Source organism: Talpa occidentalis, unplaced genomic scaffold (genome assembly GCF_014898055.3).
Source record: "Talpa occidentalis isolate TD23 unplaced genomic scaffold, MPIMG_talOcc4v2.1 talOcc4.10, whole genome shotgun sequence".
NCBI lineage: Eukaryota > Metazoa > Chordata > Mammalia > Eulipotyphla > Talpidae > Talpa > Talpa occidentalis.
In genome coordinates, this window is record NW_023600993.1 from 83124960 (window position 1) to 83196540 (window position 71581).

General features: G+C 48.5%; 1 protein-coding gene across 1 annotated transcript; it reads left to right on the forward strand.

Moving 5' to 3' along the window:
- Positions 1–339: 339 nt before the first annotated feature.
- On the forward strand, positions 340–38563 carry KIAA1755 (KIAA1755 ortholog). The gene is made up of 14 exons (XM_037495213.2): positions 340–557; positions 10636–10833; positions 14982–16287; positions 16753–16950; positions 19046–19169; positions 21803–21896; positions 23030–23116; positions 24447–24563; positions 26272–26370; positions 27175–27323; positions 30248–30386; positions 31616–31738; positions 32339–32560; positions 35954–38563. The coding sequence occupies exons 1-14, from the start codon at positions 555–557 to the stop codon at positions 36656–36658; spliced, it is 3564 nt and encodes a 1187-aa protein (XP_037351110.1). The 5' UTR covers positions 340–554; the 3' UTR covers positions 36659–38563.
- The last annotated feature ends 33018 nt before the right edge of the window (positions 38564–71581 follow it).

Consider the following 71581-nt stretch of genomic DNA (forward strand, 5'->3'; position numbering starts at 1 on the left):
CTCTGAAGCCCGGTTGTGCTTCGCCCGCCTGGGGAGGTGGCGGCCTCGCTCTGCCAGTCGGTGCAATGGGCCCACCGCGGCCTGCGGAGCGTCTGGAGAGCAGGAAAACCCGGAGGGACGGGCTCCAGTTCTTGGCAGCCGGCTTGGCCCTCGGGCCTGGAGGGGGGGCGCCTGGTTCTCATCACGCGCAGCAGCAGCGGCGACGGGGGTGGGGCGGGGCGGGGGGCCAAGCGCCGGCACAAAGGGGCCGCCGTCTCGCCGCCCCATCCCACGCGGGGCGCAGCGCTTCGACCCGCCCCGCCCCTGAGGCCACCCCTCCGCTGTGGCCCGGCCCGCGTCTCTCCCTCCGTCTCTCGGTTTCTGGCTGCCTCTGGTCTTAGTCTGCGCCCTCGCTCCAGCACTCCGGAGACGAGGCTGGGGTGCGCGCCCCCCAGCCAGACTGCTCAGCTTGCTCCAGTACTAGACCCGCCGGGGCTGCAGTGCACAGACGGATCGGCAGACTGACTGACCCCGGCGCCCTGGAGAGCAGCGACCTCCGCGTGTAGCCCATCGCCATGGTAACGCCCGCCAAGGCCTGGACCACCTTGCTCCTTGCTCTCTCCCCTTTCGGTGGGGCACAGCCCCTCAGTGGGTGTCCAGGGCAGACCCCGACCTTTTATGCACGTAGACTGCCCTTCGGAACTCGCCAGAGGGCTATGCTTAACTGCCCCCACCAGCAGGGGTGGAGGGAGGGGGTCAGGGATGTGTCTGGAGATGCCCTGTCTGCCCTCTGGGCTTCTATCTCTCCGCGTGCGAAGTGGGTGGAGTAAGATTAGGTGACTTGTAAACCTGATACTGCCCCAGCCTGAAGCACAGGGAAGACCTTAGTCCTAACTCTTGGACCAAACTTTTAGACTTGGGACTGAGGGTCTGAAATGCCCATTGTCCCCACAGGGGGTTTGGTTGGAGATGGAGGTTAAAGGCCCCTCCCAGGTCAGTTAGGCCTTACAGGGCAAGAAGGATTAAGAGAGTGAAGTGGGAGGAAATTGCTCACCAAAACTTGAGCTCATTTAGCTACTTTAGACTCAAGGCTGAAAAGTCAGATTTGCAAATTCGTCCTGACTTGAGGTGGGTCCCCTGGGAAGTGGGTGGGGAAGTAGGCCTAGAGGAGGCCGGAGAGAAGGCAATTCCTCCATACTGTGACTTCCTGGGCTGGCACCTTGAGACAGTTGGGTGTGTGTGGGGGTGTGTGTGTGTGTGTGTGTACACCAGTATCTGGAAACAGAGAATGAAAGAAAAGTCTGTTTTCAGGGAATCCCAGCCCAGCTCCAGACAGGCCCAGGAGCTCCAGGCTGATTTGCAGGAGCAGTGGGGATTTGGAAAAAGGCTGTGAAGACAGGCCAGGGCTTTAACCCTTGACTGTGATCAAGCATGTTGAGTGTATGTGCATTTTCACTTATGTGAATGTCTGTACACAGACCTCTGCAGAGAGAGGAGTTCACACACATGCAGAGAGCACACCAAGACATGCCTACACTGACTCACATGGCTGAACACACATGTCCTCTCACACCTGAGCCTGGTCCACATGTTTTCCATTCCTGCTAAAATACAGCACACACAGCCTACACACCACACATGTACTGTAAAACCAGGCTCCTGAAGCCATGCTGCAGCAGGGCAAATGAGCACACACATTTCTCTTGCAGCTGTTGGACAATAATCATCATAAGTTAATGTTTATTCACCTCTCACCACAGGCAAGGCCCTGTGCTAGTCAATTGTTATACGGGAACTCATGTAACTCACACCAGCTCTAACAGTGAGCCTGCTGGTATCTCCACCCCACAGATGGAGATGAGAGACTTCAGGAGTTAACCGGCCATTGAAGGCCACTCTACCAGGAAATGGGAGTTAGGAGAGCCTGAATTCTGAATCTGCACTTAGCTGTCACAGTCATCCCAGTGCCACAGTTTGTGCCAAAGGTGCTTGCCAGCGTTTCCCTGCTTTCAGACCTAACTCAGTTATTAGTTTAAAATCCAGAAACTCCTACCTAAAGCCAAGATCCTCAGATCAAAGGTCTGGCACTGGGTGGCTCCTCTCAAAAGCTGAGTAACTCCTTCCTGAATGGGAACGATGGACAGATTTTCCTCCCATCTTTGTCTTTAAACCTTAAATGTTACCACCTGCCCAACTCTCTTGCTTACCTCTGTATTCTGGCCACTCTGATCTTGGTTGAGAGACTCTTTTTGTTTCATGCTTCTTACCACAGGACCTTTGCACAAAGTGTTCTTACTGGGTGGGACATTTATTCCTATTCATCCTGTAAACCTCCACACAAATGTCACCTCATTGGGAAAACCTTTCTTGATTCCTCCAACTCTCACTCTAGCATGCCATGTATCTCTCCTTTAGAGGCACTATCACATTGCAGTTTTTGTGGGGTGATACGATTAGTGGCTATCTAGTTTTCTGAGGCAGCCCAGTGTCAGAGCATCTTATGACAGAGGGGCTTAGGATTTGTCCATTTCACATTGTTGTGTCATCATAACACTTTTTGCTTATATGTACTGGATAGCTATTATAAGGAGATAATAAAATCTACCACTTATTGTTTAATATTTTCCTTTAAATCAACTTACTTTATAAACTAAAAGATATATTTAAACAGAAAATTATATATCATGATCATGAAAAATAGGTATCCATTGTCATAAATGGATAGTAACTGTAAAATATATATAGCAAAAGGGCTTTGGTAAATTCTGGCTAGACGGGGCTGGCCATGAACCATTCCCAGTCCAACGACTACTTTGTTTCTGTTGGAAGGAGCTGTGAATCGCTTAACATGTTTCTGTCAACAGTGGTCCCAATAGGCTCCATCATACAGCCTAGTGTGTCGTTGGTTATTCCATCTAGGTTGGAGTAATTACATGCTGTGATGTTCACACAAGGATGAAATCTCCTAAAGATCCATTTTTCAGAACATACCCCTGTGGCAACTGACACATGATGTAATGACAACGTATGTGAGAGCTGCTCAAGATAGACTGGCATTAATTGAGACTTTCTCTTTAGTGTCATCACGAGCACTGGAGGAGAGTAAGAGTAACTTTCTTGCTGTGATTTCACATGGAGTTTGTGTCCTCCCCAAATCATCCTGGGGGCCACCTGGGATCCCATCCCACGAAGTTGACTCCTATTCAGTGCATTCAATAATGCCAAAGGACTGAGTTCCTGGCGACTCCCTAAAGCATCTACTGTGTACCAGGCTCTGTGTCTGGGTGTAGAATTGAGTCAGTTCTGGTTCCTGCCTTGGGGACCTGCAGTCCATGGGAAAGGCACATTCCCTGAGAACTCTGGGCCAGAGATGGGCAGTGGGAGTCCATCCTTTGCCTGGAAGCACATAGCATGGAAAAGAGGAGAGATACAGGTCAGCAGGGCTCTGAAAGGTGGGAAGACATTCCCCCAAGTGGAGAGGGCCACAGAGGGAGCTCAGAATTCCGAGAGTGGGCCCCCACCACAGGTCCTAGGGGGAGGAATTTTCAGCAGCATTGAAATGAACATTTTTTATTTTACAGCTTTTCAACATTTTGAGTGTTAGCAAGTGATCTAAACAGCACATATGCACAATAATAAATAAAAATAAATTTATTTAAGTTAAAATGAATTGACAAAAAGACAGAGTACATAAAAAGTAAAATAATAATTTCAAATCATTTTGAAATGCATAATTATTAATGTGATATAAACCATAAATTAGGATATGTGACCAGCAAAAAGAGCTCATAAATCCAGCATGTGGATGATTGGGGAGCCCTGTGCTAGACTGTAAAGGGTGTTAGAAGAAGCAGGAAGGGTGTGTTGGGTGTCCACTAAGAGGTCACCCACGCCAGGCTGAGTTGCTAAGGCAATGGGGAGCCACCCAGGTTGTTGGGCTGGGAAGGGTCACATGCGGATCTCTGTGTGAGGAAGGCCATGGTGGTGGTCACAGGGGAGCCTGACCTGATGGCAAGGGACTGAGAACTGGTCCTCCTGTGTGCAGATTCATATCCCAGGTCTTTTCTTTCCTGGTGGTAGAAGCTTGGGCTCAGTTCCTTAACCTGTAAAACAGAAATTAAAATACCATCCTAAAGGATTGTTGGGAAGATGAAATAAAATAATGTATGGAAAGTGCTTAGCGCTGGACCTGATACAGAGGGCTTGCTCGGCAAGAAGAACTCTTGTTACAATTGTTACTAACGTTATGTAGTTTGAATGGGAGATGCTGAGTCCCAGGGCAGAGGCCAGGGGTGGGGGAGGGAGAGAAGGGAACTCCCAAAAGCTCAGACCTAGAGGTGAATGTCTTGCTCAAGGTCACACAGATGATGCAGGATAGAGCTGGACTTGAACGTGGTCTTCTGATGCCCACTTGCTTCTCAGTTCATTGCATCTAAGCTGTTTTTCCAGTTTCTTAATTTTTTTTTTCTTTTTTAGAAAATAAGGAGCCAGTTCTCACTCATACCTCCACCCACACAAAATTAAAAAGGATTTAAAGCAGGAGAAGTTTTAGTTGGATGTGAGGCAGGACCTTCTTGGCAGCCAGAGGCACAGAATGCTGGTTTTAGAACCTCCAACCTGGAGAAGTTTAAGAGGAGCGTCCCAGGTAGTTGAGCCTGGTGGTCACGAGCCGACACCCAGTGGGCTGTGTCTGGCTCACAGATGTGTTTGGTTTGGCTGATCTTTAAGAAACAGGAAGTTTTATTAAAATGCCAGTAGATCAGGCAATGCTGGGCAAGGGCAATGCCTTGTTGGAACTTACGCGATGGGGCTTGTAGCCCAGGCCTACAGCTTCTTACTGCTGCCCTGACACTGAGACCGACTCTCAGAGGCCACTCACCTTGGGGTGAGAGGGACTCTTCTCTCACATTAGGCCTACTCTGTCTTCCTTGTCACCTGTCAGGCCCCTGTAGGCATTAGGATTGGTGGCTGCTGATGTAGACTCTTCTGGGCCTGCAATACCTCCATGCATGAGACAGGTCTTTTAAAAACTTTCTCGCCACCTGAGGACTAATGGATTCCACTGAGAAACCCCATACCCTGGCTCTAAACCTTCCTAAACCTGGTTATACTTTGAGTTCTAGAATGGCCCTGCTGGAAGAACCTTGAGAGAGAGAGAGAGCGCGCGCGCAAGAGAGAGAGAGAGAGAGAGAGAGAGAGAGAGAGAGAGAGAGAGAAAGAAGCCCAGTGCTCCCATTTTACAGATGGGGAAACTGAGGTCAAGGTTACCTAGAAAATCAGGGTGGAATCCCACCTTCTAGACATTTTGACCACACAGGAGAGCAGAGATTGAAGGCAGCCCTAAGACTGTCCTCTCTTTACCCAAGCTAAGAGGCACAAATGCTAAGTGGTGGTAAAATCCTTGCCCAAGCAAATGGATACATCTGGATCTTTAAGAAAAGTTCAGCCCACATCTTAGAAGGCCCAATGAACAACATCTGGCGAGACCATATAAAAGGGGAGCCAGCCTTACACACACACACACACACACACACACACACACACACACACAATCACACTTTTCTTTTCCCTCTTGATTATAAAACTTCTCCAAAAGAATATTTGGAAAAATCCAGCAAACTATGAAGAAAATTAAAACGGTGCCTTACAAGGCCCCAGCCCCTCACAGCCCTCAAGGTGACTGCAGTTAACACTTTATTTCTCGGCCTCTTGGCTTATACACATTTTTACACAGGAATTACAGGCAGTTTTCTTTAAAAGAAATTGCAGTGAAAGAGTAGTTACCAGTAGAATGGGGGAGTTGTCTGGGGGGCCACTTTTGGGGTGGTGGAAATGGTGTGTATTGATATGAGTCAGTGTTACAGAGGTGTGCGCATGGGTCAGTGCATCAACCTGTGCATTTTATATTACTTTATTTTACTGTATAAAGTAATACTTAAGATTACAACAATAATAGAGGCTTATTGCAAAGATATCCAGACAGAAGTATACCCTCCTACCCTGCCCAGATGCAGCCCCTGGGAACAGATATTTTTCTGTGTCTTTTTGTGTAGAAGTTTCCAGAATATCACATGTGAGCCAGCCCTGCAGACGGGGCCTGCCAGTCCTCCTGATGGGCTCTGTCTGTGGCCCTGAGCTGCAGGCAGAGGGCCTGAGGGGTTGGGGGTACCGCAGAGGGATCTAGCTTATCTCACCTTCTTCCACTTCAGCTTCTCTTGCCTCAGTTCTTGTCGAGGAACAGTTAAAGGTCCAGCCAGGCTGTACTCATTGGGAAGGAATGGAAACATGTCGATTAAGTTTCACGGAAATCATTTTGAGGGGCCCATGTCTGGCCAACTGTGTTTGGGTTCCTGTGGTCCCAGGCTAGGCTGCCTTGTTGATTTGGAGTGGAGAGTGGCCAGCTTTCCTTCCTGCAGCAGCCTGGACCCCTTCAGCATGTGCTTCCCCCAATATTTGGACAGTTTATGGGTCCCTGGGGTTCAAGCCTGTAGCAGGTAATGCTCTGGCCAAGAACGCCAAGTCTCATTCACTTGGAACATTCTTCTTTTTTACTGGTTCCCCTTAAATGGTTACAGTGTGCGGCCAGCTGAGCCAATTTGCTAAAGCCAAAGGCATCCTAGTCTGCAAGCCTCTGTCTGTGAGAGGTAAACAACTTCTTTAGGCCCCACTTGAAACAGCGCAGGACAGCAGCTGGGGAGGCCACCCTGAAACCTGTGGCTGCTGCGGGTCCCAAGGCAGACAAGGCCCCAGGGGCTGGGGGCAGGCCTGGCTGCTTCAGACCTGGGGTGAATCCCCACTCAATCTTTCTCCTCACTGTGATCTTGGGCAAGATCAGCCTTGGTGTCTTGATCTGCAAAGTGGGATGTCCTAGCCACACACACCCCACACCCACCCCCGAATCCTCATGAGGCTAAGCAAGAAAATGAATGGAGGGCCCAGTGCACAGTAGGTGTCTGGAATCTGCTGCTCTCTTTGGGGTGATGGTAGTAGGTAGTAGGAAAGGACTGCGGCAGGGGAGATGTCTTCACACAGAGGCTAGGACTTGAGCTTTATCTCAGAGGATGAGTAAAGACAAAAAGCAACTAATTAGAGTTAACAGTGGCAGTAACACTTTTTGATTTCTGCCCCCAAGATCCCCTCCACCTGTCATCTCCATGTATCTTAAGAGTAATCCTCTGAGTCAGATGGGATCAGAACTAGAATCCCTGCTTACAGTTGGGGAAACTGAGGCACATCAAGGAAGAGATGGGTTAGCCCACTGTTTACCAGCCACTGGCATGCACAGTTGGGACAGTATGTCACAAACCGAAACTAAATAACACAGAATCAGGCAGTAGAGTCGGGATCTTCCGAGGACCCAGGGAGAAAGCCTCCTTCTGGGGACGAGATGTCCTCAACACCTTTCTAAAGCATCTCATTTTGGAAGAAAGAGAGAAAGACCTCTTGAGGTTTTAGGGAGTAACTGATTCTCATTGTTTACCCTTTCTTTTAAAAACTAGTTTTTTAAAAGAGAAGTAGAACTATACAAATAAAATATTCTGTCTTATATATATTTATGATACAGTTAGAGGTATATTACTTATGTAAAATATACTTATGTAAGCTATCCACTATGGCCATTATAATAATAAATATATTTAATAAACATGCATATTGTTTATATAAATAATATAAAAGCCATTGGTTTATTTTTGGAGCTACATTTTGTGTGTGCCGGTTGATACACACTTTGCATTTACACTGGTGACACAGCAGCCGCCTGAACACGACCACAGAAATAGCAGCGGTGACTGCTGATTCTGGGAGTCAGGCCTGTACAGAGAATGTCTGTGCAAGAAGCTCATTCAGTCTCATTCAACTTTTTAAGGCAGGTCAGGCAACAACCTCAGTTTTACCAATGAGGAAACTGAGGCACAGAGAGATAGGTGTCAGTAAGTGGCATCACCCGAATTTGGACCCAGGCTAACTGCATTCTGATAAGCAGCCAGGTGATGTAAGGCCTCCGTTTCAAATGCAATTAGATACATTTTTTTTTAAAGTGAGTGGCTTTGAAGAACAGCAGTAAGTGCTAATTGCACAAATGGCACTTCGAATGTGCTAAAATTCTTGAGGATGACAGTGAATGATAAAATTTCCAAAAAGAAAATGAAAAAATACCAGTCCAACCTCACAGGCACATGAGGAAGGAGGCTCAGAGAGGGAAGCCATCCCTGCCAGGTAGCACAGTGAAGCAGGAGCCAGGAGGCCCAGCCCTCCGAGGCAGAGTGGGGCAGAGAGGGGGACGCATGTGGCAAGAAAGAGGTGCTGGCCTGTTTGACTTGGTGTGTTTGGTTGTTTACAGATGTCTGCGGTCCCCTGTTTCTGTTCCCACTGCTTTCCTGAGGTGTGTGTGTTTGTGTGTGTGTGTGTGTGTGTGAACTATTAGGGGCTGGCTTTGTTTGGGGGGAGTGGGCATTACTACACCAGATGAACCTTTGCCTGTTCTGCCAAATTGAAGGACTCCCTCCTCTCACCAGACCCCACAGGCCCTCCTGGGCCTGTACACTTTGGACCCCAAGTGCATGCCATAAACCATCCCCCATGAGCTCACCCCAAAGACAGTGCTGAGACTTTCCTTCAGGAAGGAGGCTGCAGTTGGCATTCTTTCCACAGGGGGCCCACCCTGTGCCCCTGGGGGTGCTGTGACACTGACATTTGTCTAATGCTTCAGGCTAGCGTCCTCTGTTTCATAGCCTCCTGGCACTGGGCTCTGCTTGGCCTCATTTATAAAAATGATTTCTCTGTCCTGAATAAGCTCTTTCTGTTGAATCCTTATTTATTCTCACCTTCCTTTATATCCCTCAGTGATCGATGGACCTAGAACTTGTGACCAACCTGGGACAGCCAGATGGCTTCCATTAGGCTTTTGAAGAGTTGAAAATCATTGCCCAAGCATTCTAATACTGTGCCTGGTTGGGGCTTTTACAGACGGAAAAACTGTGGCTTGGAGAGGGGCATGGTGTCTACTCTTGCACGAGATTTACTGAACACCTATTTTGTACCAGGCCCTATGCCAGGACTGAGGGCCTTACCAGAATAGGCACCTGCACTGCAGGGTTTATGTCTGTTCCTGGAACAAGTGATCACAGGTTTAGTTGTTTACAGCAGCAAGATGTATCATCTCACGGTTATGTGGATCAGAAGTCCCACCCGGGGCTCGCTGGACTCCCACCAGGGTGGTGGCTGCTTTCTGTCCCGGAGACATGCGGGAGGATCCATTCACTTTTCCACCTTCTAAGAACCACCCACAGTCCTTGGCTCTTTGTCTATTTTTAGTCTGTGATATCACGCCTCTCCATCCTTCTTCCACATTCCCATTCCCTCTCACTTCAGCCTCTTCTGCCTGCTCTTGTACTTTGGAGGAAGCCTGGCTTCCACCTTGGGCCCCTGGGTAATTCAGGGTCATCTTCCTATTTTAAGGGCAGCTAGTGAGCAATCTCAAGGCTGTCTGCAGCTTGAAGTCCTCTTTATCATGTAGGTAACATGTTCATAGGCTCCAGAGATTAGGAAGGGGCATTTGGGGGGCCATTATTGTGCTAACCACTCATCCTCAGGGAGTCCACTGAGGGAGACAGCAGTCAGTGTGGGAGCTGCTGTGAAAGGGCGCCACTGGGGTCTGGAGAAGGTGACACCTGGCCTAGCTGGGGGAGGGGTAGGCAGGCAGTGAGAATGTCCTGGGAGAAACAAGAGACTGAGCTGAATCTTGAAGGATGAGGAGTCAGCCAGGTGGAGAGGCCTTCCCAGGGGAAGGAACCGCCTATGTGAAGGCCTGGCGGTGACGAGAGAGAGCATGAGTCTCAAGCATGTGTCTGGTGGAAGAAGCGCAAGGGGTGGTGGGGCGGGAGGGAGGCTGGGGAGGTGCTCAGAGGCTGGATCACAGGGCTCTGAACTCCCGGAGGCCAGCTGCTTCTGAAGGCAGTGGGGCGTTCTGAGCAGGAGACTGACAGGCCAGGTTTGCTTTTGAGGACAGTCACTCTAGGGTCCTGATGGAGAATGGCTGGAAATGAAAAGATTAGTGATTAGAAACCAGGGAGGAGTGACTCAAGGGAAAAGGTGGGATAGAGGCCTGGGCCAGGGCAGAAGTGGGGGAATAGAGGTTGGTGAATTGTCCATGGCTGAGGGTGGGAAACCACCCCAATACAGTGGGAAAACACTCAGGAACCTGCATGTTGCCTGAGGTTCTCTGACGGAGGTGGTCTTCACTCAGCTTCAACTCACAGGTTTGCAGGTCAGCTAAGAGGTGGAATTTGGGGATGCCAAGCTCCCCTGTCCCTGTGGCTCTAGCGTGAATGGCTTCCTTATTCCTACACTCTACCATGCATCAGCAGATGCCATTTATCAAAGCCCTGCAGGAGGTGAGGGGATGAGGTTTTGTTGAGGAAGAGTATTCTAGGTAGAAGGAACAGTCATCGCAAAACCCTGAGGTAGAATTGTGCCTCGGTATTCAGGTTCATATGCCTGGGGAGGGAAGAAAGGAAGGAACAGAGAATAGGAAAGGAGGTTGGAGAGTCATGGAGGCCTTAGTCATATGGGGCTTGGAAGGTCTCGGAAGAGGCCACTGCTCTTATTATTATTACTGTTACTATCAGGTTTTACCCTCTCTCCCTTCCTTTACAGGACCCCCCACCCCTGGACACAGCCATCCAACATGCCCTGGCAGGCCTCTATCCCCCTTTTGAGGCCACGGCACCCACCGTCCTGGCTCAGGTGTTCCGTCTCCTGGATTCTGACTTCCATGGGGATGGGTTGAGCTTCCTCCTGGATTTCCTGATCCCTGCCAAGCGCCTGTGTGAGCAAGTGCGTGAAGCAGCCTGTGTAAGTTGGAAGGACATGGGGCCAGGGGACAAGCTCTCCCAGAAGGCTGAGGGGCTGGAATTGAACAGAGAAGGAAGTGGGCTGGTGCTGTCTTGCCTCAAAGCAAGAACTAAGGACATGGGATGATTTTCCATTGCTTGCCCAAAGGGAGCTTTCAGCCTTTAAATGAAGCCAGAAGGTCACCTGACCTTTGACCCTCTGAAAGCTAAGAGTCAATCAAGTTTGCATTTTCACTGGCAGGAAGGGAGGGAGGCTTGAGGGTCCCCTACTCACCCCCACCCCCCAGCCTACCCTGGGACTGACATTGTGGTTGTCTCCAGGCTGCTTTTTCTGAAGTAGGGGCAGCTTTTATACCATAGCAGAGAATGTCCCAGACCTTCCCCGGAACCCTTGAGGCATCCAGACTCTCACTTTCCTCTCTGAAGACCCCTTCAAACACAGATCTCAGGAATGCCCTTTGCGAGGCAGAGTGGAAGGAAAAATATTTTAGGCAGAACTCATTGACTGCAAAGAACGAATCCTTATTCAGACCAGAGCAGGGCAGTCAGGCCTCAACCCCAAGGTGACCCACCGATCACATCCCTTGAGGACCCTTTCTGTCCCTTGTTTCTGCTTTTTCTTGCCTGCCAGCAGCACTCTGACAGGCTAGGGTGTCCCAGCAAGGCTGGAGCCCATGGCAGCGCTGGGATCAGGTCCTAGCCTGGAGAGGAAAATGCACCTTCCTCTTCAGCAGTCATTTAAAAACCACAAGGTGGGCCTCCCCGGTGGCGCAGCGGTTGAGCACTGGGTTGCAAGGCTGCCCGCAGCCTCTGTGGCACCAGTTCAATTCCTGACCGCCAAGGTGAGGGTCCCACATGGCGCGCAGGCCTCTCCTGCCACCCGCTGCTCCCCTCAGCAGTGTACTTCGGTCCTTCTGCCTGTTTTGCTCTCCCCTCTGGCTCTGGTGAATTCTCTCACCCTCCTGCGCTTCTGACTGTGCCCAGTGCTTGTATAAGCAAACAAACAAACAAATAAATAAATAAGTAAATAAAAACCACAAGGCAGGACCCTGTCTAGACATACTGGGTCCTCTGTCCATCCCTAGGCCAATCACTGTGGTCAGTGGAATGGGGTAGCAGGGTCAGCCAGGCTCAAGCTCTGTGCATACCTGTATGGAAAGAAAGTAAAGACTGTTTTTGAGATTTTTTTTTTTATATACAATAGCTGGGGTACAGGCCAGAGGCATGGGAGGGTGAGAGGATTCACCAGGAACAGAGTGGGGAGCAGAACAGGCAGACGGACTGAAAGCACTGCTGAGGGGAGCAGCAGATGCAATAGGAGAGGTCTGCCGCGCCATGTGGGAATCTCCTTGGCCAGCCAGGAATCGAATCCGTGTTGCAGAGGCTGTGGACAGCTTCACAGCACTGTGCTCAACCCGCTGCGCCACCGGGGAGGCCCTGAAGACTGTTTTTGAAAAAAGGGTAGGAGAAGCCTGAGGAGACCAAACCCTCAGATGCCCACAGCAGGAAATTGACCACGCCCTTCTTATGTCTGCCAACCGTGCCCTGCTCTGCTCAAATGCCCAGCTCTCTGTGGCACCAGCCTCAAAAATGATCAAGAGTTTCATAGGCCCCTCCAGCCTTTCCCAAGTTGCTCCTGCCTGTTCCCGAACATGGTGTGTAGGAGCAAACAGTAAGGGTGGGGGCCGTGTGTGTCATTTCAGTGAGAAAGAGGAACCGGATGTGGCAGCTAAAAGTTCAGGCTTCGGAACCAGAATTCGAGATGTTTGGGACTGGAAGGAAGCTGAAATCATCATTAAGCACACTTAGCTCAGTGCCTGGCACACAGGAGAGCTCCATGGCCACTGATGGTGGTGACAGGAGAAGCAAGGCTCTCACCCAAGCCTCTGCCGCCGCCAGCCCCAGGTCTGCATGGACGCTATTTCACGAACATCCTTCCCTGTCCTTGTTTCTTCTCCCTGACAAACTAGACAACCACCCACTCTATTTATTTGGCCATAACAACTGCATTTGCACTATCCCCTTCCCCATTTCTTCCAGGGACAAAGGTCACAACATTTTTCAATTTCTTTTTTAATTAAAAAAATTTAAATTATAGGCAACTTGAATTATAACTGTAGATAAATTTGTGTCATCTCAGGGCAGGGTTGGGAGTTGGGTAAGCTTGTGGCCTCAGTAGTCAGGTTCTTAAGCCCCATCATTCAGACTGTGGGGGATCCATACCATAGCTCTGAGCGTCAGCTTTCAGAAGGGAACAGCAGTAACACAGACCTACCTCGTGGAGAGGATGCACACAGCTGGGCACCAAGTCTGGCCTCCAGTAGGTGCTTGGTAGCTGCTGGCATCACTATCCCATTTCCTCTTTCCTCTGACATTAGAATGCGCCAGTCACAACATCTGCCTTTGCTACCACCGGTGCCTAGAGGCACCCTCAAATGAGGTCTGGTGGGGCCTGGGGACACAGCAGTCGACTGCAGTTGTGCAGGTCTAGGCACAGGTCCTGCGTTTGCCACTTATCAGCCATGTGACTCTGAGCCAATAACTGCACCTCTCCGAGCCTCACAATAATATCCGCGCTGCCTCCACCACTGAGTTACTGTAAGAGTCAAATGAGATGACTACAACTCTCACGTTCGTGGCACTTTGCAGTTTGCACATTACTGCTGGGCTATTTTGTGTTGTTCAATGAGAAGGGGGAGGGAAGCATGTTGTGAACAGCAGAGGGCTACGTGAAAGGGGAGGAGTAACTCACAGACAGGTGGGTGGACAGCCGTGCGGTTTCTCAAGGCAGGCAGATCTGCAGTGCAACTGATGTGAGCTGGTTTATCAACTGTGTAGGTACAAGTATGGTCAGATATCATTATTCCCCCAATTAATAATCTCAGGAAACACCTGATTAATTAGCAGGACGTTCAGTATCACTTTCTGGAGGCCTCTCACATATTCATACAAATGGTATAAATTTATCCCGGACTTAACTGTAGGAATCGAATTCTTTTCCAAAAGCTGGCTAGAGAAAGACCTGTTGTCAGACTGGCAGAGTTGTTACTCCCCTTGTTGCCGCATGGTGTCGCTGTTGAACGCTGTGCCTGCACTGCCTCGTGGAGAGGCTCCTGGAAGAATTTCACCCACATGCAGGCCCACTCCAGGATGACGTGCTGTGTCTACCTCCACAGAGAATTGCCAACATCCTTCCCTGCTGGAAAAAAAAAATATATATATATATATGTATATATATATATTTTTTGAAGTTTTGCCTCACCTGTGATTTTGCCACTAATGGGAAATAAACACAAGCAAATAAATAAACAAACAAATGGTAAACATTCAGAACCAGGATAGTGCAATCAGTTTTAAAGGTCACCCAGCAAGCTAGAGGCAGGGGCAGATTTCCCAACTTCTTACTCAGCAATGTTTCGCTCTGTAAGCTCTCTACTGCAGAATTAAAGAATAGAATAAAAGTGGAAAATGACCTTTCTATTTTTTAATTGGAAATCCTCACAGTTTTTTAAAGGGTAAATGTCAAAGGAGATGGAATTAATATTTATTGAATATTAGCTCTTATATGCCAGGCATTGTGTTAGGTTTCTCTCACTTAATCCTCATACCAGTCCATTAATGCTGATACGTGATATTCTTCTCTGCAGATAGGGAAATTGAGTCTCACAACATCAATTTTAAGTAATTTGCACAAATTAGCAATTCAGACCTCGGAACCCATGTATTTTGGACTTGAAAGTAGAGAGCTAAGGCCCGAGCTGGGTTGAGAGAAGTTTTGGATAGATGGGGAGAAGAGAACATGAATCAGCACAATGATGCTGGTGGACAAGCCACGTGCTGACTACTGCCTGGGTCTCAGAGATTTTCTCCCTTGAGCCAGAAGTCTGGCGTGTGCCTTCAAGGTCAGGGTCAGGACTAGTGAAGTACAGAAGATGTACCATTTGAGGAGGTGGTCATTCTTAGAACTGTGTGAGTGGGTAAGAATCCCTAGAGCAGGCAGGGATCCTTAAATGCCACATGTCAGGCACCCCTCTCACCTTACCCTAGTCTCCAACATGTTCAAGACTCCACCTGGGAGAGGGTAGGAAGCAGATCCACCAGTGGAGCTTTCAGAGCCAATTTTCTGATATCCTTTCCTTCTCTCTGCAGGCTCCCTACTCACACTGCCTCTTCCTGCACGAGGGCTGGCCACTCTGTCTGCGGGATGAGGTCGTGGTCCACCTGGCACCCCTCAATCCCCTCTTATTGCGCCAGGGAGACTTCTACCTCCAAGTTGAACCCCAAGAGGAACAGTCTGTCTGTATCATGGTCAAATGTCTCTCCTTGGACCTTCGCACAGTGGACACAAAACCTGTTCCTGCATCATCTTACCCTTTGCTTTTCACCCAAGCGTGGCTGGAGGCCATCAACAGTGACTTTAAGGGAAGTCCCCTCCACAACTGCCTGGTAGCTTCCGAAGATGGGGTTGTCCCTGTGCCCTGGACGAAGATAACCAATCCAGAGTTTGTGGGTGACAGGCCCCAAGCACTGAATTTCCACTCCCCAGCCTGGGGGTCCCTTCAATTAGAGGCTCTTGATTTGAGCAGCTCTCAAGAGCTGCAGCAGGGCAGGCCCTCGGGCAGCCAGGAGCTTCTTGCTCACAGTTTGACCAAAGGTAGAAGCAGGACTTATGGGAACAAGTACCCGGGACTCATCAAGGTGGAACAAGCCAAGCCTGGGGAGGTGGATTTCAGGGTGGATGGTGTGGTCAGCCAGGACTTGGAAGGAGAATATGTGGCTCTCCTGGACTTGTCCCAAGAGAGCAGAGGGAGGTTTCCCAGTGGGGAGGTGGAGACATCCAGTGCATGTACTATGGGGCCTCTGAAGGAGATGCCTGGAACTAAGGAGATCCCTTTCTCTCAGAGGATGCTGCCTCCCTCAGGGACCCCTGGGAAGCCTTCCATGGAAAAAAGGTCTTGTTGGAAAGCAGCCAGCTCAGAGGAGGAGCCCTTAGGCTCGAGGCGAAAGGTCAGCCATAAAGCTCCCAGCCATGACTCAGAACTTCAGCTCCAAGAGCCCTACCTCAGTGTCCTTGAGACAAGTGTCTCAGAAGAGCCAGCTGACTCTAAAATGCAGGTACCGCTGGGAAGCCCAGAGAATATGATTCAGCTCAGGCCTGGACCAAAGCACAAATCCTCCCCCAGCCTGGGTCCAGCTTCTCCTCCTGTTGCTCCTGAAGCCACGACGGAGGAGAGGACCGACGAAGGAAACAGTAAACTTTCTAAACCCATGACTGGCCCCAGTCAAGTCACTTCTTCCAGACCCCCCACTCCTGTGCTCAAATTCTCATTCTTGAGAGGGCAGAGACAAGCCCCCGAGTCCCCAGAGAGACCCTCCGTCCAGCATGACCGGCCCTGGAAAGTCTTGTGTTCACTCTATTCATCCAAAGCCAATCGAGCCAAGCGCCCGGGGAAAGGTAAGGTGACCCCGGCTCTGCTGGACAAGGGGATGCTCTGGAGACGTGATCGGGCTGCGAGGTGGCCCTGGTAGTCAGGGACAGAGACTCACCTGGACTGGCTCAGTCTCAGGGATTTAGCACCCACGGTGGCATTTCAAGAGGTTTGGAGTCTCATGGGTCTCGAATGGAGCAGACAGCCCCAGTCCACATCCCAGCTTTGCCGCGCACTAGCTGGACGACCTTCATCAAGGACTTACCCTCTCAAGTCCAGGCCTTTCTCTGTGCAATGGGAATCCCAACTAGACTTGTTTTTAAGTTCTAAGAGACACCAGAGGCAAGAGCTTAGCACCATGCCTGCCACATAGCAGATGGGTCAGTAGCTGTAAGCTCTTTTATTCATCATAAGGCGAAAGAGAAGACATTTCCCTTGGGAAAATCTGGCTTCCGCTTAACACCATTTTCTTTGTTGTTGCTTTTCCCCAGCTGGAACAACTCAGACCAAAACATCTGGCCTGGCTGCTGACTCAGACCCACTGACCAGGGGGGCGGCTGATTTCCCAGAAGCTTCTGCCAGCCCTCCAGAAAGCAGCCCTACTCTGGATGAGGAACCCTCAGGCCCTGAGCCCGGGATTGGGGCTCTGAGTACAGAGCTCTTGCACTCCAGGATAGCATGCCTCCCAGGTGCTCAGGGGTTATGGGGCAGGGTGAGGTGGAGGGCAAGGAGCTATGGGGAAGGGTGGGGGTGTCCCTGAGCATCCTTAGATGATGCTGAGTGTGGGGAAGATTGGAAAATCCTGGAGGACCATGTTCTGGGCCAAGCCTCCCTGGGACTCAGGTTCCCCATCTTTCCAATGAAGGAGCTGGATTATATGAAAATGGTTTCTAGGTATCCACCCATTGTACTTTAGGTGAGGTGACTTAGGTCAGGTTCTCTAGAAGCAACTGGTAACCAGGGTTCTTGGGAAAGTGATTTATGGAAAGTTGTTCTAGGGAAAAGGTGTGTGAGGGAGGCAAGACAGGGGAGGCGGATGGAACCAGGCCTGGTTCCATCTTCAGGAGCAGAGACCAGGCCCCTTTGCTTATCTAGTCTGTGAATCAACTGCAGGCTGATACTGGGATGGGGATATGGGCTGAGCCTGTAATTCAGTCTAGCTAGTGGCAATTCCTCAGAGAATCTATGGGCCAGGCCTTGGATTTAGCCCTAGAATTCAGCAGGGAACAAGTCTGGTGTGTTCTCTTTACTCAGGAAGCCTAGATTCAAGTGATGATAAAAATTCAACTGGTTGATCATGGAACTGTACGGGAGCTGGGAAGAACAGATAAAGCTCCTGACCCAGGTTTGATGTAGGGGAGAGGTCAGGGAAGACTTCCTGGAGGAAGTCATATAAAGCTCAGTGCTGTAGAATGATGCCTACTATGAAAAGTAGAGAAAAATTTCAGACATATAAAAAGTAGAGGCTGGAATAGTAAATGCCCATATACGTAATACCCAGGTTTAACAAATCACAACATTTTTACACGTTTCAACTTTTTTTCCCTGAGGTATTTTAAAGTAAATTATGGATCTCCATATTTCACTCTTAAATATTTCAGGAAGCATCTCTTAACAAAAAAGGAGATTTCCTTTCATAACCACAACACTGCTAGCACACCTAACAACCCTGGAAATAATTCTGGATACTATTCAATACCCAGTTCATATTCAGATTTCCCATATTATCCCAACAATGTTTTTTCTTTTAGAATTTATAAATTCCAAATTATAAATACAGATATATTCCACATTACACATGTATACATATACAGAAGGAATTATAGGATGTGTATATTATAAATTTAAATATATATACAAATGTAGATATTTTATAATTTTCAATTGTCAACTTTTCAAACATGTGAAAGAATGTTCCAGATGGTGCACTCCTGTGTCAGGCAGCTCTTGTGAAGGTGGCTCAGTTTGTCCAAGGCTTCATGAGCTATAAAGGAGTTGTGCCTATGCAGAGTGGGTGTCACTACAGGGTTGCCCTTAATGAGATGACTGGGAAGCAGGGTACAGGACAGCCCCCCATCTCACACCATCCCCCATTACCCCCCTTTTTCCTCCAGTGCATCCTGGCGGTGCCCACTCCCTGGGCCTTGGACTCTTGATCCAAGTGGGGAGAGTAGGACACACAGCCCTGGTTCCTGGGGCAAGGAATAACCTATGGGGAACCCCTGCAAGATAAACAGCATGCTGGCAACTGGGGCTCCGTACTCACCCCTCGACGGGCGATGAGGATGGCTGCCATGATCTTAACAACAACTGCTGTATGTGGTGCCTACTGCATGTTAAGAGCTTGTCAGGCACTGTCTCAGTCCTTGAAATAACCTTCCAAGTTCAGTATCTTATTATTCTTTTTAATAGGTGAGGAAACTGAATTTCAGAGAAACTTTGACCTGGCTAATGGCAAACAGCAAGTCAGTGCAGAGCTGGGGCTTGAACTCCTAGCTGTGTGACCCCAAAGCTCACTCCACAGCTTTGCCTCCCAGGTGTCCTATTCAGGGGGAGCTCAGGAGAGGGTGCAGTACCACTGCATGGAAGAGGTGCTCAGGGATGACTTTTCTGAGGAGGGGTTCGTGACCTGTGTCTTGAAGGGTGGTTAGGAGCTCAGAGTCACAGGGCGAGGAAAGGGCCTTCCAGAAATAGGGACCAGGGTGGTCAAAGGCCTGAAGGCCTTGGAGCAGGCTCCCAGGGAGGGCTTCAAAGTTCTTACGGTGTCTGTCGTCTCTCCTCCAGGCTGTCAGGACAGGACTGGGCGGCCCCTGCTTCTGGTGTCGACCAAGGAAGAGGCCTGGGAGGCACCCTGGTGCACTCCCCCAGAGGTCACCAAGTTGCTCTCCTACCTGTGCACCATCCCCAGGTAAGGAGCTGCACCAGCCTGGCCACTCCATCCCTCCTCTGCCCTCATCCCCAAGCCCAAGAGCAGGTACCCAGTGGGGAGACATCATACCCTTCCACCGTGTTGTCTGATCCCAGAGCCAGTCCCCAGCCAGGTGCTGGGGAAAGGCTGAACCTACTCCCCTAAATCAGTACAGTGTTATAAACCAATATTACATCAATAAAACATAATACAAATTTTAAAAAGAAGAATGAATTTCTAACAAATTTTCTGTTGATTCAGACATAAGTGGGCCGGGGGCCACATTTTGAGAATCACTGTCACAGTAAGAAGGTGGGGTTAGGGTGGGGGTTGGCAGGCTACTTACAATTGGGAAAATCAGGGAAAGCTTCTCTGAAGAGGTGATCATTGAGCTGAAATCTGAATAATAATTATTTGTTGAACTAATGAAGGAAAGTGTAAATGAATGAGAGAATAAAAGAATGAGTAAGTGAGGGACCATTGACCCAGATTGACTTCTAATAACATTGTCCACTGCCGCTACCCTTTAGACTCCATCTTGGAATGGCTGGAAAGAGGCACCCTCCTTTCTCCTGAGTCCCAGCCCCGAGTCAGCGGGATCTTAGAGACGGTGTTTGCTCAGGACTGTGGTTGTGGAGATAGACCCCCAATCTAGAGGTTTTGGTGCCTGGATGGAGTCGGGTGGAGGGACTAGTGGAACCTTTTGGGAACCTTCTCTGTGGTTTGCCCTCCCCCATGGGAGCCTTCACTGCCACCTTCTGGTCACTTAGGTTTTTCTTCCTGTTGTACAAGGCTGGGTAGCTGTGCGGGGAAGGAAATAACCCCAGAATCCTACCAATTTGCTGTGTGACCTTGGGGCAGTCACCTCCCCTCTCTGAGGCTCACCTGAAAAAGGGGATGGCTAAGTGTGGTCACAGAAGGGGAAGATGAGGTACAGTGTAAACTGTAGAGTGTGGTGCACAAGTTCTTGTGTGCCGGACTTGCTTTCCCACTCCTGCTTTGAACCAACATTGCTGGGCACCTACTTTGGGGCCAGCCTCACACCAGCCATCAGGGACCCAGATGCCCCTCACATATAGTGCTGCCCTCGAGGGCAAGTGGTCGAGAGGCGTGCAAGCAAACTGTTCTCCCAGCACGGACATACCCAGAGACAGGTGAGGCTCAGGACTTGAAGTCAGAGATCTGCTTCACCTCCAAGAGCCTCCTCTCACTGCCTGCCATGCCACAGTTCTGTGCCTCAGTTTCCCTTTGGAGGATAGTAATAATAGTAGACATTTACATTCCTCCTCCTCTGCACAGTCACTGAGCGCTTTATAGCAGCGAATTCTTCCGGCCTCACCACAGCCCTAGGGGTTTGACGTCATTATTATCCTCCTGTAGAGGTGGGAACTCCCTGCAAGATGATAACTTGCCCAGATAACTGGGCAAGTTAACTTGACCTGATATGATGGTAGTGCCATGGCTTGACCCCATGCTGCCCATGAACTGGCTGGTTTTAAGGCTTAAAGGTGGTTGGGGGTTCTCTTCCCAACCTGCCTCATCACCAGAATGGCCATGGGCACTTGGGCCCACACAGACCTCCTGGCCCCACCAGGTACCTGCTGCCCAGATGTCTGGAAATAAGGTGGGGGTGGGGTGAGGAATCAGTGTTTTATTTATTTATTTATTTGTTTGTTTGTTTGTTTGTTTGTTTATTTATTTATTTATTTATTTTTGATTAAGATCCTTTTATTTCCTTTTCTTTTTTTTTTTAAATAATAAATTTTATTTTTATATTCCCCCATACAATTGCACATGCCCCATTCTGACCCCAATCCCTCCCCTCCCGGCCCCCACCCCCCAAAAAGTGTCTCTGGTTCATAGTTTTTTGTTGATTTTGATTTTCACTTTCTTATAGTTATTCATTTTCCTGATCCCTTATTTAAGTTTTCTAGAAGGAATCAGTGTTTTAACAAGTGCTGACAATGGGTGGATTTTTGGAAATCCTGAGATAATCACTGAAAAATACAGTGTGAACTAGTGAGGGTATTTTGGCTGCAAGTAACAAGTTCCAATTCAAAAGGTCTCATCAGATAAGGAAATTCATCATTCTGTGTCTCTGCCTTTTATCTCTCTGTGAAAACTTTATCAAGTTTTCCAATAGTCCCCTCCAGCAAACTTCCCCTTCCATCTCGTTGGCCAGAAATGTCACATGGTCCTAATCTAGACCAATTATTGGCTGGGAGAATTGGATCACTATTCCTGGCCTCAACGAACCAGAAACCAGTATGGATGGACATGTTTATTTGCAGGGAATTGATTCTTACGCGAAGTGAGTGCTATGCCCATGTAAAAGGAATGGCTGAATGCTGGGTGACTTGCCCGCTGCAGCTGGGATAGTGGCTTATAGTTTATGGTTATTAGGGTATAAAAGAGGGCTATGAGAAGTTCTGTGGGAACTCTGAAAAGGGAGCAAAGGACTCTCCCTGGAAAAGAACCATGGAGGGCTTCCTGGAAGAAAGAGCATTAGAACTTGATCTTTCAGTAAAGAGTTCACCAATAAATAAGGTTTCTAGCAGCCAGTTTTCTCATCTTTCACTAGATCCTCCCCCTGTCCATCCAGCAAGACTGCCAAATCTGCTTACCACCCACAGGTCTGAAGATAAAACCAAGGGGCTGGCAGTTGTGATTGATGCCAGGAAGCAACCCCCGAAGCCTAGTCTGCTCAGTGCCCTTCAGGCCACACAGGTAAGTGGGAGGTGGACAGCCTTGGGCTAGCCAGTCTTGGGATCCATGAGGGGCCTCTGACAGTCCCTGAGTCTGGGAGCTGGAACCAGGCAGGGCTCTTTGTTGTAGCTGATAGAAAACCCAACCCAAAGGTTGTTCATTAGTTCATGTGACCCCACAGACTAGTTTAAATCCAATTTCAAGTGTGATTTGATACAGGGGCTCAAAGATTGTCACCTAGACCTGGTTCTTCTCTTGCCATTTCTTTCTTTTTTTTTTTTAAAGATTTATTTATTTATTTATACAAGCACTGGGTACACCCAGAAGTGCGGGAGGGTGAGAGAATTCACCAGAGCCAGAGCAGGGAGCAGAGCAGGCAGAAGGACCGAAGTACACTGCTGAGGGGAGCAGCGGGCGGCAGGAGAGGTCTGCGCGCCATGTGGGACCCCTCACCCGGCGGCCGGGGATCAAACCGGCACTGAAGAGGCTGCGGGCCGCTTCGCAAACCAGCACTCAACCGCTCTGCCACTGAGGGGGCCCTCTCTCTCCATTTCTGACCCTGTTCTCCTAGAAGACTGTCGTTCTCAGCTGGATCCTCCACCCATTCTCAGTGGCAGCCTGGCTCCCAGCTGCTCTGCCTTCACATGGTCTTTCATTTAAGTCCAGTAGGAAAATGTGAGATTCTTTTCCCAGTGATTCCAGCAAAAATTTCTTTGTGTCTCCTCAACCCCAAATGGCTTAGGTTCTATTCATCAGGCCTTTTTTTTAGAGAGGGAGGGTTGGAGGGGAGAAGCTACCCATTGATGGGCTCAGACTTCAGTCACACAGACCTCCTGAGGCAGGAGTGGGGCAGGGGAAAGGCTCCTAACCAGCTGTTCTGGGTGGCAGAATAAGTGGAAGTTTGGCATATGTTGACCTCATGGTCTGATCTCATGATACAGACAGGGAAACTGAGGCCCAGAGGGGCCGGGGCATCTAGGAAGTTTGCAACACAGCTTGACACTCCTGCTTTCTTGACTTCCAATGACTCACCCTCCAAATATACCAAAGGTCCCACCCTCAGCCCCCCGCCCCCATGGCCATTTGCCTGCATCTTAGCGGGGAGGCCCCATGGAGGCTTGGGCAGAGCAACACTGACATATTCTCTCCAACAGGCTCTGAAGCCAGCTTCCATCTGTGCCTTGCTTTTCCTGGGGGAGAAGGAGGCTGCTCTCCAGCTGGAGAATTTACCTGCCATCCAGGTGAGGGGGAGGCAGTGTAAGCAGGGGCAGAGAGGAATTATTGGGCCTGCCCTGAGCTGGAATGAGGATTTGCAGAATTCATGAGCTAGGAGAGGCCCTGAAACCATCTAGCCATCTAGCATCCAAGGCCTGGATGCTACAGCTCTCCAGGCTGCTCCCAAGGCAGACATTCCACGTCAGTCACAGAATGATTTCTCTCCGGCCACCCTAGCCACTCCGACCAGGAGATTAAGAGTGGCACATGGCATGGAACTACTTGAAAAATTTCATCCAGTGAGCTCCTAATCCCTTCCCTTTCAGATGAGGAAATGGAGACCCAAGGCCACACAGCAAGTGAGAGGCAGTGGTGCCTTGTCCACCCTGCGGCCCTGATATCCTTCGTTTCCCTCCCTAGTTGCTCTCAGCACCTCCCACTCAGAGGCTGAGTTGATTTGGGACAGTGCGAGAATGAGCCTTGCAGCCCCTGTTAATTGGTGCCATATACCACAGTAATGCGCATGGACACCCTGCCCCCTGCCCGGCTTCAGGAAGTGATTTTAAAGGTCTCCTTCTTCCTCCTGGTTAGTAAACAGGCACATTATGAGCTAGAGATGTGCTTTTCAAGGCTTTATGTGCCCACAGATCACTTGGGGAATCTCATCAAAGTACAGATTCTGATTAAGTTGTTCAGGATGGGGCCCGGGATTCTCTATTTCCAACAGGCTCTTAGGTGATGCTGGTGCATGGACTGCACTTGGAGTCCCACGGATATCAAATCCATACACAGGGCCCCAAACCTACAAAATCTGCCGAATTCCAAGTTTAGGTACTTGTAGCTGTACCTTGCATAAATCTCAAACATCACTGCCTGGGAGAAGCACTCACCTATCCCTCCTCCATGTCCTAGGGGACACTGTTAGGATTGAGTGACCGTTTTCATCAGCCCCAAAAAGGAGACAGCACCTGTGTAGGCTACCAGGGAATAAGGACTGCAAAGAGGTTACATGACAAGAGCTTCAATCTATTTGTGTAAATGCCTGGAGAGAAAGAACCCAACACAGAGGGAGCAAGTACTATGATTGATTAATGATGTCTGCCTTGGGCACAAGCTAGGAGAATGGCTGTATGAGTGCTGTTTATTTGCCACTTTTTACCGAGGGTCTGGTTCTGAATTTGGATTTGTCAATCAAATCGGTTTCTAGAGTACATGTTTGGCAAGAAAATAACTCTTCAAGCCAGCCTTACCTGTGGGAGGTAGATGGTGCTGGAGCAGGGTCTGGGCAGGACCTTCTCAAACATGTCCTCACAGTGAGTCTCCTGGTCCATCTGACTCACTTTTTTTCATCTGCAGGTAGAGGTCCTGACCTCATTGAAGGCCCTCAGCCACCATGTGGACCCCAGTCAGCTGCCCAGTGCCCTGGAAGGCTCCTTCCCCTACTGCCACAGCGAGTGGATGCAATTCTTCCAGGTGTCTACCATCATGGCCTTTAGTTCCACAACCTTACTCCTTCTCTTTCTCTCTCCACTACCCAGCCCCATGGATCCATCTACCTGTCAGGTTCAAAAACAGTCATTCAACTGTTTATAATGAGTGCTCAGAGTGGAATGATTAAGAGCCAGATTTTGCAGCCAGTTCGCCTGGGTTCCAACCCCAGCTCTGTTATGTGACCTTGGGCAAGTTATCTGCACCCTCTGAGCGCTTTTCCATATCTACAAAAGTAGGGAGGGCACTAATAATAATAATACTAATAATAATACTTTTGGAGAGATTGTGAGGATTGTGTTCCTCTGGGTAAAGAGCTCAGCAGAGTGTCTGGCACTTGCTAAGGATTCTATCTATGTTAACAGAAAATAAATTTACAGACATCTGCTCTGTGGACCCATGTAACTCAGAGAGCTCAGGGGCTGGTGGGGGAGGCAGATGTGTCCTCCTATAAGAGGGAGGAAGTGAAGAAATTGCCAGTGCCAGGCTCCTTTCCCCTGTGATTGCAGTCCCTCTTCACCACAGCCCTGCCAAGGAAGTGTTTCATGTCCAATTTAACAGGTGAGGATGCACAGGGCAAGGATGGCCTGCACAAGTGCACACACAAGTCTCGGGCTGAAACCTCACCCTAACCAGCACCCATAAATGTCTGCCTACGGCTTTCTCTAGACCAGGGCTGCTCAACCCCAGCATTCACATTTGGGGCCAGATCATTCTTTCTCATTGGGAACTGTCTTGTGCACTGTAGCATGGCTAGCACCATCCCTGGCCTCTGCCCATCAACACCTCTACCACATATCATAACCAGAAACATCTCTAGACGTTGCCAAATGACCCACCGAGAACCACTGGCCTATACTAACCATTTGGTGCTTTGTTTATTAATTTTTGGGTTATTAGCTTTCAAAAATTGTGCCTGAGTTTGAATAGGCAGTACCTTCAAAATTCAAATGGTACAAAAGGGGGAACTGAAAAATCTCTTTTCTACTTAACCCTCAGGTGCACATCCCCCCCCCCCCAGGGGATTAATCTAGAGACTTTTGAACTATATCTTTGTTTTACCACCTTCCTTTCAATGAAATCTCACTTACAAACCCGGAATATAAAACTGATTTCTAATATGCTAGGCTGGGAGCTATTCTCAGTGCCTTGCACAAATGAACCCATTTAATCCTCACCCATTTCTACATAGCAGGAACTTCTGTGATCTTATTTTACAGAGGGAAACAGCACAGAAAAGTTAAGTAACTTGCCAAAGACCACACAACTACTAAGTTGTGGGCTGGGCTCAAATGGGATCCAGCAGAGGAAGTTGCCCCAACTCACCCTTTACTACCTTTCCTCCTCCTCCCCCAAAGTTTCCCCATTGGCCTGGAAGTCACACAGGCCTATCTTCTTCCTTCTCCCTCTCTCTTTCCCAGTACCAGTGGTTCTCAATGTCTGGTCCCTGGACCAGCAGCGTCAACATCACCTGGTTGCTTGTTAGAAATGCACTTTCAGGCTCCGCCCCAGAGGAACTAAACCAGAAACTAGGAGTGGGGTTCACTATCTAGATTTTAACCAGATTTCCAGGTGATTCTGATGCAGCTTAAGTTTGAGAACCACAACATATTGCCCCTCCTGTATCCTCCTGGGCTGGGGAGGACACCCTCCCTATAGGCCCGGCTGACATCTTTGGCTTTCTGTCCTGCAGAAATTGGACCCTTTCCTTACTGACCTCCGCCAGTCCTCCTCGCTGCTCCGGGCATCCATCAAGGAGTTTGAGAAGGGGGACCCTCCTGGTGGAGTGCAGGTGAGTCAGGAGCATGGGGCAGGGAAGCCACACTGCACCCCAGATTCCACAGACCTGAGCATATGAAGGGGACTGCCAGGACAGGCATTAGCATCCCTGTTTTTCATGCATTCATTTGACTAATATTTATATTTAACATATACATATTTATAATGTACTTATAAATATATTTAATATACAATTAATTTATTGTGCACTCACTGTGTGTCATGTCCTGGAGACCCAGCCTGGATCTAACCCACTTGTGTCCAGCCTGACATGAGAATAGGAGGAAGATTGTGCTCCAGGGGGAAGGCAAGCACTTGCAAATGTCCTGAGGTGGGATTATGCTTGGTGTGTTCAGGAAAAGCAAGGAGACCGATGTGGGAGGGTGGAGAGAAGAGAAGAACTAGAGGATTTTCTGGATCCACCAGGGGCTGTTTCAAAGAGGAACTGATTTGAAATTTGATTCCAAGGGGCAGTGAAGTCTCTGGAGAGTTTTAATCCCATTGGCACTTTGAACTGTCATATAGTACACAGACTGCAGGGGGAGCCAGGGTGTTACAGGGAGAGCAGTGAGGAGGCTGAGTTAGGTGTCTCAGCAAGAGATGACTGGACCAGTGGGGCTGACATGGTCATGAGAAGGAGGAATGGCTTGAGGAGGTATTTTGGAGATAGAAGGGATAGACTGTGTGGGACCTGGAATGTCAAACAGAGGTGGGAGGAGGTGTAGGGGCAGATTGTGTGACCTGGGCATAAGGATCCCTGGGAGGTTATAGGGGGAAAGTGGGGACTGGGCGTCAGGCCACCTCCCTACATTGGCAGGAGGCCTCCAGGTGTCTAAGCAAGTCCAAGGAGCTGATGGAAGCTGTGCTGAGGGACCCAGGCCTGTTGGGCCTCCAGAGGGAAGGTGGAGCCACCCTGGCCAGGCTGCAGCAGGAGGCCAGCAAGATGGACTTCAACCCTGACATCAGGTATGGACACCCAGACTTTTCCTCCTGACCCCCACCCCCGTTCCTTGGCCTGGGATCCTGAGCTGGGGCCACCCTGCACAGAGGACACAGGCTGGGCCCTGTCACTGCTCAGGAGCGGGTGTTTGCAAGGCCCATCTCCTGCAGTGAGGTCTGGTCACATGCCTCTACCCTGGGCCTTCATGCCCCATTTCTTCTCGATTGCCGCTCCTTCAACCCCCAATATCTTCAGCCTGGGATGGACATCAGAAGATAGTCCCTGCCTGTCTCTGATCACCCCCATGAACCAAGCTCTTCTGACCCGAATGGGGGGCCATGTCATTTATTCGTAGAAGTAGCCTGGTGTCCACATCATCCCCACTTCGCTGCTGGGTAACTGAGTCTCAGGGAAATGGAATCACAAACCATCTAAACACTAACCCCGGCTCCAGCCTGCCTTCCCCCACAGGCCGCTCAGCTTGGCCAGAACCTCATGGTGTATCAGGGGTCTCGGAGCCACAGAACAAATAATATACATCCCTGGAAAATACTTACTGTCTGTCTCTCTTTATTAATTGAGATATAATTGACAAAGTACATTATATTCATCTCTGCTGCACAAATAGTAATTTGATATTTGTAAGTATTTCAGAATAACCAGCACAATAAGTCTGGTTAGAATCATCCATACAGTCACCAAACTTCCAAGTATGCAGCACAGTACTGTTAGCTGTAGTCACCACGCTGTCCATTGCAGCTCCGTGACATTTATTTTATAGCTGGAAGTTTGTACCTTTGGACCCCCTCCACCCACGCGCTCACGCCCACCCCTGCCTCATATAGCCGCCCGTGTGTTCTCTGTCAAACAGGGCGTGCATTTTTTTTTTTATTTGAGTCCACACTTATGAGAGATTGTACAGTATTTGTCTTTCTTCTTCTGACTTATTTCTCTTAGCATAATCCCCTAACAGTCCATCCGAGTTGTCACATTTGGCAAGATTTTGTTCTTTTTATGGCTGAATAATATTCCCTTGGGTATGCACATGCCACGTTTTTGTTATCCATTCATCCAAAGATGGACGCTAAAGTTGTTTCCTTATCTTGGCCATTTTAAAGAATGCCGCAAAGAAGGTGAGGATACAGGTATCTTTTTCAGTTAGTATTTTCATCCCGAAGTGGAATTGCTAGATCATATGTTAGTTATATTTCAGTTTTCTTAAATTTAGGGATGATGGAAGGGAATCAGTAATCAAATCAGTTAGGAATTATGTTATTTCTGTTAGAACAAACACATTAGTTACAAACTGTCTAAACTTTTTAGAAGTTTGTTTATTTAACTGACACCTAAATAACACTTAGCATGTGCACAACATTGTTCTAAGGGCTTTATGAACAGTAACTTGCTTTATTCCCACCTATGAGGTGGGTCCTGGTGGTGTTCTCATTTTACAATGAGACTGAGGCTGAGAGTGGTTAAGTGACATGTCCAGGGTCACACAGCTGGGATGTGGTGTGGCCAGGACTTGAACCCAGGGAGCCCGACCCAGAATCTTGAACACACCGCCCTTAGCTGTGCTTGCTGTCAAACTCACAATGATGTGAGTGCTGGGCAGGAGTGGGCCCTGGTGCTGGGTCTGGAGTGGTCTCCCTGAGTTTCACAGGGCTGAGTTTCACATGCCGCTGCCTCACTGCCCAGCCCCTGCTCCTTGTCCACCCTGGTTCCCTGCAGACCATTTTCTGCAGGCAGCCCCGCCAGGGGGCGCTGTGGTCCCATGTGAGCAGCTGTCTGCGTTTATTCTGCAGACAGGCCCCTGCAGCTCTCCCCCTCCCACGCCTTCCTCTGCCCCTCCCACCCTCCCTGCACCAGGCAGTCTGGCTTTTTCCATCCGATTCACACTTACTGGGTCCTTGCCCCTTCCCTGAAAGGGCAGTGACCTGTGGGAAGCTGCAGGCAGCTGGGGAGGCCCCAAGTGAGGCTCCCTCCAGGAATGCAGACTTCTTTCCCTTGCCTGTTTTTCCTTTTCCTTCTGAAGATTCCCTAAGGCAGAGGAGGGTGGAGTGGGATTTAAGGGGTGTTGGAAAAGCCCCCGGATTTCTCCCTTCACTCAAGTGTCACCCCATCAGGAATCCCACACGTGCCCCTTCATTTGTGTCTTGCTGCCTTTGATTATATTTTTAAAATTACATGTGCAACACACCATGAGGGGTTCCAATTCAGACTGCAGGCAAGGAGAGCCCCTTCTCTGTCTGGACCTCAGTTTTCCCACCTACAAAATGGAGGGCGGGGTGAGAGGCGTCTCAACCACTCATCATCACTGCAGAGAAATAATAGGCAGCTACAGGCGCTGGGCCAGACACTACTTTGAATGATGATGCTGGTTCCCAGCTCTCCTGCCGGGGACCTCCCGAGGAGCTGTGTGGAGCCCGGTGTCCAGGCTGCGCTCTGAGTCTATTTGGCTGAGGTGGTGTTCGCACATCCGGATGTTTAAACTCCCACACAGGCTCTAACATGCAGCCCGGGGTGAGAGCCAAGGCGGTCCATCATTTTATCCATGTCACTCTGTGAATTAGGTTCTGTTATTCCCACTCTTGACAAATGAAAAAACAGAGACACAGAAAGGTTGAGAAATCTGTACAAGTTCTCATTACTAGACTGCCTTCTAGTAATGCTGGGCTGGGACTTGAACCCAGATCCATGCAGGCTGGGTCATAACCTCCTAGGTCCTCTGGTCCTCCCGATCCCATGGAAGGCCAAGGTTGAGACCCAGGGAGATAGAGGGATCTATCCATGGTCACACAGCTAGTTGGCAGCTGGAACGCCCAGGCTGACCCTATGTTGTGGGTGGGAGTTGGTGTGGGGTGGGGTTGGTTCAGGCCTGAACTCGGGGGGTGGGGGGTAGCAAGGGGGGGTTCATCTTGAACCTTCTGTCACCCCCTCTACTTCCCAGGAGCCATCTGGCTGAAGCCACTGCTCTGTACAGCCTCGTGGATGAGCAGCTGCATATCCTGGTCACCACATCCAACCACCTCCTGGGGAGACTGGAGCTCCGCATCCGCCTGGGCCGCCTAGAGGCTGCCATCCACCAGGTGAGTGGGGAGGTTGACCTAGGCATGTGGGGCTGCAGGCCCTGCCCCAGCCAGGCGCTTGCTGCTGTAACGACTCCGGGCTGGCAGTCCTTAAGGACGACGCAGGCACTCTTGAGATTTGGTACATGATGCAGCACTCGCTAAGTGTTTAATATGTTCCCACATAACCCATAAAGTAACGCTGGGGGAAAATGAACCAAGCCGGATGGATCTGGGTTCAAATCTCAGCCCAGTTTACTAGCATAACCCATAAAGCATTACTCATAAAGCTGCACTTATTGAGCACCAACTGTGTGCCAAACCCTGGACCAGAGCCTTTCACTTTCTGACCTCGTCACTTACTAGTGATTTGGGGAAGGTGCTGGATTTCTCCCATTCACAGATGAGGAAACTGAGTCTGGGAGAGATTATGTCACCTGCCTGTGGTCACTTGGGGGGTCTGCTCTTGAAGTCCCTCCTGCCACCACTCTCTCCACTGCCAGGCCTATAGCCAGTGCATCTCTCCCGGGCTGGGGCTGCCTGCATCCTTGGGGCTGCGGGGTGCAGTGTGTTCTGGAGTCCCAGTTCCAGCTCCAGCACTTACTAGTGATGTTTTACACCAGTTATTTCACCATTCAGTGCCTCAGTTTCCTCATCTGTTTAATGGGGATAATATCAGTGCCTGCTACATTGGGCTTTTAGAGGATAAAGAGAATAACATGCTCTGCAAGACACCCCAGAGCCATTGAATCCTCATTCTACCCCATGTGGCCACTGAATAAACTGATGCCTGAGAGGGGGCGTGCTCTGGTCCCACACCGAGTCCATAGCAGGACCACTCACGCCCTCTACAGCAGCAGCTCTTTCTCCAACACAGCTTGCATCCTCCCAGGGACGGGGAGCTCATCTCCTGAGGCTGCCCCTTTTGTGATTCAGTGGCACTGAGTGGTTAGAGTAAGCTGAAATTTGCTACCCCGTGATTTTATTCAGATAAGGTGCCCTGAGGGCCTACCATGTGCAGGGTGATGGCCAGGCCAGATGTCCTCTGGGGCCCCAATCAGGGAGTCCTCTCCCTTTGGACATTTGAAGAACATGACAATGTACTTCTCCCCTAGAATCGGCCAGACCAGTGGGCACAAGTCCAACCACTGCAGGACTGAGAGAACCTTAGCCACTAAGGAAGTCAGGGAGCTGGCCAAGGGACATCTCCTCAGTGGCCCCCATGTCTAAACATCCCTTCCCTGCCCCAGGTCAGCAACTGGATGGAGCAGGAAGGAAGCCGGTGCCTGCAGGTGCTGACGCCCAAGGACAGAAGCTTGGAGGCTGTGGAGAAAGCTCATGCGGAGTTTGAGGACTTCTTCCTTCAGGCTGCAGTGCGTTCCTAAAATTGAGGAACAGTACTGGAGCAGATGGAGAGGGCATGGGGGGCAAGGGGGCGGTGAATGGCTAGAGCAAAGGAAGGAGGGGAAGGGGAAATGCTGGAAAGCTTCTAGAGACAGTGAGGAGACCAGCTTGGATCACAAAGCATTCTGCTTACATGTTATCTCCTCCAGGAAGTCTTCCCAGACCACCAGGTGCAGACAACCTATCTCAAAATGCCTAAAGGGTTTCTTAAAATGCAGATTCCAGGGTTTCACCCTAGACTTATTAAGTCACCCTTGGGTCAGGAAATCCCCAAGCTTGATGTATTAGGCCTGGAGCACAGGGTGATTCAGCCTGTTTCACTTCCCAGGCTAGCGCAGGAACAGACAGAAAGGGAGAACTTGCCAAGGAAACTATCCAGGGGGAGGTAACACTAAACAGAGTCCTGGCCAGCAAACTGAACTGGCTGCACAGGCCTGGGTCCTCATTGTAGAAATGAGGAAACAGGCTCGGGAACATTTATATCCCCACAGTGGGAGATTCCTAATATCTGGGAGAGGCTCAGCTAAGGGGCGGGGAAGCTGAATGGACACCCCCTTCTCCCCACTCAGGCCCAGTACCGCTGTGGCCTGGAGCTGTCCAAGCAGGCGGCCCAGCTGGGAGCTGCAGCTGGAGGGACTGGTGAGGCAGAGGGGACAGGGTTCCCGGAGCTGGCAACCTTCACTGCCACGCAGAGAGCCTTTCAGGCTAAGCTGACCCACTTCTACATGGCGGCTGAGCGGCAGCGCACGGACCTGGAAACACTGCTGCACCTCCATCACTTCTGCAAAAAGGTAGGTAAGCCTGTGTCCCACCTGCATGGACTGTCCCCAGCCCTGAGCAGGGGAGTGAGTGGGGGCCGGAAGTGGCCCAGATACAGCATTAGACTCTTTGCATGATTCACTGCCATCGTCCCATGACGGGGGAGGGAAACATTACCCACATTTTCCAGAAGGGAAAACAAGGTTTGAGCAATGAAGCCATCCTTCTAAACCAGGTCAGGCTCATCCCTGATCCCAAAGTATCCCTATACCAGGCAGCCTCCCGGTGACCTAGGAGGTGACCCGGATGTCAGCTCTCAAAGGCCCCTTCAAAAGCCCTGCTTCTTAGACTTTGTGGTTAAGGGAAGGAGCCAGGATTTCTGGGAATCTGATCAAATCCATATGCTTTTATCTTCACATGTAAATTTCTGCAGGCAACTTCATAGGTTCAAGACCAAGCTAAGAACCTTGATCTGGCTGGTCCTGGCGTCTGCTGCAGAGCTGGGAGGACCAGATCAGAGAGAGGCTGTCACTTAGTTAAGGTCACACAGCAAGCCCATGGACACCATTCTAGTGCTCTTGCCCATGCTTCACCTTGCCCTGACAGGTGGGGGTCTCGGGGGAGAAGGGGACAGCTGAGGATGGGCCCCAGAGACTACTCTAAGCACCCTCAGAACAGAGTCCTCACCAGGAACCCAGAATTTGGCCAGGAGATAGGAGGAAGAGGTAGAGCGTTCACGTGTTGCAGCACAGGGAATCTTGGTGGGAGGTGAGAGGAACTTCATCACTTTGCATCTATCATCTCCTGGCAGCCCAAAGGGGCAGCGTTGATCAGCCCTGCTCTATAGATGTGAAGACTGAGACCCAAAGAGGAAAGTCACTTGCTCAAGGTCTCCCAGAGGATTAGTCATTAAGCAGGTTTTTATTTAAGAGCCCCCATCACTTCTAAATCCATGTAGCCAAACCTCTTACATTTCCAATGGGAAATTGAGGCCTAGGGGGATGAGGGAGCAGTCTGGGAGATCTGTGACCCACCCAAGTGCCCTTAGTTGCCCTCACACTCACCAGTGAGGATGAGGGTGGGAAGAGCTTGACCCCGGCCCAGCTGTCCGGCTGACCCAGTGCACAGGGGACAGAGAGCACAGGGTGCTTGAGAGGGCAGCCAGAGGGGCTGCGTCAGCCCAGGCCTGGGGCATGAGGAGGACAGGCCACTCTCTGTCCCTCCCAGACATCAGCAAAGGGATCCCTCCTCCCAGCTGTGCTGAAGTCAGAGAGCAAGGAGGGGCAGGGTCTGCGACCGAGATGCAGGCTGGCCTGTGTCTGCACAGACTGTGGGGCCTCCACAAGAGACTTCCCCGCCCTGGACCTCAGCTCCTCATCAATAATATTGATGATGATAATAGTAATAATCAATACTCACATAGTTCGTATTATGTGCCAGGCCCTGTTCCAGTCATTTCATTTCATGTATCATTTTATTGTCACCAACCCCATGAGGCAGTGTGTGTCCATTTTACACACAAGGAAACAGAGAGGTCAAATAACTGAGCCAGGATCACACACCTAGGGAGTGGCAGAGCTAAGATTAAACCTGGATCATCTGGCTCCAGAGCCAGCCTTGCCAAGTAGTGAAAGAATAAAATTTGATATACTAACCCCCTGGGCTTTGCTTAAACTTGGAAATATTAACACCATTATTATTGCTAAAGTTACAAGGAGGAAGGGGAATAATACATCATAGGTTAAGGGTATCTGGAAGCTTCTCTCCCTCATTAATATTAGCCGATTTTAGGCCCATTAGACTTCCTTGGTAAATCAAACTTGCTCTAGCTCTGAGGACTTTGCAGTTGCTGTTCCCTCAACCAAAATACTCTTCCTCTCAACCCCTGACTTTCTTTCTTCAGCACTCAGCTCACTTCCTCACAGAGACTCCTCCTGACCCCCCCACCCCCAGAAACCTGCCCCCCATCCTCTCTTATCCCCCTGATTGTATCACCTAATGGTACTCTGATGCTGCAGTTCCCTTATCCTGTTGCTTCATCACCCGCTTGTCTCTTTGTCACCTGTGAGTTGAGCTTTTCAAGGCAGCAACCAGGTCTGGCTGGCTCCTGGCCACATCTGTCCTCAGGGTTAGCACCCAGAGGGAGCCCCGGGAGAGCGACCAGCCGAGGGAATGGAGCCAGAGTGAGGGACGAAGCAGTGACAGAGTGGACCCAGGCCTAGAAGTCACACTGCAGGTGGCAGCCCTCACCCGAGTCCCCACTCTGGCCGTCTCTCGCTGTGTGATCTGGACGGGCCCCTTCTCTCTGCCCTGATTTCATCTGCACAACAGGGGGCTAGGCGAGATGATTGCTGAGGTGTTATTCATCTCTGTCCAGCACGGCCCGGAATATCGAATTCCAGACAGACAGACAGACGGGACAGCCCCTTGCCGGGCTCAGCCCCGGAGGCAAGCGAGCATGCAGCAGCTTTGGCCCTAAATAATAATAACACGATTGTGCCGCTAACGGAGATTTATGGAGCCCTTTCCCAGCCATGAGCTCCGTGTGCTTCCACGAATATGAAGCCATTTATCTAAAGACAAGTTCCCTTAATCCGTGGAAAGATGGTTTCCTCGGAGAAAATGGTTCTCCAATCCCCACAGCCTAACAGCTCGCTGTCGGCTTCTAAATTAATGGAGAGAAAGATTATGTTTTTCACGAGCTGCTGGGACTGTGCTGGCTCCTTTGCAGCCCGCAGACATTTTGTGGGTGAAGTGAGGACAGGGAGACTCCCAAAACGCGGCCAAGGTCTGGCTGGAGAAAGGGGGTGGGGGCGCAGACCTGGGTCTCACTGTGTGACTGTGGGGGCCCAGCCCGGCCTGGACCAGCTTTTCCTGGGCGAGGAAGGGCTCAAAGCTACTCTTGCAAAGGCTGGACAGACCTGAGTTCGAACTCCAGCTCCTCCCTGACTCACAATGTGACCCGGGACAAGTGATTCATATCTCAGTCTCAGTTTCTTCCTCTGTGAGATGGGCTGCTGGGGCAGTTCAGTGTGACCACACAGGAGAGGCACAGAGCCTAGCAAACAGTTGGTGCTCAATAAACATCAGTCAGACTCCTCCCTCGGCACCCTGCTTTATCATCTTGTGCAAACACCCATTTTGCGGGCGAAACTGAGCCCCAGAAGGGGGCAAGTCTTGCTGGCTTCTGGGTCCATAAGGCTTTGACTAAGATCTTGGAGGTCCTGGGGACCATTTTCCCATGTGTGTCCCCAGGAAGAGAAGGGAACCATTGTCATCATCAGCGGAGAAAGTCACGGCCATACTGAGGGGACCCTTACCTCGACCAGGCCCTAATGTTAATTCAGTCCGGCGTGTTTTGCTCTCCCTGCCCCCTCTCGCTCTGTTCTCATGGAGCCCCTCCTCCCTCTCTTCTTGTCGCCCAGATGACCTGGTTCCACATGGACTGTCAGGACCTGATGGCCCAGCTCAGTCTGGGCAAAGCACAAAGGGCCAGCCCTGGCAACCAGCGCCGGCTGCACCGCTACCTGCAGCGGCTGGTGTCCGAGTTCCCCGCCGAGAAGCTCACCGCCATGGGGCTGCAGGTGGCCTCCCTGAGCCGGGAAGACCTGGGCCAGGACCTGTGGGAGGAGGCTCGGGTGAGACACGAGGAGATCCATACTCTCCTGAAGAAGGCCTTGGCCCACTGTCCCTGCCCGGAGGGGCCCACTGCTCGCTTGGCACGCCTGGAACTAAGAGGGGCAGCCGACAAGGGCCAGAGAAGTTGGAACAGAGAAGTCACTTCCAGGGGATGGCAAGACCTGCCTGCCCGGGACTCACTGGGCCTGAATCGTTCATCAAAATCCTGTTGGCCTCCTCCGGCCCCCAGAGGGGGGCACAACAGAAATTTCCAGGCAGGCACTCCACTCCAGGAATCTGGTCAGGCAGTACAGGCTGATGAAGCCAAAGATCCCCACGAGGCCCTGGATCTTGCCCCTGAGCGTTTTCTTGCCACTGTTTTCTCCTGGCAGCGGTTCCCCAGGCAGGGTCGGAGTCCCCACCCCACTGGGGGCAGCTTCTCCTCCGAGGGGACTGACTCACAGACATCTTTAGAAGACTCTCCCCAGACCAGTCCCCCTGCTTCACTCTAACGGGGAGCCCTCACTAACCACACCAGGCCCCAGAGGGTGGCCGTGGGGTTCAGCTACAGAGGGAGCTGGGGGACCCTGGCCAGTCCCATCAGGATGTGGCCCCTGAGCATTCGGAGTGTTTGGCTGAGAGAATCTGGACCTGCTCCAGCTCCGGGAAACTCCTGGAAGACCCAGCTCATCCATGTGGAGTGGTGAGAGGACTAGACCAGGCGGGGCATCTGATCAGCTCTAGAAAGAACTGTCGGTACAGATCCTCCCAGGGGTCTCGCTCTTAGGCAGACCAGGCGCCCTGCCAGAGGTTGGGGTACACATGCTTTGCTGGGGGCATAAAGGGGCATCGTTACCCCCCTATGGAATCATGGGTGGGAAGGCTTGGAGATGATTTCTTGTCCTGAGGCCCGGGGAAGCAGACCCTAGACAAGGATTCCAGCGCATGTTTATTTGGCAGGGATGCCCGCAGCCACTGGAGGAGCAGGGCAGTGAGTCTAGGAAGGGAATAAAGGGATGTTGTCAACATGGCATTTATTTGCAGGCTCTACTGGCCTCAAGCAGAGCATCACCTGCTGGAGGCCGGTTGTGCACGTGTCCAGAGGGGTGAGGAGGGAACGTCGCTGCCCTCTCGCCACTCGTCCTCTGACCACATGGACCGTCAGCCTCAGATGCAAGAAACCTCCCAGAGTCGTGTTCTTGCACTGCAGAGAGCCCTCTCCCCTGCGAGGTTTCTGTCTCCCCCTTTCTGCTAGGTCTCTTGAACTCCTCGACTTCCACCTCCCTGCCCCACTTCTCTTTAGATGTGACCTCTGGAAATCAGTGTCTTGGGGGTCCTACTGGTCCAGGGAACCCGGTAAAGGTAGGGAGTCCCATCCCCATCCAGCAGGTGGTGGTGAAGGGACAGCTGGAGTAGCCTTTCCACCTCTGCTCATGGAGAATCTGGAAGCCAGCAACCCTTCACACCACCGGAGTCACCCCTGCTAGCCCCTCCCCGAGTGACACCGTGCTCAGCGAGTCTGCCTTGTCTCTGCCTTAGGGTGACTGCCAGGATGGCTTTCTGGTGGCCTAGCCCTGAAATTTCCCTTGCTTTGCAAAGTTGGGGGGACACGCTTCCTCCCACAAGGAGAGAGAGGCAGGTCTGGGGCAGGCCTCGGCGGACAAAGCATTTCTCAGGAGTCATCTCGGCAGAGAGAACCACACAAACCTCACTCCCCAAAATGGCACCAGGAATCTCCTAAGACTGAGGATCCCCCCACATGGGGTCTGGGCCTGTCTGCACAATACCATGAGCAGAGAGGATCAGAGGAAGCTTCCTAGGGGATCCCACACCAGATAATTAAAACCAGACCCTTGGGGGTGATTTAAATCTGAATTTGTGACCAACTGCTCAAGCAGTTCCCCTGCAACACAGTGAGGTGGGGGTGCAGTTGAGTCTGACCTGACCCCCCCAACCCCAAGCAGCTCTGCTTCTTGCATTCCGCTCTCACACCTTCCATCCAGACAGGCCCGAGGATGCGTGTGATCAGCCCGTCTCCATCCATGCCTGTCGCCTTCACGGGAGGGGTGAAGACTTTTAAAAAGCTGTTACCATAGCAACAGCATCCAGCCAGTGGGAACCACAGGCAGGGAGCCAGGGTACCTGGGGTGCAAGGATGGAAACTGACTTCTGAGAGACTACAGCTGCTGCTAGGGATGAGGGAGGGCATAGGAGGGGGTGAATGATCTGCGAATCCTTGGGAAGGAGGGGACCCCAAATCATCTCGTGCATTGTTCTGGCTTTAAAGAGAACTGAACTGAAAAAACCTGTCTACTCATAGCAAGAGATGCAGAAAGGAAATATAATAATAAAGTATATATGAAACTAATGAATAACAGGAATGCTAATAACTAATTTTTTTTCTGCATTCGCTTGGTGCCTAGCTTGGTGCTCGATCCTTTTCAAGTTTTTGGGACTCGCTGAATGTCTTACAACCACCTTATGAATTTGATACTCACCTCACACCATGTTCCTGGGGAGGAAACTGAGACTCGGAGAGGTTGGGTCGTGCCCTCCCAGTGCCCACGGTGAGTGGCCCAGCTGGCACAAGAGACCAGGCCTATGCTTCGGATTCCCCCTCAGATGAGCCTGGGCCAACCACAGGCTCTGCAGTGGCTGGACTCTGCCCTCTCAGTGGGCCCAGTGCACCCAGTGGTGCACCTGCTGGGTGTCAGGTGCTTTGCCCAGGTCGAGCTCATTCCTGTGTGCAGCACTCACATCCAGGTCTCCTGTGGGACACATGCCATTGTGGCCCTGTGGCCTGTCACATGACTCTGGAGCTGGAAGGACACCCAACCATTCACAAGCTGTGAGACTTTGGCCAAGTTGGTCTACCTCTCTGTGCCTTGCTTTTCTCGCCACACAATGAGAACAATCAGACCTCAGAGGCTCACTGTACGAATTAAAGACCTCCTCCCTCCCTTTCTAAGGAAAGACCTTAGAAAAGTGTCAGGAACATAGTAAGTGTTCATTAAACACTGTCTAGTATTATGCTTTGGCACTAGCCCTGGCCTTCATGACCTAACAAATCAAGGAAGAAGTTTCTCCACAGGTCACCCATAAATACTCCCCCCACCGCCCCGCCATTGATTCCTAAAGACTCATGTGGGTTACTTAATTAGTTCCCTGGGTTCCAAGTTGTCTCTCAAAGGCTGGAGGGACCTGATTTTTTTGCATTTTGCCCTGACCAGCCCATGATGGAGCCATGTCATGCCCTGCCCCGGCAGTTTCTCAGTAGTGATGACAAAATTTTGAGTCAGCAGGCCTTAGTCCCCCAGGGACTGCTCTGAGAAGCGGAGGTGCCATTTTCCTCTGTGGGATTTTCTTAGAAAACCTGCAGGCTGTTCTGGTGAGAAGATGGGGCTAACAAGGAAACCCAAGTCTGCAGTGACGCGATTATAAATAGTCCATGACCACAGACCTCTCTTTCTAGCTCAAAGATTGCTGTGCAAAGGGTGATAAGAGGAACATGACCTGGGACTCAGGGACCTCATGTGCTTCTTCTACCCTGTTGCTAATGTCCTGTGTCACCCTAGACAGGTGTCTCCCCTCTCTGACCCTCAGTTTACCCTATCCACTGTCTACTGGAGACACTGAATTGATAAGGATCTTTCTCATCTCTGGAAGCAGAGAACCCTACTTTGACACCAGGCTTAACAGCCAGGTAACTTAGCAGATGGCTGCCTCAATTTATCCCATCTGACCAATGGGAGTGCTGAGCCTGCTGGGCCAGGACAATAAGATCTCCCTCTGTATCCCTGAGTGCCACACAGGGCATGTACCTCTGCAGAGGGGTGACCCTCTTGTGAAGGAGCAAGGCCTCAGAAATCCACTAAGAGTGGGAGGGAGCAGAGGTAGAACTGACCACAAATAGAAGCTCAGACTTCAATTTTATAATTTATAAATTTCTCTTTTTGGTCCATTTCCTCATCTGATTTCACTACCATCCCAGAGGATACAAAGCCATCCTCTAGATGCCCCCATTGTTCAGATCAGAAGACTGAAGACTAGAGAGAGGTGACTTGCCCAAGATCACACAGCAAGGTAAGGGATAGAGAAGGGGAAGGCTCAGAGTCTGAACCTCACTCTGATCCATGCCAAATCCAGGAGCACTTGTGAGCCTCCACCTTGTCAGCCACTCTGTGGTGGGCATTCCACACCCTCATGCCTTGGCTTACCCACACAGGACCCAGACAGGACAGCTGGCAGGAGGCAGGAAACCGGTTGCCCTCAGGAAACAGAGGTGTTCTGTCCTCTGGGGACTGTGAACTGGCTTCCAGCCCAGGACAAACCCATGTGACCCCCAAAACCCACCCTCTCCCAGCTGAAAAATAGCTTTTTGAAGCCAGAACCAGTGGGCCCCCTGGACAGTGAGTGCTTTGGTTAGGCAGCAGGATTCCTGGGGTCCCATCCACCTCTGGGACATGATGGGGGATCCTGGGTAAACCGCTGCACTTGCTCAGGCCCCACTGCCCCCTAAGAGCAGGAGAAAGACAATGATGCCCACTTTCCCTACTACTACTCAACATAGTAATGGAAGTTATAACCAAAATGCTTCAACAAGTAAAAGAAACAAAAGGTATTCAAATTGAAAAAGAAGGAATAAAACAATCTCTATCTACAGATGATATGATCTATATCTAGAAAATCCCAAATAATCCACATATACTAGAGCTAATAAAGAAATTTGGCAAAATTGCGGGTTACAAGATCAACACACAAAAAACAATTGTGTTTTTATACACCAGCAATGAATAATCAGAAGAGGAAAATAAGAGAGTAATTTCCTTTACAGTAACATCTAAAAGAATAAAATAACTAGAAATAAATTTGTCTAAGGAGGTAAAAGACTTACACACTACAAATTACAAAATGTTGATGAAAGAAGTTAAGGAAGACCTAAATAAATTGAAAGACATCCCATGTTCATGGGTAAGATAGCTTAACATTATTGATATATCAGTACGACCCAAAGCAATCTGCAAATTCACTGTAAACCCCATCAAAATTCCAACAACCTTTTTTAAAGAAATAGAAAAGCCAGTCCTCAATTTCTTAGAGTTACGAGAGACCCAAACAGCCAAAGAACCTGATGACACGGAACAACTTGGGGGACTCAGAGATGCCAGTTTCAAAATTTACTACAAACCAACAGTCATCAAAACAATGTGGTACTAACATAAGAATAGACACTTAGACAAATGGAATAGAATTGTGAATCCAGAAATAAACCCTCACACCTACAATCAGTTGATTTCCAGTAAGGGTGCCAAATGCATTCAGTGGGAAAAGAATGGGCTCTTCAATAATAGTGCTGGAACAACTGGATTTCACATGTGAAAGAATGAAGTTGGACCTCTACTTCACAACATATACAGAAATTAACTCAAAGTTGATCAACAACCTAGATGCAAGAGCTAAAAATATAAAACTCTTAGAAGAAAACTAGGAGTAAATCTTTATGAATTAGGATTTAGCAATAGATTCTTAGGTATGACACCAAAAACATGATAACAAAAGCAAACAGTAGTGAATTGGACTTCATCAAAGTTAAAAACTTTAATGCATCAAAGGGCATTACCAAGAAAGTTAAAACACAATCTACAGAATGGGGGAAAAATGTTGTAAATCATCTATATGATAAGCATTTGATATATAGAATATATAAAGAATTCTCACTCAACAACAAAAATATTAACAACCCAATTTTAAAATGGGTAAAGAACTTGCAAAGACATTTCTCTAAAAAGATATACAAATGGCCAACAAGCACATAGAAAGATGCTCAGCAGAATTAGTCATTAAGGAAATATAAATCAAAAACATAATGACATGCCATTTCACACCTACTGGATGGCTGTAATCAAAAAAGCAGAAAATAACAAATATTGGTGAAGATGTAGGGAAATTGGAATTCTTATATATTGCTGGTGGAAATGTAAAGTAGACATCTAGTGAGGAAAAGTTTGTCACTTCCTCAAAAATGTATACATAGAATAGACCCAGCTAGTCTACTTCTAGGTCTATACCCAAAGGAATTGAAAACAGGGACTCAGATATATACTTGTATGTCAATGTTCATTGTAGTGTTATTTATAATAACTAGAAGATAGAAACAACCCAAGTGTCCAACAGATGAATGGATAAACAAAATGTGGTGTATACATAAAATAGAATATTATCCAACCATAAAGACGAATGGAATCCTGATGTATGTTAAAGTACGGGTAATCCTCAAAACCTTTATGTTAAGTGAAATCAGTGAGACTGAAAGGACCAATATTGTATAATTTCATTACATGGAATATCTAGATTTCATAGAGACATAAAATAGGTTAGAGGTTACCAAAGGTTCAGAGGAGGGAAAAATGGGGAATTACTGCTTAATGGTACAAAGTTTCTGTTTGGGTTGGTGAAAAAGTTTTGAAAATAGATAGTAGCAATGGTTGTACATTTCAAATGTAATTAATGCACTGAATTATACTCTTAAAAAGAGAGTGATAAAGTCTGTGTTATAGATTTTTTACCACAATAAAAAAATTTAAGGACGTAAGTGCTGACACATGCTATGATGTTGATGAACCTTATAAATTTTGGAGTAGATGAAATAACTCATCCTTAGAGATTACATATCATATGTTTTCATTTATGCCAAATATCCAGAACAGGCAATAAATTTGATTGCTTAGGGCTGTGCCTGGGGCTGGGGATTAGGATGTTATGGACCCCGTAAGACTAAAGAGTTTCTTTCTGAAGTTATGAAAATTTTCTAAAATTGACTACGGTGAAGGCTACACATATCTGTGAATATTGACTTTGTATACTTTAAATGGTGAATTGTATGGCATGTGAACTGTAGCTCAACAAAGTGTTTTTTTTTGTTTGTTTGTTTTAGATACACAGAAGCCAGAGAAGGGATGCTCAGAAACAAATGGTGATCCTAGGGAATCTGGATGTGTGGATGTGTAGCACTGACAATGTCTGCCTACAAGCCCTTCCTTGTCTCAACATCTGGAATGTTCTTCCCCCATCTTTTCAACTATGAATCCTCTTTATCCTTTGGATATCAGCAATAGGGTCAGACTTCTGGCCACTCTGAAGGAACCAAACCCTCCTTTTGCAATATCCATATTCTTCTTTTTTTTAAAAAAAAAAAAAAGATTGATTGATTGATTTATACAAGCACTCGGTACAGTCAGATGCACGGGAGGGTGAGAGAATTCACCAGAGCCAGAGCGGGGAACAGAACAGGCAGACTGATGAAATACACTGCTGAGGGGAGCAGCTGGCGCAGCAGGAGAGGTCTGCGCACCGTGTGAGACCCTCGCTGGAAGCTGGGGATCGAACCGGCGCGGGATCGAACCGGCGCTGCAGAGGCTGCGGGCAGCTTCGCAGCCCAGCGCTCAACTGCTGCGCCACTAGGGGAGGCCCTAAAATCCATATTCTTCTTAATAGTAATTATCTCAATTGTCATTTTGAAATAGTTTATTATTGCTCATGTCTCCTACTAAACTGTGAGTTTCAGATCAGGAAATGAACTGACCTGTTCAATGTATCCTTGACACAGGGATGAAACTTAAAAAATTTGTTAAATGAATGGGTGGATGAATGAATGCCAACTTTGATCAATTAGTAGAGACTGTATAGAGCATCTGGTTGACTCAGTAAGAAAGAATTCTGTGATTGATTAATGATGTCTGCCACGGGTGCAGGAATGGATAGATGTAATGGATATGTCCCAAATTTTGCCAACCCTGCATGAAATAGGGCCATGCTTCAGGGTCCCCATCAGAGGGCACTCCAGAAACAGCCTCATGTCTCCCCTAGCTCCCAGGAGGGGAGCACAGTTGTCATCCCAGCTGGTCTTGATAATCAATCACACAACCATGTAGAGCCCATTAGGATTTGTCATTGAGCCACATCCAGGTGCACCAAGCAGGAGCAGGCAGGCCTATTTGCATCTCATCTGCATGTAAATTTGCATACTCCTCCACAGCCCTGTCTCCTTGCAATTTTCAAGTTAAAATGTCATTATTGCGCCTGTGAAGCCTGTTATTTCTTGATTTCCTTCTCCCTGTTCCTCTACCCTCATTTCCTCTTATGCTTCAGACACTCAAGCCTGGGCTTGGAAAAGGAAAAGGGTTTGAGTTCTGGTTCTGTTGCTGCCAACCCACTTATGAATCTATTCTTGGGCACCTCTGTGTCAAGAGGCACAGGGTACAGGGACGTGGCTTCAGAAACTATACTTCAAGCAGCCACAGGAGGACTGCATAAATATAGTCTCTCTGTTTTCCCCTCTCAGAACTTCCAATTCCCAACTCAAAGCTTTTGCCCATGTTTCACCCTCCTCCTGGAAAAGTCCTTTCCTACAGAGTGAATGTCCAATGCCCTCATCCATCGGTTTTCTGCTGGTATCAACCATGAGCCCCTTGGTAGTAAGCAAGTTGGGATAGACATGTGATCCAAGCTCTCCAATAAGATTCTGTTCCCAGGATTTGGATTTGGGAGTCAAAGATGCTAGGCTTTCTAAACTGAGCATGTCTGATGCCAGTGTGGAGGGTACTGTGTTCAGCCATGGCCATAGACAGCAGACAAGTAGTCCCCAGTGGAAGAGGACCAAAGCTGAAAGGCCCAGAGCCAGACACAAACACCCAGTGGCAGCAGCAGTTTGACTTTGGGTTCAACCTCACACTCCACTCTAAGGTCAAGCTGCTCTGCTCACCACTGGTTCCATCATCCACCACCACCTGCTTCTTCCTTCCTTGCCTCAGCAAGCTCTAGGGACATCTAGGCAAATGAAATGTGAACTCAAGGACCCCAAAAGGAACTTTTGAGGGAAATGAATTGGTATTTGACATCTCAAAGAGCACGTGGTAGTTGTCATACTGAACCTCAGTGAACTTTCTTTTTTTGGTAATTACCGTATGTAGGGTAAAGAGAATGTCAGGCTTTTCTGCCCTTCCGCCATCAGGATAGATGATGGATCCTTGTCCTGAATGCATGCCTGATGGCGGGCACCTGGAATAGGGTGTGGGCATAGGTAGATGGGATTCAGCTGAGCTAAGACTGTGCTTTTATGGGCGACGTCACGGGGGGGACGCCAGCAGCACCAGCTGCAGCAGTAGAAGCCGAAGCAGAAGCCGAAAGAGAAGCCGAGATGCAGCAGAACGAACGCTAGAGAGCCCAAATAGAGTGAAGACTTGCTGGGGGCTGGGAGGCCTGCCAGCCTCCCAGCCCCCCAGCCAGCACCCCTGCCTGCCATATGCCTGGTGAACCCCAAATAAAAAACCTGCAAAACTACTGAGGACTCTGACTCCTCCTTTACCCAGTCTGCATGGGATCAGAATACCTGCACTGTGCCCTGTCCTGCCTTTACACAGTAGGAAAAGTGGGCATCATAAATTCTTTAGAAATTAGAGCCCTAACTTTAATCTTCCCAAGAACCTGGACTATGATCCTGCCCAAAGGCCATCTCCTCCAGGAAGCCCACTCTGATTCTCCCACCCAGGTCAGAAATGTCCTCCTATTTCTCTGAACCCCGCCCCACAGGCCTTGATTTATCCTTCCCAGCATTCACTCCTTTGCCCTGACCTTCATTCCTATGGGACTGTGTATAACTGGAGGACAAAACTGTCTGAGGCCTCAAAACTTGCCTCTTTAAGATTTACCATTACTATTTAATTATAAAACTAAAACAAAATAATAATGGCTCTTATTTACTGAGCATTTATTCTGTGTCTGCTTTGCTGTGGATGTTCTACCTGTGTTATCTCATCACATCCTCACAACAGTCCTATTGGGATAGATGCTTTTATGGATGACAGGATTAGGGTAGAAAGGCTAGGCTGCAGATCTGAACTCACACAGCCTGTGTGTGGTAGCATCAAAGTGCAACCCTGGGCAGTCTCATTTCAGGGGATGTGCTCTGAAACTGTACTGAAAAATTTGACTCCTCCTAAGGGGTGAACTTGAGAGGTTCCTAAAAACATACCTGCCCCAGAACTCTTTTACCCTAACTTGTGGCTAGTGCCTCAGTACCTGACAGTCATGCTTCCAATACTTTCAATTAGTAGGGTGACTAATGTCCATCAGTAGGGTGACTAGACATCCCTCTTTGCCTTTGACAGTTAATACCAACTATCTCCACTTAATTATTAATAGCTTCTCTATAGTCTTCTTGTTTGGGCAATAAATTACAAGGTCACCCTACCTAGCTGGTGTATTTCACTAAAGAACAATGCCTCCCTGGGAATGGGAGATGAGCAGGTCCTGTGCCTGCCTAACTGCTGAGAAACAAGGCTGGGGCAGGAAGGCCAAGGGCAGACTCAGGGCTAGTGGAATATGGATGCGGGAATGAGTCATGAGGACTGTCTGATCTGCTGCGTCTGCGGGGAGGGAGCTGCTGGCTCTCCCTGCTCCTCCATTATTCCCACGTATCCTGTATCCTCTCACCCTGAGGAAGGAACCAGGGTCCAGCTGCAGCTCCTGCTCCCCTCCCTCAACTCCTTCAAAAGGCAGGTGACATTCTTTGCTCTCTGGGCCTGGCTTGGCCCTTCTGTGAGAATGGAGACAATTACCCTGGTCTGGAGATGGGATGCCTGTGGGCCCCACCTGTTCCAAATTCACCAGGAATTCCTGTTGATATAGCTGCATCTGACTGGGGCTCCCGGGAGTTCCAGTTGCCCATGAATAGGGGCAGGAAGCACCAACTCACCTAAGCAAGAGCTGGGAATATCCCAGCATTTCTGCCCCCTCTCTGGACTGGCAGTGTGCACCCTCCCACCCCCCAGCCGAAAGTTCTCCTGAGTGCTGATTGTGAGTGCCAGGTGAGGGTCTTTTCCCATTTATCCTCTAGATAAATCACATTTCCTCTGTAAAATGGGATAACAGTAACATTCCCTACCTTTTGGGGTGATTTTGGGGTCAAGGACATGGATGTAATGCTCAGCATGTGGAATACCATGATGGGAGATGGCATTATTATTATTAATGATTTTTACTAGAAATTCTGAACCCCAAGAGGCCGCCCCTGGACCATCTCAGTGGAAGGAGAAAGGGCCCCGGTTTGAGTCCCAGCTTGGCTGCCTGGTTTACATTGAGACTCCAGGCAAGCCCCTCCCTTTCTCTCAGCCCCCGATTCTCCTCTGATTGCTCCCAGATGGTGGAAGAGGTAGAAATCTGGACTCTGCTGGGTGGGGAGCTGTTGTTAATCAGGGCCTGGGGGGAGGGAGGTTGGCTGGTCTGACTCTCACCCCTGCCTCCCCAGATCAGTGAATCTTTCCACTCTGAAAGCTGCTCACCATCATGTGACCCTGGTGACTGCAGTCTCTTTCAGGGCCCTACTTGACCATCTGTTCCTTAAGGGTCTCCCTCTGTGGGTTCAGAACAAGACCCCAGCCCCACCCTCTAGCCATCAAGGCATAATTACATCCTCTGGGTTGAGGAGTCTTTTCCCAGCGGGGTTTTATCTCCACATTTCCCCATCTGCTTGGCCAACCCTCCAGCGAAGCTGGGTTCACTGGGGCTATTGTGTGGGTGGAGTTTTGCTTTGGTTCCTGTCATTGTTTATAAGAAAAAGGCATAACAACCCTGATCACTAAAGCATTCCCCCCACAAGAAGGGCCCCCAGATTAGCTCTGGAAGAAGAACCAGGATTGAGCCTGGGTTGGGTTTGACCAGAGAGGGCGTGACAGGCTGTAAGGGAGGATTCTGAGTGGTGTGCGCTCCCAGTGAGAGCACTGCAGCTGCGTGGAACCAGTGGAGATCCAGGGCCCAGACCCCGCCAGAGGTCTTCGCTTGCACTGTATGTGGGGGGCATATGGTATTCCCTGAAATGCTATGGTGTCTCCCAGCCACGCCTGTTATTACGATGTTGCCCTGACTCTCCTTCTGCAGAGTGGTGCAGGTCCAAGCTCCTTCCCTGTGGCTGTACTGATGGACCAGCCGAGCATGGACAAAGTAATGCTTTGTGCCTTCCAAAGCTGGGTCATAGATGCGCCTCCATTAAGTGCTCTTGGAACCTACCACCATACCGGAAGGAAGCGCAAACTCATTCACAGGAGGGAGAGAAGCAGAAAGGGCCATGGAAAGGCGTTTTGAGCTCCCTGCAGACAGCCAGCATCCATCACCAGGCCTGCAAGTGAGGATGCTTCCGGGGGATCCAGATGCCAGCCACTGAATCACCCTGAAGAGCTCGCAACTGACATCATGGTGAGGACAAACTGTCCCTAATTTTGCCACGTCCGAATCCCTGACCCCCAGAATCTGGGAGTATCATAAGACAGTTGTTTTATACCATTAAGTTTGAGGTTATTTGTAATGAAGAGATGATGCTAAAACAGCGAGCCTGTCTGGGGGCTGCCGCACCCCAAGATGTGTGCCCTGCCCACCGTTGATGGTCTCCCTCCCCCTCTCATCACTGAAACTCACCCAGAACCCCACCCAGAACATCCCCTCACTTTTCCAAGGGAGAAACAAGTTCAGAGGGTCCAGGGACTTGCCCAGAGTCCCAGAGCCTTCAGGATTAGCTGCTCTGCGTCAGGGGAAACTGATTAAATCCCATCCCTTAGAGCAATCAGTGAAGACAGCCAATAGAATTGGCTCCCTGTCTGCTTTTATGAATAAAATTTTATTGCAACACAGGCACACACACATTCATTTACATATCTCCTGGGACTGTTTTCACACTGAAGGGCAGTGAAGTCTGGTCTACAGTCTGAAACATTAGTACTTGGCCATTTATAGGAAGTCTGCCTGCCTTAAAGGCCTGAAGAAGCTGCAGCCCCTCCTAAAGTTCAAACCACCCCAAGGGACAAGTTGGAAAAATTCTGAACAAAATGCTCTAAGTTTGGCCCCAGGAGACCTGAGTTTTAACCTCCTTTCCGGGTCTCACTGTTCTTGTTACCGAACGCCGGCCTCAGTTTCCCTCAGCCAATAAAAGGAAACAGAGTTTGAGGAAAAGGAAAGTGGTTTCATTTGTCGACAAATGAGGAGGGCAGCAGACTCATGTCTAAAAGACAGCTGTCCCCCCCCTTGGGCAGAGTGCAGGGCTATTTATACAAAGGGGAAAAAATGGAGATGTGCTAGGGTCTGCAAAGGGGCGGGGGAAGGGATCTGCACTGAGGCAAGTGGGTGCCAGCTTGTTTTTCTTCCTAAGGGAAGGGGGAGGGGTCAGCAGGAGGGTGCCAGCAGGAGGGTCCTTGAAATGCAGAAGAGTTTGTTATCTAAAGACAAACCTGTCAAACAAGGGGGAAAATGCAAGAAATGGGGAAAAGACAAACGTGTTAATGCCTCTCTAAGAGACCGGTCGTTTGTAACGGTATCATTCTCTCCTGCAAAATTGGGCAGTAACTGCTCCTGCTTCTAGTTGGCATTTGGTGGAGGGAAGACTCGCCACTGGCAAAGCCCCTCTGCCCACAGGCGCTGGCACAAGGCAGCTCCCTCCCTTCCCTTTTACCCTGAGAAGTTTCTGGCATTTAGGGAGGCAGGCAAGAAAGGAGTGGAACCCCCAGAGAAATTAGTTCCTTGGCCCCAGTGGCTTCACCTCATTTGTGATGTTAATTGCATAGATTTGCATAATGTGCTCACTGAGGTGTTATTTTACTTGCACATTTAAATCATTTAATCATCTGTGTTTTTCCCCCTTTTAATCTTGATGATGCCATGATGGGGAAGAGCAGAGGAGGGGCTGAAATTTTAAAGGAAAAGAGAGGAGAAGGTGTTTCTCCAGGCGCTCTCTCTCTCTCTCTCTCTCTCTCTCTCTCTCTCACTCTCACACACACACACATACACAGAAACACACACACACACACACACACACACACACACACACGCACACTGATAAAATGCCATCCTGAAGGCAACCCCCGCTGCCCAGCATGCTCTTCACCTCCACCGCTGACTTGGGTCTAGGCCTTCTTGCCAGTCAGTCTTTACATCTCAAGCAGCTTCAAGAGCTCCTGCCTCCCTCTGCATGTCTTACCTTCCCCAGCTACCTACACAGCCTCCCCCTCACTCCCTTCAGACTTACACTCTAGGGTCGCCTCATGCAAGAATCCTTCCTTGACCTCCCTGTCTCACTGAGCAGCCTCTACCCTGGAAGCACTTGTCACCACCGCCGTCAGAGGACACATTGGTCTATTGGTCCTGCGTCAACCCCCTCACCAGAATGTAAGCTCTGTGAGGGCAGGGGTTGGGTTTTCTGTTTACTGTGTGAGAGTGCAAGGGAAAATTCTTCTCACACTGGCCGAGCAAACAAGTTAATGTCAGACAGACGAGTAGGAGAAAAAGACCCAGTTTAATAATTGTAAATTCTAAGTAAATGGGACAAACCCGGGGTTTATATCCTATGCTTAGGGGCCCGGAGCATCCAGAAGAGAAGTGAGGGGTGGGGGTCTCACATGATGAGGAGGGGACCCAGGTTTGCTGCTACCATGGGCAGCCCGTGAAGCGCTGACCCCAGGTCAACCTCTCTGGGTGCTGGTCATTTCCAGACAGATGGGAGCAGCCCATCTGGGGAATCTGAATCCGCAGACAGTCTGGGGAACTGGGCAGTTGTTTTCCAGCACAAGCATCTATGGGGGCATTGGGAGTCAGTCTGATCAATGCAGAAGTCACTTTAACCACAGAAGGCACAAAGGAAGACTCTGAGTCACGGGCAGAGGTCACCAAGAGTCCAAGTGGGTTGCTGTTCCCACCTTATTGCAGATATTTTGAGCCAACAGTCAGAGCTGGAATTCCAAGCCTCCTCTGCACCACTGTGCAGATGAGGAAACTGAGGTTCAGCCAGGAATTGGCTTGTCAAAGTATCCTGAGTAGGCCCTGCCTCTCCCAGGAGCCCCCAGGACTGAGAGACCCTGGTCAGGCTGTTCCCATCAGTTGTGACAACTCTTCCTCCTCTACTTCTCAGCTCAGACATCACTTCCTCACGGAAGCCCTCCCTGACATTTATGGTTTAGGTCAGGTTCTTCCATTCTCACATCTCTTCACAGTGATGGTCTGTGTCTCCCCAGCCAGGCTCTGAGGTCCACAAGGGCAGGGAACCTGCAAGGCTGTTCCAGACACCCCCAACCCCCACATCCCATTCTCAAAGCCTAGCACATGGTGGTCTTGCTGATGTTGGTGGAGGTGGAACAGTGCAGGTGGAAGGAAGCCACCACAGGGACTGGCGAGGAGCTAACATTGCTCAGCTCCCCTCAGTGCAGGCAGCAGAAGTTCTCTGGCGGTGCTCTGCCCACACCCTCGACCCCTGTCCTGTTCCTGCAGCAGCTCCTGTTGTGCGCTCCTTTCCAGCAGCCTATCCTGTGTCTCTGTAACAGGCTCCAGAAGGGCCTTTGGCTGCATCCTTGGGGCCTGGTGTGTGCAAGGCCCCAGTCCAGGCCCTCCGGGTATGCAGTAGACCCTGGCTCTGCTCTCCACACCCTCTGCCTGGCAGGGCCACTTACCTGATTGGGGGATCTTTGCCTGGATTCTTACCCTGCCCTCTCCCACTTCCCTCCTCACTGGGCCTCTCTGGTGTTTCCTGGAGACACTTCATAACAAACCACTTTCACACAACCATGTCACAGCGTCTGTTTCGGAGGCCCCACCTGAAACAGCCCATCTTCCTCAGGACGCTTTCACACTGGCCTAAAGCTTGGGTTGGACATCAGCATCCAGCTCCAATCCTGCTGCTGACCAAGTATGCAGCCCTGGCCTCTTCTTCAACCTCCCTGGTCTCCTCTGCACCAATTAAAAATGGTATTTGTGGGGCATCTGACCCTGGCTCACGATGGTCTCATGAGGATAAGTGTTCCTCAGTGTGACCATTAATTTCAACTGAACAGCTTTGATCCTGCCATGAAGGGGGAAGACAAGTTTAGAAAAGCAGCTGCATTGGCCTTGGGCTGTGCCTGTATCAAGAACTCTGGTGCCTGTTCCAGAAAGTTCCAAACAAATGGTCTGACCTTCAGCTTTCCCATCTGTGCTGAGTGTCCTTGGCCCAACCCCCAGCACTTGGGACACTGGTCTGGGTAAAGTTCTGGTGAATTCAGAAACGCGAGCATCAGGGCTTTGGTGGCTGGCAGAGGATCTGTGTGGGTGGCCCTTACTTTCACTTTTTTGGAGCATCTCTTCAAGATAACTGTTGCTCAGCAGGCCCTTAAAGCTGTACTCTCCTACTCCTCTAGGCCTTTGCACCGGCTAGTCTCACTTGCCTGCCTGGCAAACTCCTACACATCCTTCAAAGCACAGTTCCCATGTTACTTCCTCCTGGAAGTCTTCCCTGACCATGATTTTCCCTAGGCTGGGCTTAGTGTCTTCTTTGGTGACCCACATCTTATGTCCTTGTCCTTGACAGAGCTGACCACGTTTGTGGTTGCCTCTTGACTTGTCTGTTTCCAGGAGAATTGGGACTGGTTTGCTTATAACTGAATTTCAATGACCCAGTACAGAGCCTGGAGTACAGTAGGTGGTCAAGCAAATGTTATGTAAATGAATGAATGAATGAATGAATGAATGAATGAATGAAGATACCAAACTACTCCCAGATTTCCCGTCCAAGTTTGTAGCTCAAATGTTGGGGGTGAGGATGGGTACAACTGCTCCTTGTGGGTTTGTCTGTTTTGTATTTCATTTTTGTTTTTATTTTGTCTGAGGAAATGGTTTCAATCCCAAGGGGTCCGGTCCTAACTCTTTTATTATCAGAAAAGTGTGGGCCCGATACCATTGGCGACACTGACAGGGGTTTTGGGGGTAGGGTGGGTGGGAGAGAGCTGCTGACACCTTCCCCTTTTGGGGGGGGTTTCCCGCACCATCATGGCCTCTCAGCCTCCTGCCACCTTCTCTGTGAGGCCCTGTAGTGTTGAGAGCTGGACTCCATACATAGATCTGAGTTCAAGTCTGTTAAGCCTGTCACTTACCTAGTTAATTGACCATGGATAAGTCACTTCCCCCCTCTGCCTCAGTTTCCCTAGTTGTTAACTGGACAGCTTAGAAGCCCTTGATGGCATTCTGGAACTCTTCTCCCTGTCTCTTGTTTCTGGGGAAAATAAAGGACCAAAACAGGTATTCAGGGAGAGAATAAGGGTCTCTTTTCAGGTGAGAAGAGTGGAGCTCAGGGCAGGAATGGGGGCCTTACACTCTTGGAACAGAGTGTCCTGACGAGCTCTTGGCCCTGGGAGGCAGCTTTGCCACCGAAGCCTCCAGCAGGGCTGGGCAGGCTGAGCTGGCAGAGGGAGGAGGCTTGTTTTTGAGGGCCTGAGTTTCCCAGGGGGCAACCCCTCCTTGTTTACAGGACTCAGCCCAGCCCCTGGCACAGCCAGGTCTCAGCTGGGATGAGAAGTAGGAGGGGGCGACTTAGCCAGGCTCTGCTTTGGCCTTTCTTACCCTGGAGGTCACCCCCCATAGGCCTGGCTCCCCTGGACCAGGAGCAAGCAGCAGTTAACATTGAAGAGGCTGCCTATAGCAGTGACCATAAAAATAGACCAGTATGAGATCTCTAGAAAGAGCATGGTGGCCTGATGGCTACTGTTTTGAATCCCTGCTTTGCCTTTTAATACTTCTGGGCCTCAGTTTACTCACCTGTAAAATGGGACTAATAATAGTCTCAATCTACCTCTTGGAATTGCTAAGCATTAGAGAAGCGTTTATTTGCTCGTACAGCATTAGTTCACAGTCAATGCTCCACAATAAGTTTGTGCTTATATCCTTGGGAAAGCAGAAGTCCAGTTCCATCTCTGGAAGTCTATTTCTAGTTTGAGTTACAACAAACGGATGGGCAGTAGGACAGACAAGTCATGTTCTGGAAGGAGGAAAGAGAGAGAAGAAGGCTCCAAGGCAAGTTAGAATATGGGGTGGGTGGAAGGGAATTTTCCTTTACTGGGAAGATGAACTGTTTTGTGTTAAGAGGCCTGTGAGTGACACCCCAACGACTGGGAGAAAATTTTTGCACACAACACTAATGATTAAGGACTGATCACAAAAATCTACAAAGAGCTGAAGAGACTCAACAAAACCAAAGTAAATAACCCAGTCAAAAAATGGGCAGAAAAGCTAAAAAGGAACTTCTCCAAAGAGGAAATGCAAATGGCCAACAGGCATATAAAATAATGTTCAACATCACTTGTCATCAGGGAAATGCAAATCAAAACTACCATGAGATACCATCTTACACCAGCGAGAATGGCACATATTAAAAAAACTAGCAACAACAAATGTTGGCGAGGGGGTGGAGAAAAAGGAACCCTCCTGGGAGTGCAAACTGGTCCAACCACTATGGAGAGCTGTGTGGAGATTTCTGGACCTACTAAACATAGAGCTTCCATATGATCCAGCAATTCCACTCCTAGGTATTTACCCAAAGGACACAGAAACATCAATTCCAAAGAGCACCTGCACCCCTATGTTTATAGCAGCACTGTTTACAATAGCTAAGCTTTGGAAACAGCCCAAATGCCCAAAAATAGATGACTGGATCAAGAAGATGTGGTATATATACACCATGGAATATTACTCAGCAATCAAAAAAGATAAATTCATGCAATTTGCAGCAACATGCATGGAGCTGGACGGGATCATGCTCAGCGAAATAAGCCAGAAAGAAATAGAAAAATACCGGATGGTCTCATTCATAGCAATTATTTAGAAAACCTAAATAAGGGACCAGGAAAAAGACTAATTATAATAAAGTAAAAATCAAAATCAACAAACAACAAGCAACTATAACCAGAGACATGCTACAGTGGGGGGTTGGGGGGCAGGAGGAGAGGAGGGATTAGAGTCAAAATATGGAGGGTGGGAATTGTATGGGGAATATAACCGAGATGAAAAAGCATACATTGTGCAAAAATGAAAAATGATGTAAAAATATATATAAAATAAAGCATTAAAAAAAAAGAGAGGCCTGTTGAGTGTGTGCCTATGGTAGGGGTAGGACAGGCGTAATGCCCTAGTCTTGGGTCAGGAAAGCCTGGGTCCCAGCCCAGCTCAGATCTATAGTGTGCTCTGTGATACAGTAATGCCACTCCTCATTTCTTGAAGACCAGGAGCCAGAAACATCCAGTCTCAAGGAATTGCTTCCAGCATAATCAAGTGGTTGGGTGGGGCCTCCCTGGTGGCGTAGCGGTTAAAGACACAGTGCTATCAGGCTATCGCCAGCCTCTGCAGCACGAGTTCTATCCCCCGGCTGCCCATGGCTGCCCAGGGAGGTGATGCACATGGCGCAGCAGACCTCTCCTGTCTTGCCTGCTGCTCCCCTCAGCAGTGTATTTTAGTCATCCTGCCTGTTCTGCTCCCCACTCTGCCTCTGGTGAATCCTTCACCCCCTGCACCTCTGGCCTATACCCAGTTCTCGTATGCATAAACAAATAAATCTTAAAAAAAAAAAAAAAATCAATGGTTGGGGCTGGACCCAGCTCAGGAGTCCATCAATCAGACTCTGACCCCATGGCAGGAAGATGGGGCACTGACCCTTATCCTGATTGTCTCTTCCCTTTGGCCCAGGCAAGGATCTTATGCCAAATTTATAGATAAGGAAACAGCTCAGAAACTAAGCGGCTCTTTAATATAATTTCTCAACTTACAGCAGCAGGCATGGGTTCCAGAGCCCTTCTGAATGTTTATTAACCCACTTAAACTCCATTACCACATCACACACAAGCAACTGAGTAGCTTTGACACACTCTCAAGGGGATGTTTGGAATGATGTGAAGTTAAATAAGGCCATCTCCAGGATTCAGAACTCACTTGGGGGTTTCCAGGACAACACCAGAGCATCTCAGGGGGAAGGCAGACATCTAGTGGGGTGGAAACTGAGGCTTGAGAGGCAGGTGAGAGATGAGGCAAGTGTACTGAACAGCCAAGCAGGGAGAGAGGGCAAACCCTGGCAGATGGGTGTAGACGTGGATGTACCCATCAATTTTTGACTAAGCTGCCGCCAGAAGGTCAAGTGCGTGTTGTCAAAGTCACACGCTCTGAAGGAAGAGGTGGCGTGCCTAAGTCATTGAACGATGATCGACTTGGATGTTTGGCAATTTCTGCTTTTGCCCATCGCGCCAGCACCTCCCACAGCCTTCCCATCCCAGACAGCGGCAACTGCCTTCCTTCCTTCCTTCCTTCCTTGGAATAGTCGTTGATGCCACTCTCACATGACACTCAACCTGTTGGCAAATCCTACTGCCTCTGGCTTCACGATGTATCTGGAATCTGACCCTTCCTCACTACCATCCCCACTGCTACCCTCATCTCTGGCCTGGATCACTGCACTGGCTCCTTCGCTTGCCCGTCAACTTCAAGCTTCTCAGGGTGATCGATTCCCCCCACCAGCATCCAGAACATCCTGTTAAAATTAAATCAGATCTCTTCTCACCCCTGCTCAGATTCTTTCAGTGAGTTCTATCTTATTCAGTCAGACATAAATGTCTTTAGAATGTTCTAGAAGACCTAAAACAGTCTAGCCCTCCTTGTTGGCTCCTTGCAATACTTCTGGCAGGTAAGCAAAGACAGAGGGGTTGTTCCCACTTTACAGACAGGGAAACAGAGGCCAGGAAGATGGAGATTCTGTCCCTGGGTCTGGAGCACAGGCTACCCATCAAGTTTTCTGTCCACCATTCTGCCCCCAATGCCTGACTGTGCAGCTGCTAGTGTCTCTAATCTAGTGGGGCCACGCCACAGAGTACTGGCTTCCTGCCCATTCTCCAGAGACAAGCCAGATGCAGAAATAGGCTTGTGGACACTGAGAGCTGGGCTGACACAGGCCCCTGGATTCCACACCTTTTTAGGCCAGATCAGAGCGGTGTACGGTCCACTCTGGGCTGCTGAGTAGTGCTCAGAGGAATTTCAATCTGCTGGGGCCTGGAAGAGTCAACCCTTGGACAGCCTGCTGTAGCCCAGCATTTCCTCTCATCCACAGATTGACCTTGGGCTGGTCACTTCTCGGCAATCCACCCACCCCTACGGACTTCTTACATTTAAACATTCTAAGAACGAGCTGATGAAAGGTAGGCTGCATCCTAGAGGCTGACACTTACCAGAAACCAGAAGAGGCCAAATATCAGTTCACTACTGGCCCCAGGAAAGTCTTAGGGTGGAATGTCCCCAACCCCATCCTGTTCAACATGTCTGTGGATCATTTTAAGTAGAAAGTTTATCCTTACCATGTAGGAGGGTCAATAAGATATTAAACCAGGATTCCAGAGGCCTTGATCAGCAGGACCAGCAGACTGACTATAAAAAGATGAAATGTAGTGAGAGTCAATGTCAACCCCTGTACATGGACCCAAACGCCAGCATTTGGGATGGGAATGGGGAGGTTGACAAGATGGAGATAAAGAGAGTTTAAGTCAGTAGTTTTCTAGGGGTCACGTTACAGATTCATGGGGCCATTTTTGGCTGTCACTACAACGGACATTTAGGGGGCAAGGATCGTGGATGTCAGGCACCCCACCATGTAGATAACCATCACACTGTTGAAAATCGCCCTGGATCCTTCACAACTTTCAAATGTCCACCAGATAAAAAGTCCTCCGTATAAATAAGCTGAGTTTTAGTGCATCGCAATGCAGAAAGGTTTTTACAAAATGTTATGTGAAAACTCAACAGCTTAGGAAAAGATTATTATTGACAGGGAAGCTTAAAGGGAATAAGGACAGTAATTTGATTATTTAATAGTCATGCATATCTTAACGGCGGGGATGCATTCTGAGAAATTCGATGTTAGCAAGAAATTCATGGTTATGCAAGCATTGCAGCATGCACTTTCACGAACAGCCTCCTGCACAGCTGGGCTGTGTGTCGGGAGCAGAATCGTACATGTGGTCCATCACTGGCTGAAACATCGCTATGTGGGGCCTAATTTTCTCTTTCTGCGCAGTCTACCTTGTTACCAACTATGCATTTAGAGGAAAAAGTTTCCAGAGTGTGAGTGCAGTGGAAATGCAAAAACAGTGAAACCAATTATAAATATTTAATAGAGGAGGTGTGATTCCTTTTATTTTTTTTAAGGCTTAGAGTCAAATATTAGTAAATTAAAGATGCAAGAAAACTCATTGAATTTAAAGATGGTTGTTTTAAATCAATGTTACAAAAATTACATATTGAGATGATTTATTTTGAGATTACTTATTTTTCAATCTTATCTACATAGTTTTCCAATAGCAGGTTGGGTGAAGCTTCCTTTAGTGACAGGCCCACTTGTCGCCACTGCTTAAGGAGGGATGTGATGGCTAAGGGTTTGTGTTTTTAAGTTCTTTTTAAAAAAAAAAAAAAAAAGATGTATTTATTTATGCATACAAGAGTTGGGGTGTAGGCTAGAGGTTCAGGGTTGTGAGAGGATTCACCAGAGGCAGAGTGGGGAGGAGAACAGGCGGATACACTGAAATACACTGCTGAGGGGAGCAGCGGGTAAGACAAGAGAGGTCTGCTGTGCCATGTGGGTTAGCTCCCTAGCCGGGGATTGAACTCAGGCCAGACAGGCTGGTGATCATCAAGCACTGAGACTTTAACCCCTGTGCCACCAGTGAGGCCCTGTGTTTTAAGTTCTGAAGTGGTAACGCACCCTTCTCTTGACAGGTGGGATTCAAAGAAAGACTTGATTTCTGTGTGACCACTACCCTGCCTGAGATCATGAAATGGGAATTCTTTCTCACGGCTCTCTAGGTCTCACGGTCTACTTGACAGGCTGCAAAGTGTCTGATGTGTTCTTTCTATTTCAATTAAGTTTCTCTCTCTCTCTCTCTCTCTCTCTCTCTCTCTCTCTCTCGCTCTCTCTCCCTTCCTCCCTCCTTCCCTTTCCCTCTCTCTCCCCATAAATAAATGGGGTCTGCCATGTCTTGCTCTAACAGCAGTTTTTATCTTAATTTCCACCGGCACCTCCTGCCCTGTCATTTTCCTGCACTCCTGCATAATGTATCTGATCCAGTTACGTCTCAGGAATCCAAATGTCATCATTACAGGCAGTTTTGGCTCTTATTCATTATGGGCAGGTACTGGTTATGATGTCTTCGTGGGTAGTTGGGCCCAAGAACCTACTGAAATACACAGAATTTTATTACAAATTACTTCCTCTTTACATCTCCTTTACATTGCAGACTGGGCATTATATTGACATATATATGAGTGTTGATAGATTATCACCCATGAACTTCATTTCAGAAAGTTAAAGTGAAAGAAGCATAAAATATTTGCTATAAAAAAGGGGTTTGACAATTGCACTTTTGGATTTATATCCAGCTAGATGTTCCACATGCTCACCAAAAGACATGTGCAAGAATATTTGCTATAGTCCCAAACTGGAAGCAATGGACTACCCATCAAAGCTGAATGGGTCTGTAAACTGAACTGAGCCACACAATGCAATACCCCCCAGCACAAATGAGCTATTTACAACCACACACAACAGTGCAGATAAATCTTATTGCAACGTGCAATTGAGTGAAAGAAGCCAGACACGAAGAACCACATAGTGAAAGAGACCACTTCCATAAGTTTCTAAAACAGCATAGCTAATCTCTGCTATGAGAAGCCAGGAAAGCAGTGACATCTGGGGGATTGAATGGAAGCACAAGAGGCCTGCTGGGGGAAATGGTCATGTCCTATTTCTTGATCTGTGTTGTCCAGTTAGTGAAAATCCATCAAGCTGTATGCTTATGTACATTTTTGATATTTATGCTTATATTAGAATTCTCCAGAGAAATGAAACCAATAGAAGATATCTATACATGTATAGATATATTCATATCTTACATCTATAGATCTATCTATTGATCTATCTATCTATCTATGTATCTATGTATCTATCTGTTTAGAGAGAGAGAGGGAGGAAGGTAATTTTAAGGAATTGACTCATACAACTATGGAGGCTGCTGTGGGTTAGCCCAGCAGGCAAGAGTTGATTTTACAGTTTAAGTAGGAAGGCAATCTGGTGGCATAAATCTCCATCCCTCGGGGGAGGTCAGTTCTCTTCAATTAAGGCCTTTGACTGAGTAAATGAGGCCACCCACATTATAGAGGAGAGTCCGCTTTATTCGAAGTCTGGTGATTTAAATTTAATCTCACCTAAAAAGTACTCTCACAGAAACATCTAGAATAATGTTTGAGCAAATATCTGGTATTGTGGCCCAGCCAATGTGACACATCACAATGCTAGACCTCAAAGATATGGGGCAGGGGGTAGAGTCTTTGGACTGACAAAATTGAGAACCACTAATTTCGTTGAGTGGAATAAAGATGTCCACATTATGACTATAGTGAGTTACCATAGAATCGGTTCTACCTGATGTTGCATGAGTAGAGGTATTGTAAGTAAATCAAAGGAGGTGATTTTCTCTCTCTCTCTGTTGATCAGTTGTCACTTGGAGAGTCTGGTCACTTTTGGAGGCTACCTTTCACAGTGATTGTCTTGTCAAAGGGACATGAACACAAAATAAAGCAAAAACCTTAAAAAAAATGGGTGAATCTTCATAAAAGTGCATGTTGTAAAGAACATTTATGAAAAACCCACAACTAACATCATTCCTACTGCGTAAGTCCAGATATGGTTTCCCCTAAGATCAGGAATTAGACTATAATGTCTGCTCTTGCCATTTCTAGTCAACATTGTCCAAGAGGTTTAATGCAGAGTGATCAGTTAAAAGCCATTAAATTGTGCACTTTAAATGGATAAAGTTTATGGCCTGCTAAGTTTATCTCAATAAAACGATGCAGACAATGAAAGGGTGAATTCTTGATTCCATGATTAGAAATTTATCCTGAGATAATAGTTGTCAACACTCTCAAAAATAAAGTTTCTATCCCTCAGAGTTCAATTGCAGGAAGCAGAAACCACTTTTACCATTTTAAATAGAAAAAGGTTTCATTGAGGAAGTTGGGACTTTGCAAAATAATGGAGAGGTCTAGAGAGGAATCTGGACCCTCAGAATGTCACTACTGTACTGCCTACCCATGGGAGCTGCTGCCTCAGCTGTGGCTCAGACGCCTGGGCACTGTTGTCTTTAAGAATTTGTCACTTTAGGGGCCTCCCTGGTGGCGCAAGGATATGAAGCTATCCGCAGTCACTGCAGCACGAGTTCGATCCCCGGCCAGGGTGCTACCCACATGGCACAGCAGACCTCTCCTGACTCGCCCGCTGCTCCCCTCAGCAGTGTATTTCTGTTCCCCACTCTGTCTCTGGTGAGTCCTCTCACCCCCCACACCTCTGGCCTGTACCCCAGTTTTTGTATGCATAAATAAATAAATCTTAAAAAAAAAAAAAGAATTTGTCACTTTAGCTTTAATCTAGGGATTAAATGCTGATGATTCCCCGACCCTGTTCCCACCACCACCTCTGGGCACCCATGAGCTTGTCACTGGACATTGAGTCCATGACTACAAAAACCATAATGCCTTCACAACCAGCAGGAAACTGTCCAAGCTAGAAGGAGATGGCCATTTCCTTCCTTTTGTCTTCAAAATCACACTGAATGCTTTCCTTTTTTGTTGGATGTGTATTCACTTCATGGCATGACCTAACTGGTCTCTGAACCCTCAAACCCTCGCTGTGAAGGACTCTGGGAAAGGCAATTTTCACCCTCCCAGCCCCTGCAGTACAGGGACACACATGGAAAGGGGCTGAAATGGATGCTGAATGCTGAATGAGCCAATCCACCATAACTGATGCCTGCAGGGATGGCCTCCATTTACAATAGTGAAAAAGTGGAAAACAGCTTAAATGTGCAACGAAAGGGGCTTGATGATAAATCCAGCTTCATCTATTTGATGACATTCTCGGCAACCAAGAAATGTTGTGACTTGAAAAATGTTAGCCACCTGAAGAAAGGCAGGTGACAAAGTCATCCTTCCAGGCAACCTGGAAACTCCAAGACAGAAACTCCAAGAAAGCAGCTTATTTGCCTGTGTGTGCCCTGCTGCCTGGCACATGGTTGGCACAGAGCAGGTGATCGGTAAACACTTGTTGGATGACTGAAAGTGGTTCCTTTTTTAGAAATTAAGTACACATAAATATATGTTTAGTTATGTAATTTATAAATACACATACAAACATATAAATATGATATAGCAACACTGAAGGAAATACAGCAGGTCCTCAAATAACATCCTTTTGTTTAAACATCATTTAATTATAATGTTGATGAGAAAAAATACAAATGAACAATTCCCATCTGGGTCCATTGTGTGCAGAATCTGCACATTCTCCCCATGTTGTTTTCTCCCGGTGCGAGGTGGGTAGTTCAGCTTCCTCCCACATCCCCAAGATGTGCAACTTAGGGTTACAGGCATGTTGTCAATCGTCCCAGTCTATCTGAGTGTGTGTGTGTGTGTAGGGGGGGGGGTGCATCCTGTTCAGCATGTGTTCCTGCCTTGTACCTGTGCTCCCAGGAGAAGCTCACATTACCTGGTTACACCTGAACTGGGATAAGTGAAGTGAAAAATGAATGAATGAATGAATAAATACAAATGATTGCTTAATATTAGAAGTGTTTTTTGGGGTCTTTATTTAGAAATTGGGCAATGTTTTTGTGACCTGAAATACACCATAGAAACTTAACTCTTGTTTATATCAATTAACCTGCAGTAAAAGTGGCTTCATTACACACTGTTTCACTTAAAGTTGCAAGCTCCGGGAACCTCTGGATGACATTGAGGGCTTACTGTAGAACAAAATGTTAACAGTTGTTCTCTCTGGTGGTGATATTTGAAGGGACTTTACATTTCTATTTTAGCTCTTCTATGTTTTACACAGAATTTGAACAGTAAACACACATTAATATCAGTTAGGAAAAAACAGAAAGGAAACATGCTTGCCTCATTTCTCTGTCTCCCACAGGGCCTGGCACAGGATGGCTCCAATTTATGCTGGCTGACCAAGTCAGTGCGCCTCCATTACTGCCTGAAGTCTTCTTGGGCCTTTCCCAAGGAGCTGAGGAGAGAGTTGAGTTTCTAAGGTAACCCTGATTCTAACATGATTGCGCTTTGCTCAGCTAAAATTAGCCTAGTTCCAAAGTCACATGGCCCTTCCTGAGTGCCAGTCTCCAGCGCTTGCAGAGGCTGTGCCTGGTGAGGTCATGCTCAAGGGTCTTTATTTTTTTTTAAAGATTTATTTATTCATACAAGCACTGGGTACAGTCAGAAGCGCGGGAGGGTGAGAGAATTCACCAGAGCCAGAGCCAGGAGCAGAACAGATAGATTGACGAAATACACTGCTGAGGGGAGCAGTGGGCGCTGCAAGAGAGGTCTGCGCGCCATGTGGGACCCTCGCCCAGTGGCCGGGGATTGAACCGGCGCTACAGAGGCTGCGGGCAGCTTCGCAGCCCAGCGCTCAACCGCTGCGCCACCTGGGAGGCCCTCAAGGGTCTTTAAGAGCTACATCAGAGACTCAGTCCTGCCCCTCCTGTGGACTCAATGGGCCTGGGGCCATCGCTGCTTCAGCCTGCCAAGCCATCGCTGCTACCAGCTGGGCTTACCAGGCAGAGGCTCTATGGGCACTAGCAGGGGGCTGTCTGACCTCCAGGGCTGCTCCTCAAAGTCATGAGGAGTCCCTCAGTGGGTGATCTGGAGCACTTTCACTCACATAGCCACTAAGATCTTAGGTCACACAAGAGGGACAAGAATGAGAAAAGCGAGTGTCCCAACTGGCTCCATGCCACCTAGAGCCACACTTGAGCTGGTGAGATAGATGATCTGCCTCTGTCTCCCCATTTCACCACGAGCCAGCTTCTCTCATACCTTCTGCCAGTGGACAAGACACCTGGTAGCAGCTGACTTCTTCCTTCTTAGTGCATTTGTGAGGGCTGGGTAGACTTCAGAATGCTTGACAGTCAGAGCCAACTGTCACCTCAATTATCCTTTTCTCCATTAACCAGGCATGAAAACGTAGGCTCCACTTGGTCAGGGCCACACAGCCAGGAAAGAATATGTAAGGAGAGGGGCCCTTATCAGCCAGGATCCTCCAAAGTAGGCCTGAAGGGGAGAAAGAGAAAGAATGCCACAGAAGGCTGGGAACCAGCCTCTCTCACAGGACCTGCAGACACATCCCAGGGTCAGACATAACCCTCCCTGAAGGAGCGGGGAGGGGGGGGGGGGGAGAAAATGCTTCCACCCCTGACCAGCTGTGTGAGCAGCATTTCCCTTTCTTGTCTCAATTTGCAAATTTTAAAATAGGCCCAGAGGATCATGATAACCACTAACTTGAAGATCTAAAATTCCATAGTGAGGGGCCTCCCCGGTGGCACAGCGGTTGAGCGCTGGGTTGCAAAGCTGCCCACAGCCTCTGCAGCGCCGTTTCGATCCCCGGCTGCTCCCCGGCCACTGGAGGAGGGTCCCGCATGGCGCGCAGACCTCTCCTGCCGCCCGCTGCTCCCCTCAGCAGTGTACTTCGGTCCTTCTGCCTGCTCTGCTCCTCACTCTGGCTCTGGTGAATTCTCTCACCCTCCCGCGCTTCTGACTGCACCCAGTGCTTGTATAAATAAACAAATAAATCTTTAAAAAAATAAAATAAAATAAAATTCCATAGTGAATGATTGCACCATTATCTTCCCAAAACTCACCCCTAACCACGCTTCTCCACTACTTATAAGCTTTCCCATGGCTCCTGATGGCCTGAGCCCGGCATACAACGTCCTTCATGGTCTGGGCCCCACCAAGCTCTCCAGCTTTCACATCTCTTCCAAGTACCCCTGCAACTCTAGTCATACTGTTTGACTCCCCCACCTGATGACTTCTCCATATTCTTCCTCACCTCTATCTCTTTGCCCCTGTATGCATAGATAAGTCTCTGCATGAAATGCTTCTTTTTGCCTTATATGCCTAAAAAGCTCCTACCCACAATGCAATGTCCAGATTAAGTGGCACCTCCTCTGTGAAGCCTGCCCTGATAGACCACACAGAAAGTGTCTTTCTCCCATCTGGATTCTTCAGGCCCCACACCTTCCTTCACCACAACCCTCAACAGAGTTTAGGGGAATTATTGTTTGCACAGTGAGTGCCTTCTAACATGTTCTTCCATTGAGCTGAGATTTCTTGACAACAGCAATGGTGTCATATTCATGCCTATTGTTCAACAGTAGGTGTTCAATAACTTTTCAATAAGTATATTGTTCAATAAAGTAATTTCTTTTTTTAAAAAAAGTCCATAGCTCAATCTCCAACTCTATGGGTCTTCAGACAATGAGACCTCTCTGGGCGCCAATGCCCCCAGCAATCAAATGGCAAGGCTGAACCAGTTGGCTTCAGAGAGCATGACCTCTCTCTCCTCCAAAGCTACAATGACTCATGACCCCAGTGATGCTGCCAGCTTACTTAAGAGCTACTTTGGCTAAAGGGGAAATTGAAACACAGAAAAGTGAAGCAATTTCCAAGGGCTCATAACACATAATCTGTGGCCAAATCTTTACCATTTCGTCATCAAGTTACTTCCAAGTTCACCGCAGCCTGCCATTCACACACAGCACCCACTTCTCAGGAACTTATGCCATGTCCAGGTCACCACAGAACATCTCAGGCAGAGGGAATAGCTAGTGCAAAAGCTCTAATCCAGGAGTATGCACAGCAGGAGCTGAGCAATCACAGAGAGAATGGTGGTGGGGTTCGGGGTGCAGGGAGAGCAAAGACAACCAGGCAGAGCCCGTGGAAGACTTAGGAACCTGATGAAAATCTTGGCTTTAGGCAGAGAAATAGGGAGCTATTGCAGGTTCTTGAGCAGAGTAGTACCATGATCAAAGTGTCCCTCTGATGGCTGCAGGAAAGGGACAGGATAGGAAGCAGGGAGACCTAGTGCGGTAACATCAGAGACTTGGATCAGTGTGGGGGGAGCAGAGGCTGTGAGAGGTTAGAGGCTAGAGATATTTTAATGGAAAAGCCTTCAGAATTTCCTGACCTTCTAGGGGTGGGGACTGAGCAGATTCGGGGGGGGGGGCAGGGGAAAGGGTCAAGGTTGAGTCCAAGGTATGGAGCCTAAGCAAATGGAACAGTGACATTGTTATCCAATGAGACAGGAAGAATGTGAGGAGAGATCAGAGATCAGGAGAGCGGGAAAGGCAACCCAAAAACTGGGTCTGGACTTGAGGAGTGAGGACAGAGCTGAAGATGCAAATGTGGGAGTCATCAGTACGCAGGTAGTGTCTGAAGTCACTGGGCTGAACTCGCAGAACTGGTGTGCGGCTTGGAGGAGATGATGGATGAAAAGAGCAGGTCCCCCGCACACAATAAATGCTTAGCAAATGATGACCACACGGCTGTTGATGTAGTGGCTGTCATCGGGACATGTGTAACCCTGAAGTTAAGCTGCAGAAGACAGACAAACACAAGGCGCTGCCTAGCAGAGGCATGGAGGGGTGAACAGAGAGGGTGCCACAGCCTCCAACCCCAGGGCCTCCATCTTCTCCCTCCCCCTCTCTCCCCGGGACACTAACACCAGCTTCTGCCCTGCTGTCCCCATGACCTTACTCCCACCTCAGTGAACAGTTTGTATCTTGACAAGGGAACGGTATTTTGCAAAACTGCATGGGTTTTGGAGCTGGGCAGCCCAGGTCCTGAGCAAATGCGTCAGTTTCCCCACTTGCAGAAGGGGGAAGGGCATGGAAAAACTTTAACAAAAGCCATAGGAGGTGGCTGAGCTGGTGTTGGCTGCTCCCTGGGACCCTGGGAGTAAGCACTGATGCAGGTCCTGCCAGCCTCTGCCTGCTTGGGGTACCCAGTGGGTTGCCTATCTGAGAGCCATCAAGGCAATCCCAATGGGTTTAGAAAGATGTACTTTTGTCCAGGTTACTTGATGGCAGGGGAGGAGAGAGGATGGAGGGGAAGGGGAGGGAGAAAGAACAGGCAGTAGAGGTCTGAAGGTCTGAACACAGGACCGGAACCCACGGGGATGGGACAGACGGGTAGGAACGCACCCCAAGAGACTCCAGAGCCCATTCCAGCTCCAGCAGTTCCACCCAGTGATCACGGGCAAGTTCCTTGCTCTCTCTGAACCTCTCTCTTCTCATCTGGAAGTGAGGGAGCCATTCATCATGCCAAAGGATGACAATGGAGTGTCCTTGTAGGGCCAGATGTGACTGAAAACAAACCATCTGAAAGTAACAGAGTGCAAATTCTCTTCACACAGAGCCTGGCACACAGGTATATGATGAAGCTGGCATCCCCTCTCACTGACACTCCAGAGCTAACTTGAAGGAGCCAATGGAATCTGGGGGACTGGTACTCTCATTATCCCCATTATTTGGGTGAGAAAACTGAGGAACAGTGACATGAAGGTACTTGGATGAGACTTTGTAGCTGGGTGCTGGCCAACCCCCAAGTCCTGCCTAGTCCCCCTTCGGGCTTTGTGACAAGCCTGGTTACAGGCCTGAGCATCCCAGGAGGGGCCTGACCTGGGGGAGAGGCAGGTCTTTATCTGAGAGAAGGTATCAGTCATTTCCCAGTTCTCCATCCCCTGGCAAACTAGCAGTCTAAGAAAGGATGGGGTTAATCTCATTTACGCCTCCAGTATGTTCTCAGGGTAATTCATTTTATTTAAAATGCTTAAAAAAAACCAAAAACACCTAACCTGTCAGCTCTTGTTTAGAAACCTGAACATTCTGAAAATATTGATGAAGAGAGGGGGCCATGTCCCTTAGAAGATTCTCAGCAAGCGGGTGATGCTAATCCAATGTGACAGGGGTATTTTTTCTTAGTCCAGAAAGGCAGAGAGTGCAAATTGCTCTTTGGGGAGGTCAGCTAGCCTGGCAGTGAGCTCAGGAGGCAACTTGTGGGGGCTGCGGTGGGGTGAGTGCTCAGCACCATTCCACCAGCTCCACTTCTCTGGAATTGTTTATCAAATGATAAGACTTTGATCACAGAATTCAGAAATGTCTGGAATTCATTATTTGTCATTGAGAAATATTTGTCATTGAGAATTTGTCAGTGGAAGAACTGAGGCCTGCAGAAAAGGAGTGAAACATTTACTTGGCTAACCACCAGTCATTAACATCTGCTAGAACCTGCATTATGAAGCTGCTCCCACCTACAAAGGTGACCAGGGATTTAGATAGGACGCTGGAGCTCCCTTCATACGTTCAATTTGGATTCAAGTCCCCTCTGTGTGGTCTGAGGCAGGTCATTTAGGTAAAATGAGGGCAACATCCTTAAACCCCAGAGTCCTTACAAGAATTAATTGAAGGCAATGAGAGTATATCCACTCAGTTCTTTGGTTGCATGAACAAGCACAGACTCCAGGCAGCTTGACAACACCCAAAAAATTCAATTGGAAGGTCCTGGAGATGGCTTACCAATAGATACCTACAAGAAATGGAACCTTATGTCCACTTAAAGAGCTGTGTCTGTATGTATATGGCAGCTCAGAACAACCCACATATCCCTCAGTAAGCTAATGTATAAACTGTGGTATAGTCATTCAGTGGACTACTACTCAACAATTAAGTGGAATGAACACTGATATGATGCAGATGGATCTCAAATGTGTTATGCTAAAAGAAAGAAGCCAGACTCAAAAGGCTATATCCTGTATGATTCCATTTATAAGACATTCTGGAAAAAACAACAGCAGTACTAACCAAATCAGTGGTTACAGAGAGATGGGGCGAGAATTGCCTGCAAACAGGCACCAGTTAAATTTGGGGGATGGTGGAAATGTTCTAGTTCATGATTGTGATATGCTAACACAATTGCATATATTATCAAGTCACTGAACTGTACGCCAAAAAAGGTAGATTCTATTACATGTAAATTGTAATGCAATAAATCTAACTTTAAGAAAATCGAACAAAAAGCAAAAAAGGCTAGCTTCAGCCAAGACATGAAGTGAGGTAGTTCTAGGAATGAACCAACTAACTTTAACCATGATTTATACCCTGTGTGGAGTCATAAGATTCAAAAGTCCCAGGAGAAGGTCTGATTGGCTGAGTTCCAGCCCCAGGCCTGCCCATAGCTAGGGTTGGGTAGAGCCACTTGACTGACAGCCTCATGAAGCCTATAGAAATGGGAAGTTATCCAGAAGCAAAATGGTGGACTAGCGGTCTCTACAGAGGGAGCCATTAACTGCAGAGATATGCATGCTTTAGGGCTGATTATGCATGCTTTAGGGTTGATTATCCATATGCATGCTTTAGGGTTGATTATCCTAAGCACTGAGATCTGCCCTTTCAGGAAAGAGGCCAAACTTCCCATGCCCTATGATGATGGGTGGATGATGAAAGTGAGAATTCAGATAAATTGGGGCAAGCTAAGTGTTTCCTTGATCCTAGGAGCCGTCATTCCAGGCAGAGTCACTGAAGTGGCTCATCAAACGAATGGGACAAACAAGTGATCAGTTCATCCAAACAAGTGTTCAATTTAGTCAGACAAGCTTGGCCACAGCCTTAGAGGGTTATTTATTTCCATGAAAGAAAGTGTGTTTGAGTCTTATTGACTGAACCGGGTGTGTCAAGCAGACAACTAATGACTCAGCCTAAGTAGGGAAATGCCCAGAGCACAGCCGAATCCGGATAGTTCGTCCACCATGTGGTATATGGAAACCTCAAATGACTATGGAAGTTTATCCACTTCAAGACTAAATTTTCTTGCGTGAAATTCTAGCAGTATTGGTTGCAAGCTACAAGCAGACTCTGGAACACTCACTCTGCCTCAGCCCTGTGACCTTGGACAAGTCACCTCTTGCTTTTGTACAAAGTAAAAGTTTTTCCAAGCACTTTCTAGGAGGGAGAGCAGAGAGGAGGGAGGAAGAGGGAAGAGAGAGACTCCAGAGCATTTTAAGACATACATACACAGTTGTAAACAAATACAGCATACAGTCCTCAAAATCCTGAATTTCAGATGTGGGAACATTTGTCACAAATTTCCTCTTCATTCATGTACTGTGCTTGTGGGTTTGATTTTGTAAGACTGTGCCAATATGGACAAAAGTATTTTATGAGTTAATTGTGGTGTTTGAGGCAACATTTATTTTCCTTTATTTCTTCCCATATTTTTCCTACCCACTTTGCCAGCATTTCTTTTTGTGTGAGCATTTCCATTTTTATAAAAGCTCAATTTTAAATGTAAATCAGATTATACTTTTCTTGTTCAAATTTAATATTTAATTACCCAAGTGATAGATAAAAACATTTCCTCACTTAAAAATTTTCTCACCTTTCAGGAACTACTCTAACCACTTTTAATCACCTCTACTCACCCCTCAGTCATGGTCCCCTCTCACTGCTGTCACAATTTGGAGTGGTTTTTCCTAACTTTCTTCTGTATGTTTACGGTCACATATTTTATGTATGTTTACTTCTCCTTTCTCGTAGATAATGAGCAGGCTGTGTAATCACACCCATGTCAGATCTCAAAACTTTCTTGCTTTGCACAAGATTGTGATTTGTAATTGTTTCCATGTCCAGAGAACGACCCTTTCCATTATTTTTTATGGCTGCATAATATTCCCAGGCAGAGTGTAGCTATCAATCCCCCTTTGCCCAGCACTAAGGTTGTGGCTAGCTCCTCTTTTAACAATGATTGTAAAGACCCTCCTGTGTACATCCCTTCGGTCAGGCAAATGTTTCTCTTAGGTTTCTAATTTGAGAATGGGACTATATTTGCAAAGGTTTACGGTGCTTTATTCTGGGTTTTTGGTTTTGTTTTACCAATCAACCACTATTTTTTAAAAACACATTTTTGAGATGTAATTCACACCCCATAACATCCATTTAAAGTCTCCAATTCAATGAGGGTTTTTTTTTTTTTTGTATGTTTGCAGATTTGTGTAACCATCACTGCAAAAAATTTTAGAATATTTTCTTCACTCTCAATGGAAACTCTGTATCCATTAGCAGTCACTCCTCATTCCACACCTCTCCTTCATTTCCTGACATCCATTACTCTACTTTCTGTCTCTATGGATTTACCTATTCTGGGTATTTCAAATAAATGAATCATCTAATTTGTAGTCTTCTGTGACTGGTTTCTTTCACAGAGCATAACGGTTTTGAAGTTCATCCATGTAGTAGACATCAGTACTTCACACTTTTTTCCTCGTCAAATCATCGGCCATTTTTTTTCGGCATGGTGTTAATCCTCACAAAAAGGTCTTGAAGTAGTCATTATTATTATATTATTTTATTATTTATATTATTATATTATTTATAGATGGGAAAATAGGGCATGGGAAATGCTATGACTTACCTAAGGAGAATAAATCACCAGGAGAATAAATAGAGCTGGATTCGAGCCCAGGTCTAGTTGAGTTCCCAAGCCTGGATTCTTATAACTGAACAAGGCTGCTGCTTAGCAGAAGGGAGTGGGAAGTGTCTCATGAACTCAATATGCGGATCACTGAGTCCCTTTACTCATAGGACGCCTCTGAGATACTGCCTTGACTGTGGATGGCAGTCCTGAGAGACCAGAGTGGGCAGGAGATTTACCCCAATACCAAATAGCACCGGCTATCACCCACA

What these genes read in the sequence shown, in the direction of transcription:
- KIAA1755 (XM_037495213.2), top strand. An exon ending in AGCCAAGCGCCCGGGGAAAG is followed by an intron (nt 16,288 to 16,752) that starts GTAAGGTGACCC and finishes GCTTTTCCCCAG; the next exon opens with CTGGAACAACTCAGACCAAA. An exon ending in TAGAGGCTGCCATCCACCAG is followed by an intron (nt 30,387 to 31,615) that starts GTGAGTGGGGAG and finishes TCCCTGCCCCAG; the next exon opens with GTCAGCAACTGGATGGAGCA.